At 44.0% G+C, this 70,428-nt stretch overlaps 5 protein-coding genes and 1 long non-coding RNA gene across 11 annotated transcripts in view; 2 read left to right on the top strand and 4 right to left on the bottom strand.

The window, feature by feature from the left end:
• The window catches only part of slc2a11a (solute carrier family 2 member 11a), a 7,777-nt gene extending 100 nt beyond the window's left edge, over window positions 1-7,677 (bottom strand). Inside the window, exons 1-11 of the mRNA XM_056274079.1 lie at window positions 7,551-7,677; window positions 7,011-7,171; window positions 5,547-5,671; window positions 5,322-5,451; window positions 5,043-5,191; window positions 4,730-4,917; window positions 3,929-4,039; window positions 3,562-3,663; window positions 2,105-2,180; window positions 1,106-1,233; window positions 1-258 (exon numbers count right to left, since the gene is read on the bottom strand). The exon at window positions 1-258 is cut by the window's left edge and continues 100 nt beyond it. Coding sequence (XP_056130054.1) covers window positions 40-258; window positions 1,106-1,233; window positions 2,105-2,180; window positions 3,562-3,663; window positions 3,929-4,039; window positions 4,730-4,917; window positions 5,043-5,191; window positions 5,322-5,451; window positions 5,547-5,671; window positions 7,011-7,171; window positions 7,551-7,625 — 1,464 coding nt within the window. The 5' untranslated portion in view covers window positions 7,626-7,677 and the 3' untranslated portion in view covers window positions 1-39. The remainder of the gene's footprint in view (window positions 259-1,105; window positions 1,234-2,104; window positions 2,181-3,561; window positions 3,664-3,928; window positions 4,040-4,729; window positions 4,918-5,042; window positions 5,192-5,321; window positions 5,452-5,546; window positions 5,672-7,010; window positions 7,172-7,550) is intronic.
• Window positions 7,678-13,032: 5,355 nt separating this feature from the next.
• Window positions 13,033-13,735, bottom strand: LOC130106577 (uncharacterized). The gene is made up of 3 exons (XR_008809740.1): window positions 13,712-13,735; window positions 13,385-13,555; window positions 13,033-13,222 (listed from the first exon to the last, which is right to left on the bottom strand). It is a non-coding gene; the product is annotated as an uncharacterized LOC130106577 (long non-coding RNA).
• Window positions 13,736-25,950: 12,215 nt separating this feature from the next.
• tgfa (transforming growth factor, alpha) lies at window positions 25,951-35,733 on the top strand. Its single transcript, XM_056274699.1, has 6 exons — window positions 25,951-26,271; window positions 27,342-27,515; window positions 28,889-29,003; window positions 31,574-31,723; window positions 32,005-32,114; window positions 33,543-35,733. The coding sequence occupies exons 1-6, from the start codon at window positions 26,232-26,234 to the stop codon at window positions 33,548-33,550; spliced, it is 597 nt and encodes a 198-aa protein (XP_056130674.1). The 5' UTR covers window positions 25,951-26,231; the 3' UTR covers window positions 33,551-35,733.
• Window positions 35,734-37,949: 2,216 nt separating this feature from the next.
• On the bottom strand, window positions 37,950-42,607 carry hdhd3 (haloacid dehalogenase-like hydrolase domain containing 3). 3 transcript variants are annotated; one of them, XM_056273775.1, is made up of 3 exons: window positions 42,478-42,607; window positions 39,649-39,983; window positions 37,950-39,219 (listed from the first exon to the last, which is right to left on the bottom strand). In XM_056273775.1, exons 2-3 carry the CDS (start codon window positions 39,976-39,978, stop codon window positions 38,824-38,826), a joined length of 726 nt encoding a protein of 241 aa, XP_056129750.1. In that variant the 5' UTR covers window positions 39,979-39,983; window positions 42,478-42,607; the 3' UTR covers window positions 37,950-38,823. The 3 variants fall into 3 exon arrangements, with proteins under 3 accessions (XP_056129750.1, XP_056129749.1, XP_056129751.1); XM_056273774.1 differs by lacking the exon at window positions 42,478-42,607 and adding an exon at window positions 41,711-41,936; XM_056273776.1 differs by lacking the exon at window positions 42,478-42,607 and adding an exon at window positions 40,162-40,176.
• trub2 (TruB pseudouridine (psi) synthase family member 2) lies at window positions 41,188-47,786 on the top strand. 4 transcript variants are annotated; one of them, XM_056273773.1, is made up of 8 exons: window positions 41,188-41,271; window positions 42,481-42,615; window positions 43,712-43,766; window positions 43,867-43,928; window positions 44,060-44,141; window positions 46,490-46,562; window positions 46,734-46,870; window positions 47,052-47,786. In XM_056273773.1, the coding sequence occupies exons 2-8, from the start codon at window positions 42,550-42,552 to the stop codon at window positions 47,408-47,410; spliced, it is 834 nt and encodes a 277-aa protein (XP_056129748.1). In that variant the 5' UTR covers window positions 41,188-41,271; window positions 42,481-42,549; the 3' UTR covers window positions 47,411-47,786. The 4 variants fall into 4 exon arrangements, with proteins under 4 accessions (XP_056129748.1, XP_056129745.1, XP_056129746.1 ...); XM_056273770.1 differs by lacking the exon at window positions 41,188-41,271 and adding an exon at window positions 41,950-42,265 and having other exon boundaries at window positions 43,692-43,766; window positions 47,052-47,758; XM_056273772.1 differs by lacking the exon at window positions 41,188-41,271 and adding an exon at window positions 42,127-42,265 and having other exon boundaries at window positions 47,052-47,784.
• A 16,058-nt stretch (window positions 47,787-63,844) lies between these two features.
• srsf3a (serine and arginine rich splicing factor 3a) overlaps window positions 63,845-70,428 on the bottom strand; it is an 11,083-nt gene continuing 4,499 nt past the window's right edge. The window contains exons 5-7 of the mRNA XM_056272972.1: window positions 65,355-65,393; window positions 64,682-64,768; window positions 63,845-64,594 (exon numbers count right to left, since the gene is read on the bottom strand). Of these exons, the coding sequence (XP_056128947.1) occupies window positions 64,567-64,594; window positions 64,682-64,768; window positions 65,355-65,393 (154 nt within the window). The 3' untranslated portion in view covers window positions 63,845-64,566. The remainder of the gene's footprint in view (window positions 64,595-64,681; window positions 64,769-65,354; window positions 65,394-70,428) is intronic.

Raw genomic sequence — 70,428 nt, 5'->3', positions numbered from 1 at the left:
TGCATATGACCGTAGTCCGAGAGACGAGTGAGAAGGTGTCTACAGGGCCGTGGAAAGGCACACTTCACCCAGCTGGTACTGAGCCTGAATGGCTGAGGTTCCCTGCTTCTCTTGGCCTTTGAAGTTGAGCTTGTGGAACTCGCTGGTGATGACTGACAGAGTCTTTCCCTTGGTCTCCGGCAGGACCAGGCCGACGTAGAGAGCCGCTGACAGGCAGACTGCACCGAAAGGCACAAAGCAGAACTGACCCAGCTTGCGCTGCAATGAAACACAAACGTTCTCAGACTGAGAAATCACAGAAGGAAATGCCCGTCATTCTTCATTATAGACTCTGCATGTGTGCAGAACTGCCTGTGCCTGTTTTTTTTCTTCCTTCGATGACCCCCCCCCCCCACCCTTTTCTCCCCAGTTGTATCCGGCCAATTACCCCACTCTTCCGAGTCTTCCCGGTCGCTGCTCCACCCCCTCTGCTGATCCGGGGAGGGCTGCAGACTACTACATGCCTCCTCCGATACATGGAGAGTCGCCAGCCGCTTCTTTTCACCTGACAGTGAGGAGTTTCACCAGCGTGTGGGAGGATCACGCCACCCCCCCCCCCAGTTCCCCCTCCCCCCTGATCAGGCGCCCTGACTGACCAGAGGAGGCGCTAGTGCAGCGAGCACGACACATACCAACATCCGGCTTCCCACCCGCAGACACGGCCAATTGTGTCTGTAGGGACGCCCGACCGAGCTGGAGGTAACACGGGGATTCGAGCTGGGATCCCCGTGTTGGTAGGCAATGGAATAGACCACTACGCCACCCGGACGCCCCCATGTGCCTATTTTGAGCTCACTTCCAAGATATAGAGCATCCAATTCAGGAAGAAAAAAAATCATTACATGTACCTAACCCTTCCACTCTGGTTAGCTATAGAAGATCCAGCCCAGTCCTATATTTCTTTTTAACCCTTTAAAAACAAATAAGCCCAAACACTTGTTTTAATTATGGGTGATTCTTATAAGAATATGGTGTAATCCTGGCATGAATCACTCCCTTTATAGGTATCTAGATTTGTACACGTGTTTTTAGGTTAGTGTATCGATGGAGGGGCCGACAGACTGACCACCAGGAACGGAAACATCATTCCAACGATAAAGAGGTTGATCCACATCATGGAGCCGGCGATCATGTAAGCAGCTGGTCGGGCGGTCTGGTTGAAGAGCTCGGTGGGCAGGACTCCCGTGACTCCAGCTGAGGGGAGCAACCAATACTTTGTGACTGATCCACATCAGACCCATATTTGTGACTGATCCCCATCAGACCCATATCCCTATCCTGGGCCACATGTTGGTTGTTAGCAGACACCCACTGTCGCATGGGTTTTCAAGTGGAAAACAGCTTGACTTGATTTTCAAGTCACACCTTGTTTGACAAAATAGATTTTATAGCACTTGTTGTACCACTCCTTTCCTCGTAAAGTTTTAAACTGCTCGTGTTTCCTCCATATTGCATGTGGATGATAAATGGCCTCAACATCTGTTTCTCTGAAGATGCATTAGGAATTCACATCTGTGTAGCATGAGCCCAGAAGATTTGAGAGGCTAGCTATTGCTAAGATACAACAGCAATAGGCATTGTTCAAGGGTTTGCTAACTTTTTTTGGAGCCAAGACCTCATTAAAACATCAACAGGCATCATTTATAACTACACAAACAAAAACTTCACCATTGTTTCAGTTAAAAAAAAACAATTTGTTGAATCTTCTCGTCCCGTTATCTTCTGCAATGGGGCAGTAATTTAAGCCTATGAAAACCACGATATATCTCCTTTTTGCATGCGGGACGCTCACATTATACTCACACACATATTCCAGTGAAAGAATAGCCACGGACCATGTTTTCTATCAAGTTAAAATGACTTAATTATGCACTTACCCAAATACCAAATATCACATCCCTTGAGATGTAAACCAGAGAATGAATATTCAAGTGCATTGTTTTCATTTACAAGTTGCTTTGGTGTATAGAAACTTAGAGAAAACTTGTATATAATGACATTATATAAATGTGACATAGTAATGGTGTATGTTTTAATCCATGAATGCATCAAAGTCCCAACTGACCTGGTCCCATGCCGAAGCTGAGAATGTAGGTAAAGATGCACGCCATGCTCAGGTAGGGCATCCATGATATTTTGTGCTGCTCAGAATATGTAGGAGAAAGTGTCAACAGTTAGCGCCGCCTTGCAGCCAGTCAGAGACAAAATATAACACGCTGCACTTTGATATGTCCGATAGAGGGCATGTTTTTAAAGAAGAGAGATATCCGTCCATTATCTGAACCGCTTATCCTGCTCTCAGGGTCGCGGGGATGCTGGAGCCTATCCCAGCAGTCATTGGGCGGCAGGCGGGGAGACATCCTGAACGGGCCGCCAGGCCATCACAGAGGCCCCCCCCCCCCCCACACACACACACACCCCTACCTAGGGACAATTTAGTACGGCCAATTCACCTGACCTACATGTCTTTGGACTGTGGGAGGAAACCGGAGCCCCAGGAGGAAACCCACGCAGACACGGAGAGAACATGCAAACTCCACACAGAGGACGACCCGGGACGACCCCCCCCCCCCAAAGGTTGGACTACCCCGGGGGAAGAGAGACAATTAATAAAAAAAAAACTTTTCAATGAAAATATGAAATTAGTAGAGACAGGTTAATGATAAATTTCACTTCCACCTTGTCTGTGAATGTTCTCATTCATCCAGGTCATGGTTATCCAAAGGAGTTGAATCAAGTGCAACTGGACTTGGTATATATCCGGATATATACCAAGTCCAGTTGGCCTTGATTCAACTCCTTTGGAGAACACTTTCACCCTGTTCTCACACTGATGAGACTATTGTGGCCTACAAGGCATTACGGTGAAATTATGCCCCCTAATGGATTGACTGACACGCCCAAACACTTTGAATGACGGAATATTACATTGAAAGTCACCATCCTTAAGGGGGGGGCAAAAAAAATGTTCCACTCCATGATGTGATGCAGATAGAAAGCTCTTACGGAAAGTAAAGTGCTGCGTGAATGATTCACCACGGTAGGACTGAGCAGTGCACGAGGACCGATGAGGAAACATTCAACGAATCCTCAGTTTAACATTGATGTATGAAAGCTTTTGGTTTAGACTGAATTTTGTTAAATATTGTGAAATAGTTAAATATTGTTCAATAAAAACAGTCCAGCCATTCACAAAGTGACTCCTCCGAGCCCACAGAAGTTTACGACGGGCTCGTCTGTGTGGTGGAGTTGTAGTGCTGTCGGCTAAACGAGTCTGCTATGATTACCATCGACAAGTCACTACATTATAAACAAGCTCAGATGACCCTTTTGAAAATGCATAATTCAAATTGTAATGTAGCTTAAAAACACTTTAAATCAAGACATACTCATGAACCCCCAAACAAATTCATACAGCACATTTTGCACGATTCGGTTTTTACAGTCAAGGGTTTTACATCAATACAAACACGATGCATTTTGCCTTCTTACCCAAGTGTACTATTGACAGAAGACAAATACCTCAAACGAAAGCGCTACTGTGAAGACTACCGCCCACCCGGTCATGAAGATGTACCCTCCCATCAACATTAACCTCCGGCCTTTCCGCTCTATCAGCAGGTTCTGAAAATACAGAGATCACGACATGGTTAACAACCTGGTATGTCATGAAAACGGGGGTTTAACTTCCCCCTCCATATGATCTGAAATGCAACTTTTGTGGCAGTGGGACTGTGAGACACTGAGCATGCAAATGCACGTTTTCTTCTTGTTCCTGCAGCCTGGATTAGGGATTAAACGAGGCTGCTATGAACAGCCTCTCTCTGCCCCTCCCCGAGAGGCACTGCAGCCTAGCAAATCAGGCGCTCCACTGCTGAGGAGTACTTACGCATATGATACAGGCCGTGAATTCACACGTGCCAGTGCCAATGGTGACATACTGGAGCTTCTCGTCAGATATACCAGCCTCTTGAAACACATAGGACGCGTAGAAGTAAATCTGTAAGGAGGAGAACACACAGTGTGAGAGGGCCGCATCCTTAACAGTTACTTCAGTGTTAAGTAAAAAAAAGAAAAAGAAAATGATAAGCTGATTTAGCCGAGCATTTTCTGCATAACTGCCATAATACCCGGTTTCTTTTCTGGCACTACCAGCACTGTGGTTCAAATCCTACTGTGGGAATGCCTCTCACCGCACCTTTGGAAACGGGCCTTGGTTATCACTGCTTTGTTTATTAACACCCGTCTTTAGAGAGCGGGGGAGGGCGAGGAAGCTTCAATGGCTAATGTCAATAAAATGATACGAGCAGTTCGCAGCGTCCAGTGAACCCTGGGACATGGAATCCTGCTCACATGTCGTTCGCCCGGCGTGACGCCGGGCATTCATTTTTAATGAGGCCCGCTGAAATGTGCAACACCTGGACACAGCATGAACTATGGATGGAGCCGCTCGAATTTCTAATCAAGCTTCCCTGAGAACTGGCGGGAGAAAAGGCGGCCAGAAGTTCATCTGATCCGGTAACCAATACGTCGAGCGCAGTGGCGTCTCTCGCCGGCTATTGGTCAACGCTGATCTTTACGGCGTATGTGGGTGACACGTGAAACTGCGTATGTGACTGCATGCAACGTCTGAAAGAGCATGCCCCCCGTTTTCTCAGGAAGTGTGCAAGGCCGTTGGCCCCTTTCTCACCGAGTCGTTACCGCAGAGCTGCATGGCGCTGCTGATGACCATGACAGAGAGGAGCTGCCAGCGGACGTTGCGATCTGTAAAAAGTTCCCATGGTCGGCTGGGCCTCACGCCCTTGGTTTCCGCTTGCTCCTGCAGGATCTCATCCAGCTCGCTGCTCTGGACCTCACATCCGCGCAGCCTTCTCAGAGCTGACGGCAAAGGAAAACACCGCGGATTAAGACCCAGTTTCTGGCCCTCCCCTCCTGGTCCCACCCGTTTATTGATTGCAATGTTAAGTTCCACCAAGGGTATACTGTCCCATTAAAACACTTGCCGTTCATACAGGCTTCCTTGTCACCCCGGTCGATGAGCAGGTATCTGGGGCTCTCCGGGAACCACGGCAGTGTAAGGAGTTGAATGAGGCCAGGGATGGCGTTACTTGCAAGAAGGTACTGCCAACAAGATTCGCAGCCCAAAATCTCCCTGCGAATAAATTGAGAGCAGCGTCTACTGCAGAATTTCACATTCCCCACGCCACACAGAGACCGAGATATTAGATGGCTCTGACACAAACACCTTCCGGCTTCTATGGGATGTGTTTTTCTGCTCGTACCTGAGACCGACCACTTGCCCCAGCACCACCCCGAACGCCGTGAACACGGCCGAGGACAAAGACACGGCCCCTCGCAAGTGCTTCGGCGCGCTCTCTCCGAAATACATAGGTTGCACGTTCATGCTGACACCTGAGAAAGGAACGGGAGAGGTTTTCTGTCGAGCCGTTTTGGGCTTCTGTCAAACTGCTGCAGATTTACAGTGGCCACGCATTGACGGGACGTACCGGCGTTTATTCCGACCAGGATGCGTGAGATGATGATCATCTCAAAAGACTGGGCGGCCCGACTCGTCAGGGCAAGCAGGGCTCCGGCCATGAGGAAAACGTTGTTCAGCAGCAGGCAGTTCTTCCTAGGGAGGGGAATAGAGGACAACAGTGTTTGTTGACAAATTTAAGGGACTTTTAGGACTCCTGAAAAAAGGAAATATTGGCTCACGCCATTATTTGGTTGTTGTGATGGGAAGCCCTGATATGTACAGCTTTGCCAAATGGGTAAAATCACAGCTCTGATATAATACCAGTGACTCTATATTTACCAATTTTTCATTGCTATTTAAAATCTAAATCACTTCTAGTAATCAGTCATCACAGAGTCATGCATACATTATATTTTCATGTTTTATTTGACGTCCTTACACACCTATCATGTCAACGTAGTTGTCAACAATTTTTAGTTCCTTGCTTATTCTTGCCTTTTCACTTAACTTCTTTGACCATAGTGTGTGTGTGTGTGTGTGTGTGTGTGTGTGTGTGTGTGTGTGTGTGTATGTGTATGTGTGTGTGTATGTGTATCCATTCCATCCATTATCCGAACTGCTTATCCTGCTCTCAGGGTCACAGGGATGCTGGAGCCTATCCCAGCAGTCATTGGGCGGCAGGCGGGGAGACACCCTGGACAGGCCGCCAGCCCATCACAGGGCCCACATACACACACACACACACACACACACACACACACACACACACACACACACACACACACGCCTAGGGACAATTTAATATGGCCGATTCCCCTGACCTACATGTCTTTGGACTGTGGGAGGAAACCGGAGCCCGCGGAGGAAACCCACACAGATACGGGGAGAATATGCAAACTCCACACAGAGGATGACCCGGGATGAGCCCCAAAGGTTGGACTACCCCGGGGCTCGAACCCAGGACCTTCTTGCTGTGAGGCGACCACGCTAACCACTGTGCCACTGTGCCACCCGTGTGTTTATATGTGTGTGTGTGTGTGTGTGTGTGTGTGTGTGTGTGTGTGTGTGTGTGTGTGTGTGTATATATGTATAAAACACATATATATGTATGTATAAAACACATATATATGTATGTATGTATGTATAAAATATATATATATATGTGTGTGTATGTATGTATGTATGTATAAAACACATATATATGTATGTATGTATAAAACATATATATATATATATATATGTATGTATGTATGTATGTATGTATGTATGTATGTATGTATGTATGTATGTATGTATGTATGTATAAAACACATATATATGTATGTATAAAACCATCTGAGTGTCTACATTCAGTCTGTTCATTTAATGCATGGGTTGTGTGGCTACAAATATCTTGCAACATCACACATATCGGCCACAAGTCACACTCTTTTGCATGTATTTACAGGTGTAGTTCTACAATTAAATCACTTTAGGCAGCACCACAGATCACCTCCCAAAGCGTATTGTCATGGGTCCGGCAACGAGAGCCCCTGCAAAGCCTCCTAATGAGAAGATGGAGACAATAATTGTCCAGATCAGCGTCACCTGGTAGTCCTGCAACTGAATGTCCCAACGCTCTCGAAACGTCTCATTGACAAAGTTTTGAATGAACTGCAAGTAGACAGAACAGCACGGTGAACCACTCATAAACAAAGGATGCATCCGCACACAGTGGCATGCACGTTACACACGTCTGTACACATTTTATAACCTTTTTCTTCGCTTGCATTTTTCCATAACCTAGCCAAGTGCACTCCTGCAGACACTTATCAGTGCAAATACTGTGCACATGTTAATGCAGAAACACAGAAAAAGGGTGAAAGAACAATGAGGTGTGATGCAATGAGGTTTTGCATCCTGATACTACTGCACTAATTTTCGTACATGCCCAAAAAAAACAACCCCCCCCCCACTGTAATCCACATGCAGGAGTACACGCCTCTCCCGCTCACCCAGCTCACACATGCATGCTCACAGTAACAGAACTTACAGTTGTAGGGGCGTTCATAATGGCAAGGTTGTAGCCGTACTGGAGGGTGCCTCCAATGGCAGCCGACGTGACCATGAGTGCCAGTGTCCTGGCACTGCTCTGTCAATGCAAACAGACAAGAGACTGCTGTGAGTCACCACCGCCACTGCAGGAAACATGGTAGCACAGTTGGGATAGACCACCGTCAGTCTTCTGGTTTTAGCACAAACAGCAAAAAAATAGGAAGAGAGCCACTGCACACTTGCATGTCTGGCGCCACAGAAAGACTGAGAAGCAATGTTTTAACAGCGCTGTCTTCATCGGCGATGACCAATAAGAGGGTCTATGTAGTCTATTTGCTAAGTGTGCCCACTTCATCAGTTTACCATGCATGGGTCTGTGCAGTATGGAAAACAATAGCATGGTATGAAGATGGCTGATATACAAGAGCCATCCATTTGAGCAGGAGGGGCAGCCTTAAAATAAACCATATTCATTAAATAGCCCCACCTGTACTGTTAAGAGCTGTATAGGAAAGGACAGAGCCCCACCTGTGTTGTTAAGGAAAGGAGAGGGGGGGGTCACTTCATAACCCAAAGTGAAGTAACCCCCCCCCCCGCGAGGAGCCATGGAACAAACATGAATATTAATACTGAAACAAAGCAACAATGTAGATAATACCACACAAGCAGTGATGACACTTTACCAGCTCCACATGAACCAACACCACTGAGGCGGTCTGCAGGCGGTCTGCAGGTGGTCTGCAGGTGGTCTGCAGGTGGTCTGCATGACTGCTGGACTGCTGTCATTCACCGTGAGCATAAAGGAGGGGACAGTTTGGTTTCCCCACAACTTTTTGGGGGGGAAACAATGGGGCAAATGGAGAACACCGAGCTGGAACAGGCCTACCGGTAGAAACACCCCCTCAGAAAGACTGGAGGCTCCCCGTTAGAGTGTCAGCAGACGTGTTGGAAACCCACTTAAAGGTTCCTGGATCAGGTTCTGCGAGACTTGATCGGCGTAACAGCCTAATAACGCGTTTCATTGACCTAATTAATGGTGGTCTGTTACTCTCAGTGAACGTTACCTGGTCTGTCTGTTGCCCTGCTCAGTACAACTAGTGTTCACCAGACGAGTGCACTTCGTTGGTGAAAGAAAGAAAAAAAAGAAAAGCAGGATTTAGAGCAGAGCTCTGGAGCCGGTCATACGTTCCCATCACAGCTCGCCTGGGTCCTCCTACACACGCCGGCCCCATGGCGACCCGGGCAAAGCCACTAATGCGCCCGGACGCGAGAGGGACCGGAGAGCGCAGGCTTCAGACCGGCCGCGAGGAAACGAGACGGCCTACAGGAATGCGGGACGGAGAGCGGAGAAGCCTTTTACCTTTGCTGCGCCGGCCTCGGACATAACGCGTGTAAGTCACGCGTCGCCAGACAAGATGACGGGTGTCACTTCCAAGAGTTTAACTCGGGTCGGAAGCACAAGAACAAAAAGAAAAACACAAAAAAGAAAGAAAAAGAAAGAAAGAATCCACAATTAAAATCCAACACGGGTCAGACAAAACCGCCGCGACGCACCAGTCCACCCAGCTTCACCCTCCGCTCCGCGAGACCACGCACACGGGCGTGTTTTGTGCGATAGCGCGCGCGCGCACACGCGCACGCGCGTGTTTCTATCCTAACGGGGACCAAATTTTTTTCCCATCGGAATACAAAAACCTCAAACCACCTACCTTGTGGGGACATTTTATGGTTTCCCCACGAGGAAAGGGGTGTATTTTCGGGTTAGGATTTGGGTTTAGGGTTAAGGTTAGAATTAGGATTAGGTTAAGGTTAGGGTTAGGGTTAAGGGTTAAAGGTAGGCATGTAGTTATGATAGTTAAGGTTAGGGTGACGGGCTAGGGGATGAACGCAGTCAATGAAGGGGTCCCCACAAGTATAGTGTGACACGATATTTATATGTGTGTGTGTGTGTGTGTGTGTGTGTGTGTGTGTGTGTGTGTGTTTGTATGGATGGGGGTGGGGGGGTTATGAACCTGCATGTGGGAAACGTGAAACTTGTGTGTGTGTGTGGGGGGGGTTACAAAAAGTGAGTGTCTTGCTCATAATAAGTAAGAAGTGAGGCGCCGGGTGTGATGGGGAAACGTGTAATGTTACACCAGTGAGAAAACAAGCGGATCGTTCATCATTACACCGACGCTCACTCGCCGTAGGATTTCCTGGAAGCGCTCACGTGTCGCTGAATAAAAGAAGGGATGGAAGATTAACAAAACAGAGGAAAAGGAGAGAGAGAGCGCGCGCACGTCCGTGGAAAACCCCGCAGGCTTGTCCATCCACCAGCAGATGGCGCTGCCTCGGATTGTTGGCAGGTGCCTTGCCTGTCCCCCGGTGTGCCGCTACAGCGCAGAAAGTACATTCAGAAAGTATGGCAGTACGTCAGGGCACACGTGGGTATCTGTCATCTCGTGTGATTAGACTGACAAGCGATTGTGGCAAGTAGCACATGGCCATATAACCAGGACATAACGTTAGTAGACGATAAACTTGTTTATGCCCAAAAGTATGATAAGTGACATTACATCGTGTAAGTGTCAGCACTATTATGCAGAAAACAGTAGCAGCATATCAAGACAACCAGTAGACTGTAAGAGGGGGATGAATGAAGGCATCCTAACGTCATCCTTGCATCGATAGAGAGGCTCCTGCTCCATCAACATCCTGATCAACATGGTCCCTGATTAACAGCAGGCCATTGACTGACGCAAGTAGATGGTTCACTAGATTTGTAAATGGTATAAAGACAGGGAGGCTTTTGTCTGATTTCCAGTCACTCCGCAGACCTGACTCAGACTTTGTTGATACGTCAATAAAAGTCTTATTTTGAAGGATCCTCGTCTCGTTGACTTTTTTTTTTTGCAATTTCTCTGTATCACTGGCCACCACAGAGGAAAATTTGGCGTCACGAACAGGATTGGATAAAGCAAGGGTGGGCCCCGGTTCTGGACTCCTCACAGAAAAGTGGCCACTAAGAGGTAAGCAATATGTTTGCTTTATTATAAATATTCCTGTGAGCAGATTGGTGCTGAGATGCCCATTATCTGCGCCGGTAAGAGCTGCTTCTAAAAAGCTTACCAAATATAACGAACAAATTAAAGAGACAAGGGTCCTTCTGCGTGGGGGGTTAACACTAACACGGGTAGAGAGTGAAATGTCAATCTTAGAAGAGATAGGGATGAGGCATGGTACAGTATTGCAGCAAATTCTGGGGGGGGGGGCAGTCCGGAGCACCGCCACAGCCGGGACACGAACCCATGTCTCCCACACCGCAAGCGACAACGTTAACCAGTTGACTAAAGGGTCCGACCCGTTAGTCAAGGGCTACCGAGCCTATTCACCCGTGATCGTTACATTGCCCCCTTCTTCCGGGATTCGCCACAGCCAGGAGGCGAACCTGAAGCTCCCGCACCGCGAGCGACTACGTTAACCACTCGACTAAAGTGTCCGTCCGACCCGTTAGCCAAGGGCTAACGTGTCTACTTATTCGTGCACGTTACACTAATAGTACATAGTACAACCAGGCCCAGATAAAAGCCTGGGCCTGGTTGAGCCCTAAACCGGTCCGCAGTCTTGTAAAACCAACGGAAGGGCCGAGCCACACTCCAGGTTGACTCTCACTGAGGGACGTGTGACCCACGACACCCAATAGGGGACAGCGCCTGTGGACGTCCCTTCTGAAGGCTGGGGAGAAACGGAGGAAAGGCGACAAGGTCATCCGAGCCAGCCTGATAGACCTGTGTGACCCACAGAAACTCCGGGACGGAGCCGGTGCCTGACCTCTGAAAAAAAAAATCTCTCCACGAGACTGTAGGACCTCAGGCCCCTTATAACACACTACTATAAAGGATAACACACGAGTGTAAATGATAACACACTGGTATACATGATAACACACTAATATACATGATAACAGGAGAGGAGGAAATAAAGATAAACGAACAGACAAGATTAGGAGGAGAAACTCTCTGGAGTCTGTGATTTTGTTGTGTGTCATAATATGGAGATGAGTGCAAGTTACGCTGGAGGAGTAAACCAGGCAAAAGGCCATACAGGAGAATAGATAGCTGAGGGATTAATTGAAGGAAATAATAAAAAAAATGATAAAAAAAACAAAAGGATTTAGAGACCATTCCTGGAAAGAGCAGTTTTATTCCGACGTGGGTGATGAAAATAAGAGATCACTGTTAAGGAATCTTACTACACTAAGAGGGATAGCTCAATTTGAACATGAGTGGCCAAAATTCCTGTGGAGTGCATTATTAAACTATTTGCGGAAGCCCCATAAGGACAGCAGGACCTGTATTAGAGAAAATAACAACAACAGGGTTTGGATCGTTGACGGGAGATACAACTGGAGGAGTATTTTCCTTCCTAAAACAACTGGGTGACTGGAGCATTATGGGTAAATCTAGTTGTGACAATTACAGTAGAGACACGAACAGTCAATTGACTAAGATCTGAAGGCAGAATTTGCATATTAAGAAAGAGTGCCTGCTGTAACAGTGAAACGAATAGCAGATTAATTCAAGATAGAAATCAGGGGAGACGATACAGTGAGATGCGGGGGCCCCAAACAAGGGACAACGGCAGCAACCCCTCGAACAGCAGAAAGCACACTGATGACACAACACCTCCTGTTGCGGGATGAGATTAAAGATGAAAACAAGAAGGGTCTGCGGTGGCGTAGCGGTCTAAGCACTGGCTTTGTGTCGATGCAGTTGCACACTGGGGACCGGGGTTCATGCCTCGGTCTCCTCAGATCCGACTATGGCCAGACTTGATGGTGAATCCCAATTCCTTTCTTAACCCTCAAGCTCAACCCTCAGTCTTACTAGCCCTCGAAACCAAGTGTTAAGGGTTATCTTGCGACTTAGAAATGGGACACCCCTTAAATGCAGTTATGTCATCAAAAGTCGTCCATTACCGTCGACATAAAATGACGCGGTGTTTTGGCAAAGCAACAGAACCAGCAACAATGCCGCTGCAGCTGAAGTGATTTCTTTTGCGTGGGCTTTAGGCATCTTTTTAAGATTGTCTGCAGCCAGACGGAGAGATGTACGGAGGAGAAGACTTTCTCGACGCATTGGAATACTGTTGGATCAGATTCAGGTGTGTAGAGTCGACTGCAAACACGTATTGTTGTAGGTTAGCTTGCCTAGCCGACCACATGCTAACTTGCTAACACTCTTCCAACACACCTGATTCAAATGATCATCATCAAGCTCTGCAGAAGCCTGATAACAACCCTATCATTTGAATTCGGTGTGTTGGAAGAGGGAAACATCTAAAACATGCAGGACAGCGAGTCCTCAGGACCAGGGGGAGAACCACTGTTCTAGAGGACCAATCGTGAAGTAAATGCAATCACATTTTCTCAGTCGTTTTTTCAAACAGGCTGAGGAAGCGCTCTATCTTGGCCTCACTCTCCTCATGGCGCTTCTGCTCCCTCTCACTCTCTGCCTTCAAAAAATCCAATATGGGGTTTCCTTTCCTCCTTTTTTTGGCAGGTGAAGGGGTTGTGGGGCTTGAGGGAGACTGAGCAGGGTCCATCGAAGAGGCAGTTGAGGAGGAGTCAGTGGACGAGGAGGAAGTGGAGGCAGTGGAGGAGGCAGATGTGGTGGGACCGTCAACAATTTCCTGGGGGAAAAATTAAAGAACGGGTTGACATCGCCATTATATTCTTCAATTTATGAAATAACTGCCAAAAATACTGAACTGTTTCACAATATTCTAATTGATTGAGATACACCTGTATATGATACAAAAAAAAATTAAATGTTCCTAGTCTTTCAAACGTACCATTAGAAGTCTGGTAGGGTCCCCAGGTGGTGTGAGGGATGCCACCAGCAGAGGAGGGTCAATTGATGGTCGACCACCCAGAACATCGTGCATGTCCTGGTAGTACTGCCAGGTAGCTGCTGTCTCCTCCCCACAGTCGGTGCCTGACCCAGTTTTGGGATTTTTTCAGTTCTTGCAACACACACAAACACAAAGAAGAGAGGATGAATGTATGGCAGGGAGAGAGAGAGAGGAGAAGAGAGGGAGAGGAGAGAAGAGAAGAGAGAAAACAATAGAAGAGAGGAAACGAAAAAACGGGGAGGACGGAATAAGGGATTTTCACATTACCTTGTACCTTGTTTTAAGGTTTTCCCACTTATTGCCAGCCTGTTGGGGTTCCGCTTTCCCCACCAAGCCAGCCTCTGTGATAAATTGCCTGTGTAATAACAAGAAATAAGTGTAAGGTTATGACAGAATGGTGAAAAATATGTATGAGGTCATGCATTCATATGTAGTTGACCTCTGCATGAAATAATGATCATAATCAAAACAGAATGCTTTGTCACAAGGGCAGCAGCATCCTCTGATTATGAACAGTTCACAAGCCACAAATTACTCACTCCCATAGTTTCTTTGGAGCTTGCTTGCTCCGTAGAAACTTCTCCTCGTTGGAGGCCCTGAAATGAAGCAGGGCCCGCGTTGCCTCTGTAGTCCCTGAAATGAAACAGGGATAACATTATAATGAGTTTCTTCAGGGTTTTTGCCATTGTAATCATAACCCACAAAAGCAGCCATCATCGATTCTACATTATTGATGCATGGGTTCAAAAGTTGATGAAATGGTTGTGGGCTACCTGAAATGTATTAGTTACATTATTAGTTTTTTTCTGTAGCTTATAAGTTCGTTGAGTTCGTCATGAGTTGATATTCAACCAAATAACCTGTATAAATACCACAATATTCAGCGGAAAGTCGCCGCATAACACGGCCTTTTGTTAACGTTAAAGCGAAACAACAGCTGTAACTATCGTTAGCTATCAATGTCTACGGCTACAGGAGACGCAATATATCGCGTGTCCGCACCCGGCACGGATATCGTAAAAATAAAAATACATTTTATGCTACACAGAGGTATATAATCCATAAAATGACATTAAACTAAGATAACACAGTGGTTTTCATAATTTTTAGATCTCTATTAACAAAGAAAATACTTACATTTATAGCTCGCCATCTTGCCGGTGTTCGCCGCCATCTTGCTTTGAATGTTGATACGCAAGGCATTGTGGGATAGCGCTTACTGCCGAGGGTGGTGCTGGAAAAATCTTAAAATTGAGGGCTATACAGCCCTCAATCTTGTCCCTCAGTTTAACGCTCTGAGAATTGGGACAGCACTGGCACTTCGCGGGGGCGCGCATTTTTGAGACTGAGGGTTAAAGGTTGAGGGTTAAGATAGGAATTGGGATTCACCCAAAGATGAAGCAGCGATAATTGGCAGCGCCGTCTTCGGGAGGGGGGCGGAGTCGGCTTGTGTTCGTCACATGAACGCGTCTCTGTGTGTGTGGGAAGATCATACCAGTTGCATGTGCCATGGATAAGATTAGCTATGTTAGCTACGATTAATGTTAGCACAACTCACCGTCCTGACCAAACGCCTTGTCTTTATGATAGAAAACGAATTTAGTCATAGTTCTTTCTTCGAATTCTTTTCTAAATCTATTTTAGATTTGAAACGTTGAATATCCTCCTGGTCTTGAATGCCGTCCACGGTGGCTAGCTAACGTTAAACAGATCACGCCAGTCGCATGTGCCATGGATCAACATCCGGCAGATCTCTGCGTCCCATCCGGCTTCAGACGTCCCCATATTAGACAAACTTGCAGTGGTTCGGCCTGGATTCGCCTTGTCACGGAAGTGGCGAGGTGTCTCCTTCGAGACTGCCGGTACGAGGGTGGGTGTTTGAACTAATATATGGATCGACTGGCCACTAAATTGGGAGAAAAAGGGAACAATCAGAAATACATTTAAGAAAGATGTAAACAAGAGACGGCATCGAAGAACAAGCGGCTCTGCCACTGAGTGGCCAGAGAAAGACACTTTTGAGCTAAGCATGTGAGGAGATGGAGATGCTGATAATAAAAAAAAACCATAAACCAAAAGAAAAATCTCGGATCAAAAATCTCAACCAGTAGAAATTAACCTGAAGCCAGGATGCAGACCACCTAGAATCAAACAGTATCCAATAAAACCTGAGGCTGATGAAGGTGTTTCCAAAACCATTGACGGACTCATACAGGTTGGAGTTTTAATAAAAACCAGCTCTCCAGCCAACACACCAGTCCACCCTGTCTTAAAAGCAGACAAATCTAAATATCGTTTAGTCCATGACTTACGATTAATCAGTGAAGTAGTGGAAGACTATGATGAAGTAGTTGAAGACTATGATGCGGAAGTTCCGAATCCTCACACTTTGCTGACAAACGTGCCGCCATCTTCACGGTATTACAAGGTGACCGACCTATGTTCAGCATTTTTTAGCACCCTTTGAGCATGAAATCTCAATATCTGTTTGCCTTTACTTACCGCGGGCAATGGTATGTACATATACATGGCTGCCACAGGGATTCAAACACTCCCCTCATGTCTTCAGTAAGGTGCTGAAGGAAGATTTGGACACATTAGCTGAAAAAGTAATGAGTACGGTCCTAGAGTACGTTGATGACTTCATCATCTGCTCAGACACCAGAAAGCATTGTCATAAAGACTCTGTGCTAGTCCTGCAGGAATCAGCTAAGAGAGGACACAAGGCATCCCAGAAAAAACTACAGTACTATCAACCAGAAGTAGAATACCTGACCAGAATACTGAGTACTGGACGGAAACAAATATCCCCTACTCAATTAGAAGGGATTGCTAAGGCACGCAGGCCTCAAACAGTCAGACAAATGATGATGTTTCTGGGCATGACAGGCGACAGCTCAGACTGGATAAATGATCATACTGCTATTACAGGCCCATTGCGCAGTATGATTAAGGCTGAAGGAATTGAAAAGTTACATGCTCCTCTAACATGGACGCCAGATGGGCAAACGGCGTTTGTAACTATAAAACAACTGCTACAGCAGGCACAGGCATTAGCGCTTCCTGATTATACAAAACCATTTCACCTGTATGTTTCCCACAGGCAAAATCACGCAACGGCTATTCTTATGCAGCACACAGGGGTGGGAAACAAAAAACAACCTGTAGCATATTACTCCACCGCATTACCACCAGTAGAGCAGGGACTGCCACCCTGTTATCAGGGTCTAGCTGCAACCTACCTGATGTATGAAAAAGCATCCACTATCACTATGGGTTATGAAGTGCAAATACATAGTCATCACAAATTGGGCAAATTTGATTGAGAAAGGCAAATTTGTACTTACTCCCCAAAGATTGAAGACCTATTACAACCTGCTTCAGTACCCAGATGTGAAAATTAAACATTGTCAGACAGTCAACCCGGCTGATTCAGTCCCGCTACCAGCAGACGGGATACCGCACGATTGTGACGCAGAAGTGAACACGCTTTCAAAGCCACGCGCAGATTTGCTAGCCGAGCCTATAGAGGATGCTGATTTGTGCTACTCTGTAGATGGCTCCTGTTATAGGGACAATGGTGGGTTAAAAGCAGGGTATGCGGTAATCCAGATGAATGAAACTGGGTGTCCAGTCACAGTCAAAGCAGAGCAACGCGTGCAACCTTGCTCTGCCCAACTGGTGGGGCTAATCGCCTTAACTGAAGCGTGTCTGTTGGCAGAAAATACGTCAGTTATGACTTATACAGACTTTGCTTATCATCTGTGTCATCTGTTCGGATCAATATGGAAATTAAGAGGGTTCAAGAAGACTGATGGCTCACCCATACAGCAGCATGAGCAAGTCATAGCACTGATAGAGGCGATGATGCTGTCAAAACAAATATAAATTATAAAATGCAAGGCGCACAAAAAAGACAAATCTAAAGAAACAGTTGGAAACAATGCTGCAGACGAGGCCGCCAAAAGGGCTGCAACCTCATCAGTCACATGCCCTCATCAGTGGCATTAAAAGCAGAAATTACAATAGAAAAAAAGATATTGCTGATATCCAAGCGGCGGCATCAGATGCGGAGCGGTTGCTATGGCAACAAGGGGGGGCTTCCCAAGACTCACAGGACATATGGAGAAATCATGAAGGTCTCCTGGTGGCAACAGTTGACCTACTCTCCCTAGTGATTTTGGGTGTGCATGGTATTGACCATTGCCCAAGGGGGGAGGTACTAAGGAAAATAGCACAAATGGGATTCTGGTCACCAAAATTACAAACACAGGTAGATGCAGTACTAGGACGATGCGAAATCTGCATAAAAAACAATGTCAGAAAAGGCATAACTACCCCGACTGGACACATCCCTGTTCCGGAGGGACCGTTCAAACACATCACCATGGATTTCGTAGACATGATAAAGCCGATTCAGGGATGCTGGTAGTGGAGGATCGATTCAGTAGATGGGTAGAAGCCACTCCAGCCGAACATCAGAGTGCTGACACGTTCATAAAATGTTTATGTAGAGAAGTAATCTCTAGATTTGGGATACCATCTTCGATAAGCTCAGGCAACGGCAAGGCCTTTGTAGAGAAAACTATTAAAGGAATGTATCAGAGATTAAGGATAAAGCAAAGGCTAGGATGTATTTACCTCCCTCGATCACAAGGGATGGTAGAAAGGGTGAATGGAACAATAAAAGCCAAGCTAAATAAGATATGTGCTGATACAAACCTGAACTGGGTAGCTGCATTACCGCTTGCTTTAATGGCATACAGGTCCCAGACTAACCGCAAAACGCAACTAACCCCGCATGAAATGCTAACGGGCCGGCCCATGCCTACACCGCTGTACAGATGCATGCAAAAGGGACCTAACTTGGGGGTATTGGAAAATGAAATAAAATTGTATGTGAAGCAACTGTCTAATATCCATCGAGTTATCTAGCAACAGGAAAAGAGTAAGGAGAAGGAGTGGTTTCCAGACCAGGTCCCAAACCAGATCCAGCCAGGTGACTACGTCTACGTGAGGGTCCTCAGGAGGACGTGGAACACCTCGAGACGAGAAGGGCGATATCGAGTGGACAACTGTACAATAGTACAACTGTAGAATAGGACTCAGCTCCTCAAAACACATGTCAGCGACAGGGTGAAAGACCCGGCTGACCAGCATTATGGAAAATATACCACTCAGCATTTGGATTGGACCTGTTAAATGGCAACTCTCACAAACTAGCTATTGTGAAGATGAAATGTTGCGGTATTGTGCAGACCTCTCCCCTGTGCCTTCTGATATCCACAAGCAGGTTAAAGCAGTCTTTCCCCAGCCAGCATCCAGACCACTACATGACTTGAGGCCAGGGGACTGGATAGTGGTGAAGGACCTAAAAAGGAAGGATTGGAAACAACGGAGGTGGACCGGGCCATTCCAGATCCTATCGGCAACAGAATCAGCAGAGATAGATGACAGCACAACAACGGCCGACACATGGGAAGGGAACTGATCTGTCCCCCGCTGTGTAACTGGTGCACAGGGAAGGGTGAGAAACTGCACCAGGTGCTCTTGTTTCCCTAAACTCAACAGAAATTAGGGTGACAGTGATGTTACTCTACTGTAGGTGAGAATGGCGCTTCCAGTAGACCGGATTCTGCCCTGTCATAACGAGGATGAGTGTTTATGAAAAATGAAATGAGAAAAAAAACTAGTTAGTGTACGATATACTGTATGAAAGAAAGATAATCATGGCTGATCGTAGGTAGAGATTCTAATAGTGCTTAAAGTGCTTTAAAAAAAAGGGAAAAAATAGTAAGGAATAATAAGAACAAAGGTGAGAGTGTTAAGAGTCAGTTTGGAAGAGAAGGAAAATGTAAGGACAAAGAGAGGTTTTAAAGCAAGGTTGAGGCCTTGTAGGCCTCAAAGGGGGGGGGGGGTTATATGGTATTACGTCAGGGCAAATGTGGGTATCTGTCATTTTATGTGATTAGAGTGACAAGCAATTGTGGCAAGTAGCACAAGGCCATATAACCAGGACAGAGCGTTAGTAGACGATAAACTTGTTTATGGCCAAAAGTAGGATAAGTGACATTCCATCATGTAAGTGTAACCACTATTATGCAGAAAACAGTAGCGGCAGTAGTAGCAGCATGTCAAGACAACCATTAGACTGTCAAAGGGGGATGCCTGAAGACATCCTAACGTCATCACTGCGTCGATAGAGAGGCACCAATATGTCCTGATCAACAAGGTCCCTGATTAAAAGCAGGATGTTGACTGACGCAAGTAGATTGTTCACTACATTTGTAAACAGTATAAATGTCAATAAAAGTCTTATTTTGAAGCATCCTCGTCTCATCGACTTTTTTTTGTTGTTTTTTTTTGTGCAATTTCTCTGTATCACTGGCCGCCACAAAAGCATTTCCAATATCTGTAACACAATTCTCTAATGGGTCCGGCTATGTAAATGTACTGCCACCTCAGGATAGGCTACAAAATAAAAGTTCCCAGTCCCATGAGACTCACATAGACCTCAATAGCAAAGCCATGGTAGGTGGGGCACTAACAATAACCCGGGATCCCCTCACCATGTCAACCTATTCTTCACACTGCTTGCATCTGGTCTCAGGTACAGGTCCCTCACCTGGAGACGGGGCGCTTTAGAAGGAGCTTTGTTCCTTCTGCTATCAAAGTTCTGAACCCACTGAACCTCTAAACTCTTGTGTATTGTTGCCTCCCTGTTCTCTATGTATGTCCTGTGGTATGTATAGTATGTGTACATGAATTGACTGTATGTGAGGCTCTGCACAAAAGGTGAAAACAAATATCCTCTTGTGAGAACAATAAAGTATCTATTTATGATGTGGATATTGTTGTGGGGCATAATAAAGATTGGTTAAAGCTACACGGCTACATGTTAGCTAGCATCTAAACTCAGAATGCATCTTAATGTATATATATCAACATGGATACAGGAAAAAAAGATTTTAATGCATAGCAGTACCGGCCTGTTTCATGCGTCTTGCACTCATCAGCTGCTAATGTATACACACACACACACACACACACACACACACACACACACACACACACACACACACACACACACACACACACACACACACACACATACATACACACACATACACACACAGTAATGAACAAAAACAAGTGTAATTCAACAAGTTTTACCAAGGTGAATGAAATCTTTGCATCTGATTAATGTCAAAAAAGTGTTTGATACTGGGGCAATACAGCAAACACATATGAACTTTTCACGAGAAAGAATCTCACAGTTGCGGAAAAGAAAGGAGGAGATGGGAGATGCCCTCATGACAAAATCTGGACATGTGAGGACAAACAGTATAGTTCTGAAGTCTTTTCAGGGGGACAGGGAGTATAAAGGAAATGCATATTTTAGGCGAACTGGGTCTTCACGTGAAATGTTGGTCGGTGCTAAACTCTTCACTGGTCGGTACCCATGAATAATGGGCATGGATATGTAATAGGCATGGATATGGAAATAGTAAAATCAGCAGATAAATTTAACTTTTTTTTCCTTACCTGAATGCTGAATGCAACAAAAGCGTGAACATGCACAAACGATGAAAGAGACATAAGTAATAATTATAAGTGATATTATTGAAAATCCTGTGATTACTAATGTACAAATAACACAGGGCAGTGTTGGTGGTCCCAGTATGTGAAAAGAATTAACTGGTAGAATATAATGGATGATGGCAGGAGTGGGGTTGGGTAAGGTCTATTTTCAACATTTGGGTGATTCTTCAATTAAGGGAGTTTTTTCTGTCTCCAGGGTAGAGTTAGGTTGTGTTAGCTATGAAAAAAAAGATTTGTGTCTCAATGATGACATTTTAATACTTTTTCATCCATCCATCCATCCATCCATTATCCAAACCGCTTATCCTGCTGTCAGACACCCTGGACGGGCCACCAGGCCACCACAGGGCGGAGTGACTAGTGTTGAAAATTCAAATGTGCCAGAATTTAACTGTTTTGGGCTTCACCCCAACCCAGACTTTTTAACTTCCCCTCTATAATAAAGTAATAAAAATGGTTAAATTCATTAAAGCTTTACTTTGCATTTTTCATAATAATTTAAAAAGACATATTTCAAATTCATATGGTCTATATATGTGCAATTTGCACATCTTTTATAGCTAAATGTGGCTGTCCCTCATACATCTGTCATCACCATCACGCCGAACATTTTAGAGAGCGATGACGTTTTTTCAAACGACAACAATGTGGTTGCCATGGAAACTATAAGTGCCAGAGGCGCATGAGCAGTCATGGCAGAAGCGTGACTTTTTCATGTCCACAAATGTAAGTGATTTGAAGATTTATATGTCCTGATCTGAGAGTATCTTTATTAGGCGTCATTACCAAAAAAGTTACTATTTTATTTCAGAAATAAGAAATTTTACTTTATTCACGTATGTTCATTGTACATTTTATGCTAGCTAACAATTTAGGTTAGCAAGTCTAATATTTAGCCAACCTTTTCACCAAAAAGTCAAAATTATCATTACCCATCACGTGTCATTACCATCACATTTCGCTGTAAAACATTGAAAACAGCATCATAATACCAGACTTATTTTGTAGGACGATCAAAGCTATGCTAAGATATTTGTTCCAGACCACTTAATGGAGCTTTTGAAAAAGAAAACAAGAAAAAAAAGATTTTAAAGAAATTTATTTTTTATTTTTTCAAAATTTCAAAAGCCAAAAATGCCCCAAATTGAAGAATCCCCCATTTACGTCTTCTCTGCTGCTTAAAGTAGCGCTTACGTTTGACCAGCAAAGCGCCTTCAGGTTTTCCTTTCATAACTTTATTCATCATGTCCAGTAGGTGGGAGTCTCGGACTTCCTTTTCCACAGAACAGCGTCTGTCTCTCTGTCGCCATCTGCTGGCTACAGCCTTACTGTGGTCTATGGTCCGTCACTGAGCCGTTTCTTTTTTTTCTCCTTTTCTTTTCACAACTTTTTTTTTATTGAAATTTTACAATCAAAATATTGTATATACATATATGAAGTCAATGTTTATATTTCCATAGGGAGAAAAAACCCCCAGAAAAAGCAGCAACCAAAATTCAACATAGAACAAAAAACAAAAACAAATAACCTGGCCGCCTAGCCAATTAGAAAAAAACACAACTCGTATACTCAAGACAAATAAACAATATTGTAAAATGAAATGATAGATTATGCAGAAAAAAATATAATGGTAAACAAAAAAAAAGTTAAGGGATACACCCACGGTGGCGCAGTGGTTAGTGTGGTCGCCTCACAGCAAGAAGGTCCTGGGTTCGATCCCCGGGGTAGTCCAACCTTGGGGGTTCGGCCCGGGTCATCCTCTGTGTGGAGTTTACATGTTCTGCGGGGGGCTCCGGTTTCCTCCCACAGTCCAAAGACATGTAGGTCAAACGAATTGACCATACTAAAGTGTGTGTGTGCGTGCGTGTGTGTGTGTGTGTGTGTGTGTGTGCGCGTGTGTGTGTGTGTGTGTGTGTGTGTGTGTGTGTGTGTGTGTGTGCGTGCGTGCGTGCGTGCGTGTGTGTGTGTGTGCGTGTGTGTGTGTGTGTGTGTGTGTGTGTGCGCGTGTGTTGACCTGACCTGAGGTGTCTCCCTGCCTGTCGCGTCTCCCTGCCTGTCGCCCAATGATCGCTGGGATGGGCTCCCGCGAGCAGAATAAGCAGTTTGGATAGTGGATGGATGGAGACACCCATATCACCACACATATAAATAGATTACCCCAACTTTATGGGGTGTCAAGTGAATGCAGTTCCTTAACCATTTTAAAATCTGAAATCTGGTTTGAAATCTGGTTGTTGAACCCTTTGTGACACGTCCTATTTTCTCCATCTTGATGAAGTACAAAATGTCCCTGGCCACATAGAGTGAGATGGAGGAGTGGGTGATTTCCACCATAATAAGATGAGGCACCTGGCCAGAAGAGTTGTGAAAGCTACCGGGTCTGCTTTATATGATGGTAATGGTAATAGCAGGAGGGACACCAAAACAAGCAGTTAAAGCTGTCGGCCTAATTGGGATCTCAACACTATTTGAAATTGTTTTAAACATTTCTGACCAAAAATTGAACAGGGAATGAACGGACTGATCCATTCATTAAGAAATGAACTTTTACTGTCTTTTATATGGACCCGATGGGTGTAACTTTTAAGTTTGTCAGCAAACAATGATAACATTTGTCATTTCATTTCATTTCACTAACAGTCAATTCAGGCCACTCGTTTATTTGGCTAGAGTTTACTTCCACCTTATTGTTTTATTGACGTTATGGGGAGCTCCGTCTGGCAGGAACACATGTCAAGGTGTAAGTACAGTACCGAGTGGTACCAGGGTTTTCATGCTCCATTGGAGGTGCCAGCGGAGATCTACCAAACTCAGGCCGGGGTACCGAGTTGGCTGGAGGAGCCTTCAGGTTGTCCAGTTGCTCCATTCCCTCTCAGGTTTAATTCATGATTTTAGATTCTGACTTGGGCACCAGATCCTTAATTTTTTCCCATTTATTGATATTTATTGATATCTACAAATCTGTTTGGATTTACTGGGTTTCTCACAGCAGTTAGTTGCTTGGACACGTGAATGGCTTCTTCTTTTTTTCATCTCCATCTTTCTGTTTTCTATTCCAAACAGCCCGCTGACCTGCTGGCTATCCACCGGACAGCTGGACAGCTGCCTCTGGAGTTTCCTGGCTCTTACGCAACCATTATCAAACCATTTGTCTTGAACAGTTCATTTATTATATTTTTTTCCCCACTCATCTGTTTTAAGTTTAAGGTCTTTTAGATCTTAAACCTCATTCAAGATCATGTTTTAGATCATTTGTTTCGAGGGCTGTAGACTCAACAGGGGACAATGTGATGTACATTAGCGTTACACGACCCTGTCTTTCTACAGAGAACCTGCCCAGCAACTGCCTCCCTGTCCAGTCATAGACCAGATACAAAGACACAACGATACAGAGACTTACAGAGACCAAGCCTTGTTTCCCAGAGTTCCAAGTATCTCCTTCCACAATCATATACGGACAGCCAAGTAAAGACTGTTGGAGAGGTGTTCATTATGTTATGAAGTGATGTCTGGTCAAGTAGATTCTTGTTTTCCTCTGCTTCATCAGGTTTTTCCCCCTAACAAGCACATGAGATAAAGGCTGAAAGTGTAATTTTTTCCTCTGGTGACCCATAAAACCCACTTTCCATATGGTAGAGAGAAAGAGGCCATTTTCGTGATCCATGACCCTCGTAATTTACATTTCCCTTTGACGGGAGTGACGTCACTTCTGAAGTCGCCGGGTGAAGTCACCAGCTTTTGATATTGGGCCACAATATCAACACCAATGTAACCGGTTATTATCTTGCCCGGTGCGGGATTCGATACGAGATGTACTGCACCACAAGGCGACATCACTAACCGCTCGGCTAAAGGGTCAGATCCGTTAACTAGGGACTAACGTGTCTTATTAGTAGTTTACAGTTTAGTAGTTTACACCAATATCAATATCAATATCCTCAATGCTCCGAAAAACGTCGTGAGGTCGTCCTTTTCATGGTGACGTCTGAAGCCAAACAGGCCACGGATGATCCATCTGCCATGTTTTATAAAGCACGTTTTAGCTCGCCAGAGCTGCTATGACACGCGCAGTCTGACGTAATCCGAAATACTGCCGGACCGTGGCTGTCATTTGTTTGTCACACACACACACACACACACACACACACACACACACACACACACGCGCGCGCGCACACACAGTCCTTTCACTAGCCTTATGTGGACCCCTCATTGACTACATTCATTTCCTAGCCCTTAACCCTAACCTTAACCACGCAAATTACATGCCTTACCCTAACCCTTACCTAACCCTAATTCTAACCTTAACCCTAAAACCAAGTCCCGACCCTAAAATAGACCCTTTTACTTGTGAGGACCTCTAAAATGGCCACACACGGTAGGTGGTTTCTGGTTTTTCTATCCTAATGAGGACATTTTGGTCCCCACTAGGATAGCTAAACACGTACACGTACACACACACACACACACGTTTTGATCTCTGTCTCTCTCTCTCTCTCTCGCTACCTCTCCCCCCCTCTCCCTCTCCCCCCCCCCCCTCTCTCTCTCTCTCTCTCTCTCTCCGTCTCTCTCTCTCTCTCTCTCTCTCTCTCTCTCTCTCTCTCTCTCTCTCTCTCTCTCTCTCTCTCTCTCTCTCTCTCTCTCTCTTGCTACCTCTCCCCCCCCTCTCCCTCTCTCTCTCTCTCTCTCTCTCTCTCTCTCTCTCTCTCTCTCTCTCTCTCTCTCCGTCTCTCTCTCTCTCTCCCCCTCTCTCCCTCTCTCTCCCTCTCTCTCTCCCTCTCTCTCCCTCTCCCCCCCTCTCTCCCTCTCTCTCTCTCTCTCTCTCTCTCTCTCTCTCTCCCTCTCCCTCTCTCTCTCTCTCATTAGTCGGCTCCGGAGCTGCGCGGAGACAGCATGACGCGCGTGTCGCTCCTGGCGTAAGAGTGAAGGGGAAGCAACCTGAGCAGACACCGGACTGTCTGCGGAGGGAAGCCAGCGCACTATCCAGTCACTTCTTCTTCTTCTTCTTTCTTTACTTTTCTTTTTGGTTGAAGTGGGAAACCAGTGGGACATGTCGGCCGTTCACATGTCTATCATGGACCTCGGCTGACGGGTTAAAGGCGCCCTGTGACCGCGGCAGTAGGCCCCACACGGCGAGCCTGCCGATGACCGCCCCGCAAGTTCGCTTAACCTCCACCTCGTTAGGATGAATCGGATCATCTGGCAGGCGATTTTCCTCATAGCTGGTGAGTTTGGGACCGCATTGCTCACCGAACGACACGAATTTAATCCGACTGGAAATTAGTTTTTCTTTAAGAAAGTGCAAGAAATCGATCCAAATTCACCTGACGTGCTAAATTGATTTCCTTGGCGTTTCCTCCTCTGCTCGCCCTGGGATGCCAAGCCAAGTCAGTTTTATTTGTATGGCCCAATTACTGAATCATGTATCAATCCTGATTAGAAATTGTATTTGTATGGCCCTGTCACTTAATCATTTATCAATCCTGATTAGAAATTGTATTTGTATGGCCCAATTACTGAATCATGTATCATCCTGATTAGAAATTGTATTTGTATGGCCCTGTCACTTAATCATTTATCAATCCTGATTAGAAATTGTATTTGTATGGCCCTGTCACTTAATCATTTATCAATCCTGATTAGAAATTGTATTTGTATGGCCCAATTACTGAATCATGTATCAAACCTGATTAGAAATTGTATTTGTATGGCCCTGTCACTTAATCATTTATCAACCCGATTAGAAATTGTATTTGTATAGCCCAATTACTTAATCATTTATCAATCCTGATTAGAAATTGTATTTGTATGGCCCTGTCGCTTAATCATTTATCAATCCTGATTAGAAATTGTATTTGTATGGCCCAATTACTTAATCATTTATCAATCCTGATTAGAAATTTGTAGTGTTCCTTCAGCTGGTTGACAGTTTTATGTGTGTATGTGTGTGTGTGTGTGTGTCTGCATTTTAAAGTGTCCCATCTTAACTCTGTGTTTTTGTGTGGATCTGCACATCCCTTTCATGGCGCTTTGGTCTCTTGCTCGAAGTGGATACTTGACCTCCTTACTTGTTGTTTGTAAGTGCTAGGAATCTTTCGGATGCTCTCCAAGATCATCCTTATTTCTCCCCACCACAGGCTGCTGGTGCTTGACTAACCAGCAGAGTAACCTTCTGCTAAAGAGCACATCAGCGATGCGGTCCCCCTCATAACTCATCATCCAGCTGCCATGCCAGGGACCACGGCACTTGATTTGTATTTGCCGTTCATCTTAAACAATCTTGTTCTCTTGACAGGTTCCCTCTTCACATTCGGAGCCGGGCAGGGAAACGTTATAATTGATAACAGCTCCTTCGTCCATGCCAACTCCACCAGTGCACCAGACAACTCCACCACCGGCTCCACCACCATCTCCACAACCGGCACCAGCACAACCGGTGCCAGCAGTGCCAGCATCCCTCTGGTTAAAAGTAAGTCTCAGTGCCGCCATGCTGTGTAAATGCAGAAACTGCCAGGGGGGTTAAGCCCACTACTATAAATACTCATTGTGGTCTTTGATCCACTCTCACTTGCAACTTTGCTGCCACGGTAAAGAATCAAACACTTCTCCTCTCCTGTGACTTCTCCTCTGAGCCGCTCCCCGAACACATGTCGACAGTAGCCTTGCATGTGGCACACTGATAGTGGATCCTCTCAGCGTGCTGAGCGACCACAATGGCAGTAAAGGAAACTAAATATATCAGGCATTGCATTCAGCAAATCACAAGCCGCAGCTTCAATATGCAGTCATTTATCTGAATGCCACCATACATGCCCTAATGGCTGATTTCCTTCTGAATGTCATCCTCCACCGCCTGCCAGACTCACATGGAAGGAGAAAAGCGGTTGGTAGGCAGATGCCTCAGGGACAACAGAGGGCTTTTACAGAGTCTGGAAGAAGGAGACAATACATGTAGGCTGGAATCCAAGAGCCTGTTTACCGTTGGAATGGACTGTGTGACGGTGGCTGTAATGCAGCTATCTGTCTGGCCGCCTGTCCTCCCTGCTTCTCTGAATGCTGCACTGTGACATCTGTTTTGGTTGTCTGGGTACACAAACTTCCACTGCTGTTTGGCTCAGTAGGAATTTTTCTGACTGTATAACTTAGGTGTTAGAAAATGTCTGTCTCTGGCTCTTTTTTTTTTTTGGCCATGCAATTGTTTGACAGAGTGAGAAAGGAGATGGTGCTAGTTTGAAAAAAAAAGAAGGGTTGTCAGGAAGGGCTTAATCTTTGCCAAAGTGCCATGATTCCTGCAGGGATGGTGTCTTTTCCCCGGCTCTAATGGGGTTGATGGACAGACTTTATTGTCTGCTTGGCCCGTTTTTTGAGACTCCTTTGACTCGACTCCTTAAATTCCACAGTTTCTAGCGCATATATCTGTTGCTCCCAGTGACAGGAGTGTACACAGCCTCCGTAATCCACACTTAGGAGTGCGGATTTGTGAATCCGCTAAGTGGTTACAGAAGTCTTTGGTCGTGCCCTGTTGGTGGCGTGGGTGTCAACTTTAGGATTTAGACCATGTTATTTTCAGGTGTCCCTGGATTTAGACTATTTTTAGTTTTGTGATGTGTATATTTACTGATTGGACAACTGTTGGAGTTGACATTTGGAATTACGATGCCAGTTTCCCCCATACCCGATAGTAAAATAGGTATTTCAGGTTAGATAATTAAATTTGTTTTGGTTATGAGTGGCGAGGTTCCATGGACCAAAGCATAAGCAAAAAGAGAGGGCGCTGCTCAGAACCTGGACTGTTGAAAATCTGTTGTTCGTATCTAAATGATCTGTCCCATCACCTCGCAGAGTTTGTTGCAGCAGCTGTCCGGTCTCATTTCGATGACTGTCCAGACTCCCACAGCCATTTCTGCTTCCATGGCACCTGTCGCTTCTTCATCTTAGAGGAGTTGCCGGCGTGTGTGTAAGTATATATTGTCCCGAATATGAAATGCAAAACGCATGATCCCTTTTCCTGTGTGTCAGTCATTCACTCACTCTCTAAGAAACTGGGAGAGGTGGGGACTCGAGTCCCATGACTTGGACTTGCGTCACACTTGCGTCACAAATTTGATGACTTTAGACTTGACAAAACTGAGAAAGACTTGCGACACTCGACTTCAACTTTAACACCACTGACACCAGCCTTCACTCGGACTTGACGTAAAAGACTTGATACCTTCCCCAAGCCCAAAGATAAGGTGCTTTTAAAAGCGTTTGGCCAATTTACCCCTCATTTCCATAATAACAGATCCGCTTGAACTTAAACCATCCTTGGTGCAAATTTTAAAAAGCATTCATGATTTACGTTAATGTGGTATATTAACTATTCCTCTGTTAAAATATTGATACGGCACTGAATTTGATGAGGAGCACAAAACGACTTGTTTGGGACTTGAGTACCAAGACCTGAGACTTACTTGTGACTTGGAAAACAATGACTTGGTCCCAGTTTTTGAAACTGGGCCGGTGGAAGTTGGATTTGTTCGAAGCCGTATTCAAAATCCATGCTTGCCATCATATCTCATACTGAATATTGTCCGCTGCAGAGCCACGGTAATGCTTTTTGAGCCGACTTAATATTTGCATAATTTTTAAAAAATTTCACGATAAACATTTTTTTTCCTTTTAATTCATGTTGAGACATTCAGTTTTATTGCTAAAACTATTTGGTGTATCAAAAGTGTATGTATCATTATATCAAGTCACATAAAGCTTTGTACAGATGATGAGAAAATATTAGGACAGGGAAGCCAACATGCTCCTTCTCAATGAAAAAATTCTGCTTACATGTTGGAAATTAGACTGAAGTATAGGTACAAAATGGCTTTTCTCCGTGTAATATAGAAAAACAATTTTGAACAGATGGACATTTTGACACTCGTTGTTGGGCTATAGTATAAGACTGGTGATCTGAAATTGGGATAACTCCACAAATCACCCTCCGGCCTTTTCAGTCTCCCCCACCAGTCCTCTTGTCCCACGTTTGCGGAAAAGGAGACTGAAAAAGACTTTTTACTGCTGCAAGGACCCCTAATAAATTGAGACGTGCTGGAAAAACAAAGTACGGACACTGAGTCGCAAAGTTTGGCTTGTTTTCTTATTGTATTCTGCAGGAGAAAAGTTGTCAAAGAGAAAAAGTAATTCATGTGAGTTGCTATGCGCTGTGGCAACGGCATAATCATTTAAAATCTTGTTTGATAATTCAGTCCTGTAATTACATATTCTCATTAGTCTGACAAGTCGCTGCGTTCAGCCCGAGAGTCATTCAGAGCCAAGTCGAGCCTCGGCTGTGTCTGGTGATGTTAATAAGTTTCAGACATCTGGAAGTCTCTGGGGGCGGGGGGGACAGCTTTCACTAATATAATCTTGAATCCGTCGTCTCCGACATGTGTGACCATGGCTGGAAAAAAAGTCATCAGTTGATGCTGTCACTCACGTGAGCTGGAAACGCTGTCAGTACCCCAGTCAACAGCTGGATCTCATCATAACTGCCTCCCCAGACAGTAGAAATGTTAAAATGAGCCCCGTCTCTCTATACGGGGGTCATATTTTAGGGCAATCCTCCAATATGAAACTTAGGAGTGTAAATATTATGGCAGTTAAAAAAAATCTTTTTGATTCATTTGTAGATTTATCTGATTCATACAGCGAAGTGTCCTCTACACACTTTAGCCCTGAACCGCTAAGTGTTCTTCTAGCCTGCATATTTTCTGTACCTCAAAAGTGTAAAAACCTACAAAAGTAAAAAAAAAAAAAGAGTTATCTGAGTTTAGTTATTAGTTTGATGGACGATATCGATGGCTGGATTCATCAGATTATACATAACTTTGAGCTTTGAAAACAAAGTTTGTTTAGTTTTAAGACTGAATATGTCCGGTGGTTTACTGATGGGGAGACCAAACAATGCACCGGTCCCTTTGTGTACCTGTGTAAGACATGAAGACAGTCACAAAAGATCTACAGGTTCATATACAGTTTTTATATTTTCCCCCCCATCATATTACAGCGTGCTTATGGATTGCTGAATCATGAAAGTCCATTTAACTGCAAAGTATTCTGTTACCGCGGTACTCTGACCCTTAGGAGGGTGGTGCCACCTGGCTGAAAGCCATCTTATTTCATCATTGTACAGTTACGATGAATGTGTTCTCTGCATGTAACCCATCCTATTGTATAGGAGCAGCGGGCAGCTGCGGCGCCCGGGGACCAACTCCAGTTCTTCTTTCCATTGCCTTGCTCAGAGGCACAGGCAGGAATATTAACCCTAACATGCATGTCTTTGTGATGGTGGGAGGAAACCGGAGCACTCGGAGGAAACCCACGCAGACACGGGGAGAACATGCAAACTCCACACAGAAAGGACCTGGGACGGCCTGGGATTCGAACCCAGGACCTTCTCGCTGTGAGGCAACGGTGCTGACCACTGGGCCACCGTGCCGCCCAACATCTCTCGTAATTGTTTGTTTATCTTCTCTTCTCCATACGTCGCAGGTGTCATCCAGGCTTTGTCGGGATGAGGTGCGAGCACGCAGATCTACTCGCCGTTGTAGCAACCAACCACAGACCGCATACAGCGGCCACAGCGCTGGTGCTGTGTGTGATCAGCTGTGTATTGATCATGCTGTTCTGCACACTGTTACAGTAAGTGACACATACGCTCCGTTTCTTAGTCAAACGCCACAGATCCATTCATCGGTCACAACTTTCTCATTTTCTATACGTTATATCCGGAAGCAGCCTCCAGGGCTGTCCCATGAACCAGCCCCCTTATAAGCTCTGGTTAACTATTTACTGTCTGAGAGCGCCAACGCGTAGCCTCATGAAACATGTGCCCTGTTCTAAAATGAGATTAGCCTCAAAGTGAAGTGGTCAACTTCCGAGAAACTTGAACTCATCTCGTGAACGTGTCTTTCATCGCTCAGCTGCTGGTGGCGGCGGGACCGCCGGAGACGGAGCCACGCTCTTCACTACATCCCGGAGAAATCTGGCGCCGTGCTAAAGGGGGGAGGGTCCTGCTGCCATTCTGAAAGTGGTATTTGTCTTTCCTTCTGTATATATCTGTGTTTTAAGAGGCCTAGTTCTGTGGTCATGTTTTGTATAATATCGCAGGCTGTGTGTGTGTGTGTGGGGGGGGGGTGTAGTCATGCCTGTCAAAGGGACTACATTGAAATGATGACAGCCCAAAGGCCATTTACATCAGCCCACTGTGTACGTCCCCCTCCACATATAGACACACAACCGCCAGTCCTTATGGTCACATACTGAGTTTGTTATTATTGTGTATTGTTTTTAGTGTGCAGAGCCGTGAGTCTTTACTCACAACTTTGGTCGAATCGCTACTCGATGTAAAACGCAATAATTTTAAAAACAACTAAATCCGATTAGCCAATTTCTGCTGCCAACCTTGTTTAAAATGTGTGAATTATTGGGATTTAAATAAGAAAGAAGTCGGATTAGAAAAACACAGTCGATATAATTGCCCCTCTTATTCAGTTGGGACATACAGACGGGTGTGTCAGTGGTTAAACAAAATGCAAACGTTGCCAAATACGTTACTGCGAGAGGGGAACGATCTAGCATATGTGTCGTACAGTAAGTTATTTTTTGGTAAATGTCAGGGTCCTTGTGATGGTTTATACCCTTTTTCTTCGTATCCTTCAGAGGCTGCTGGGTTATGTAGCTGTGTTGTATACCCCGCTAACTACCTTGTTTGGCATTTGATTTATATTTTCTTCCCAAAACAAACCATCACCCACTTTTTTCAAGTATCAAAATAATGTGGAAATTCGGGGGGCGTCCAGGTAGTGTAGAGGTCTATTCCATTGCCTACCAGCACAGGGATCGATGGTTCGAATCCTCGTGTTACCTCCGGCTTGGTCGGGTGTCCCTACAGACACGATTGGCTGTGGCTGCGGGTGGGAAGCCGGATGTGGGTATGTGTCCTGGTCGCTGCACTGGTGCCTCCCCCCCCCCGTGCCTGTTCGGGGGGGGGGGGAATAGTGGGATCCTCCAGCGCGCTACTTCCCCCTGGTGAAATTTCTCACTGTCAGGTGAAAAGAAGCGGCTATCGCAGGAGACATGGTAGCCTGCAGCCTTCCTCGGATCGGCAGAGGGGGTGGAGCAGCGACCGGGACGGCTGGGAAGAGCGGGGTAACTGGCCAGATACAATTGGGAAGAAAAAAGTTGTGTGTGTGGGGGGGGATAAATAATGTGGAAATTCAAATGAATGTAGGATCATGGGTCGTATCCTTAAGAAAGTGTTTTAAGACTTAAATTAGCAGATTAAGTTCAGGCAGTATAAATGTGCACATGTAGGCCAACATAAGTCAGCAGCGGCTGGATGAAGAATACACACACTTCCACATGAGGACTTTAATGCTTATTGAGTCATTCTGATTGCGAAGCTGATGGTCCTAGATGGCGCTGTTAAGTATTTTTATCTCTTCAAATTTCCTTTCAGTGGTTTGAGGAGCCATTCGCTCACCGTACGGGCCGCCATGTTTGCATCTCGTGGGCTGCCATCTTGCCTCATCTGCCCACTGCTCCCCCACCCCTCCATGGTGTGGTAAGAGCTGGATGATGCAGCACTGGCCAGATGTCCTCTCCATGGCCAAGGTAGGCCCGTCTGACTGGGGAAATGAAGTGACTCATGACGTTTATTTTTCGCTGACCGGGGACGTTTCAACCACAGGAAACTCAGAACCCCTCCCCGGCACTATTTCATTTTTTGTGGAAATGGGAACTGCAAGCATGAATGCGAGCTCCGAGGAAAACCGTGCGCTGCTGCCAGATCCTGTATAAGGAGGGCCAGGTGCGTAATGACTATTTATGGCCGCCCCACACGACAAGAGACATGAAGATCTACACCGACGGCTAAGCACCCTGAGCGGATGTTTAAAAGTAAAGACGCCGTAACACGTCTTCTTTACTCTGCTGCGGGACAACTACGTGTGAAATTCACTCGAGCCGGAGGACGGCGATCCCCATTTTTTTTGTTGTCTTTTTTAATGTCTCGCACACTTGCGTCCGAACGGCACAAGCACTGAATTTTTTTATCAAGAAGTAGCGGTGTGGGGAGTTGATGGAGTTAAACGAGTTTTAGTGTTGACTTTCTCTTTTAAAGCGAGGGGATCTGGGCCGACTTCACCCGACAGTATGGGGAATTGTTATCCGGACTGACATCTCACGATGCAAACCGGGTTAAGAGGCGCCAACGGCGCTTCAGCATCCCCAAGTGATAAACGCACATGAGAAGCGGCAAACGAAGTTAGGGAGGCAGCTGCGGCCGGGCACACAAAAACCTCCCCAGGAATGTAACGGTTATTACCGAGGGTGTGATACTTCAGATGACTTTTGTGACGGTATCATTTGAAGCTATTCTTTACAAAGGGTGCAAAAAACAAAAAAAACAAAACAAAAAAAAAGTTTTTTTCCCCCCATTGCTGATCTGTATTTGAACACGGTAACGTGTCAGAGGCTAATCCGCGAGTTGTCCGGCCTGTGTCCCCGTGCCACGTCCGTACGGAGTGGCGGCAGAAGTCAAATCTAACCCCCCCCGGTGAACACACACCGTATGTACGGCACTCCTATAACGTCACACTTTACTGCAAAGCTTGCTCACCCTATCACATAAACTGCACGTCCTCTACCCGAGTAGTCACATGTGGCGGCCTACTCCCGGAGTGGCCACGTAGGAGGGATGCCAAACGACGCCGAATTCTTCAGATGCCTGAAGGAGCGCTGCAGGGAAAAGAAGACACGTGCTGTATTTATCACATCTGCACACACACACACACACACGTCCGCACATCTGCCCGTGGGGAGTGTGCTCTCAACTCACCTCTGATGTATTTTTAAAGTGACACGCACAATTTGAAGTGAGTCAGTGCACCATTTGGCACAAAAAAAATTGTAAAAAAACAAAAACGTAGCGCGCCATTGGCTGTTCGTTAGCATCGCCTCTACTTCCTTTATCCACAACCTTCTTTTTCTTTTCTTTTTTTTAATGGTAGGGAGACAAGCCCGCTGAGGCCAATTAACACAAGCTATTAACAAACTGACCCGGATGCCAGTAAATGTGTGTGGGGTGTGGGGGGGCATAAAATGACGTGAATTATGACTTGATAACAAAAAGTGTGTGTTGTATGGAAGACGTGTGAGACCGAAGTCACGGAAAACTTGTTTGTGATGTGAGGACTTCCCACTATGCGATGAATGTGCTGTTAACTACCTGCCAAAAGAGAGAGAGAGAGAGTGTGTGTGTTTGTGTGTGTGGAGGGGCTGTTACACTTAGCAGGCGATTTTTTCTTTTCTTTTGTGTACTGCATTTGTTCATGATGTCGGCGTTGCAGATTATAGTGTAATGTTTGTGTGCATACAGCATCATTGTGTAAACATAAAAAAAAAACAAAACCACAGGGATACTCGGTATGTACCGTGTAATCTGGAAAATGATGTCCGTGTAAGAGTTGTATAGCAGTGTGTTTGTGTGTGTGTGTGCGTGTGTGTGTGTGTGTGTGTGTGTCTGCTCTATCTCACTGTCGTTTCTCTTGCAGACTAACCTTTTTTTGTTTTGCCACATTCGTGTCGGTTTTTTGCCCACGTTGAGGGGCCTGTAACTGCTGCATTACTTTTTTTCAATGAAGATTTCAATATGCAAATTCTGGTCTTCTTCTTTTTCCCCCCCTCTTTTTGGCTCATATACTCTACTTGTGTGTATTTTCTTTTACTCCGCTGATGTAACTTTTATCCCTCGCTTGGTTTCGCCGCCTCCCGTACGGATGCCCGAGTCGCCCCCGATCCGTTGCGTGAGCTTCCTTTCAGCGCCCAGGCTCCTTCTCTTGTGCGTCTTCAGATACCCTGACTCTCAAACGCCCTCCCCTACGTCTATTTTTCTATTCCACGATGCAGAAATGCGGACACAAAAAAACCCCTGAAACCCCGGGCGCAGTCGCACAAAGGAGCCTACCTCTTGAGTGCTTTTATCGCTGAAGTTTTCAGGCCCCGCGTGGCCGATTACTTATTTAGTTATTTATTTGTTCGCCGGTCCCTCTTCTGAGTCCTTTATGTCGGCAGTTTATCTGTGACCGCGGCTCACAGAGGCCGTACCTGTTCATGTGAATACATGCTCACCCAGCGTGCCGGATTGACCCACAGTCCGTCTTTGTTCCGTCGCTCGTCACCGAGTTGACATCCCCTCTTTACATACTCTGCCGCTCCCGCTGTTTTCTCTCTCTCCGTGAGGAGCTTTGTTTTGTTTCGCAATCCCATTATGTTTGCGATTGGATTTCTGCGGAGCGCTTTAGAGCCGTCTGGCTGAGCCACTAAAGCCAGCTTTGAATTAAGCAGCTCTTCTGCATGCTTTTCTAAAGATACACAATAGGCTTTATTGTGCGAAAAAGAGCAAGGGGAAACAAAATATGATGAACGGGGAAACAAGGTAAAGGAGAGGGGGGAAACTGACACTTGACCAGAAACGGGGTATAGTTCACCTTTTATGGGAATAAACGGCATATTGTTTTCGCCGCCTGGGGAGATCCTCCCTCCTCTTTACATCTGCTTTGGACTAGTGTCAATCCCTACTCCCCATAAGAGGCTCGAGGCCTGCTTTGAATTGCAATCATCTGTCCCGCTCCCAGCCTTTCTGATCCCGGCCCAGCGCTCCCAGTATCTGTGCGCGACCAGATGGTTTGAAATAAGAGTATTTGGGTATTAGGGTTGAACGGTCTTGCCCATTCCCACCTCTGTGGTCGTCTTACCTGCTGTCATTGAAAAGAATCAGTAGAAACGGGAGCGCCCCGGGGAGAGGAACCCTCTGCCAAGGCCGAACCGCCCCCCCCCCCCCAATAGCATCCGAGACCCATCATACTATCTAGTTATTACCTCCTTGGCACAGAAGTACACTACTTGGGGGAAACCGTGTAGGGTAACTGGAAGTGTTGGCAAGTTCGCCGTAGTGGTTTTAAACCGGTGTTATGAACTGAATTGTATCATCATCGGCCCGCTCCACTCCAGGGGGTCCCAGACATCCTGGCAATCATTTCTATAGTGAAAGTTTTTTTTTTTTTTGCAGAAAAACAAATCTCAAAAATACAGAATTTCATCAACCGAAGCCGAATCGTTTGTTCCTCTGCCCAAGGCCCACATGCTCACAAAGTTCTGTACGATTATCCATCTGCTTTTGAGATATCCTGTTGACAAAGGGCCAAAATATAAAAACCATAACCCCCCTGGCGGTTCAGTGTCTGCTGTTTACTCGATGGGGAAATTTTTCCCCTTTCGAAAGAGCAAGCGGGCATAAACTTTCACAACGCGCCATCTCTGGGAAGACGTTTCACCATCCCGGTCCAGATCCAACAGCCTTTAACGCTGGCCTGTTAAAGGAAGCTGGGAGCGGTTTCATGATATTCCTTGTTGTTCTCACCAAGCAAGATGCTTTCAAAGCGGCCTTCTGCGGAGCCGTCAACCTTTCCCACAAGCCCACCGCTTTATTTCACATCATGGAGTATTACCCCATTGTCCCCTCTTGTCAGGTTTGCTTTATGCCAAACACAGAATTGGTGCAAATCGAAAAGCAGAGCACCATGCGAGAGTTTTCATGGTGACACTTTGTCCTATATATGAACTCTGTGGCCCCCAAAATGAGCCTAATTTATAGAGGAAATTGCTCAGAGAAAATACACCTCGGTGAATGGATAGACCAGCCATCCGTGGAAACAAACATGAGTTACTGCCATTTGGATTCCACATGCCTCAGTCTGGTAAAGTGCAGCACTTTTTTCAAAAAATTTTACATTTTTTTAATGTTTTTGTGAAGGCCTCCCAGTACAGTCGTCTGTTTCCTAAAAACAAAAAGCACCTGAAAAAAAAGAAAAAGAAAAGCCATGCACAGATGATAAACTTATTTAAAGGATAATTCCGCTATTTCACAACCTAGGGCTCTACCGTCCAGCAGACCAGTGTGACTGTGGAGATCTTGGACGTAGGCCCACCGCTAGAAAACCGCTTTACTATGATGACTTACGGGGGCCGTGGATCACGACTGTCGGACGCGTTTAAACAAGTTCAGTTGAACCCAGTTATCTAAACTATGTATTGGGATGTGTAAACAAAAATGAAACTTAAAAGTTCTAACGTGAAATGTACGATATTGTCAGCAATGGTCAGTTGCGTTGCCGAGCTACTTCCTGTATCCACTTGCAGGAATGATCATCTTATTTACCGTCGACTGTCGTACGACCCGGTCAGTGCAACCGAGGAGTCCTAACTAATGGGAAATCATGTAAACAGTCTGAGGCACTCTTTTTTCTTTAAAGGGCAGGTTTAAAGATTGTATTTCAGGGCCCTTAAGACGCCATTGTAAGGCCGAATCCAGCCCTGGTCCCGTGCCCAAAGATCTTCCACAAGGAAGCCAGTGAGTAAAAGGATATAACTGATTCGACGGTGGCAAAAACCATAAGAATAAGATCTGGGTTGTATAAAAACAACAACAATAACAAGAAAAAAAACTGAAATTGTCCTTTAATGAAGTGATTGGATCTTCTTCAATATTGCACTAAATTCTAAAAAGAACATTTAAACTAATTTGAGCAATTAAGGGAGTTTCAGGTGAGATGATGAACATAAAAACAAAACCAATCTGTACTATCAACTCTACAGTCGGCGTAAGGGTTCCACTCAGGTGAGCGTATGGTACATCCAGAACATAACACTTGGACCGTGAGCATTTTGAAGCCACGATATCAGTTCATGTGTTGCTGGAGACGGGAAGGTAGCTCATGCAAGGAGGTAAGTCGGTGCTCTGGGGGGATGTCGGCGTAGCAGTGCTTGTTGTGTCTATCCAAAAGGTATCCGTGGATGCCGAGAGAACGGGAGGCGACATAATCATAGACGTAGTGGTCCCCGATATGAGCCACGCTGGCTGCCGGTACGCCACATTTGTGGAGGGCCTGCTGAAAGATGGCCGGGTCGGGTTTAGCCACACCGGCTTGTTCTGATGTCACCACGAAGCTGAAGTGATGCAACAGGCCACACAAACGCAGAATGCCTTCTAGGCGGCTGTCGAAGTTGGAGACCACACCCATCTTCAGTCCCAGAGAGGAGCAACTTTCCAGGGCTGCCTTGGAGTCTGGAAATACCTAAAGAAAAGAAAATTGCACAATTTAAATACGCAAAAATGTCAATCCTTTGTTTGTTCCAAAAACTGTAGCTGCAGACTGCATACAATCTTTTCTTTTTAAAAAAGGACCGTGTCACAGATGTAAATAAGATCACTTTTTGTTAAAATATGAAGTTTGTGTGTGGTGTTCTCAATGTGAAATAAAAAAAACAAAACCACAAGGAGTTTTGCTGTGATCCATATAAATATTATGCTACACTTCATAAAAACATTTACCATTAACTATTGATCATTTTTCTAAGGATTCTTAAATCTCAAACTATTTTTAAACCTGTAACAACTTGGCTCGTTAAATAAAGAGGCAGAGCTAAAACCACACTCTGGATCCTGTCAGATGACGAGCTCCACGAGGTGTTGCTCATATCAGATGTTCCACACACGCATTTACCTCCCAGTTCTCTGAGCTGCAGAAGTCCTGGTAAAGGTTTTGAGCCATTGTGTTTAGCAGGCCTGGATCTTGCACCCCACACTTGGAGAAAGTGTCCTTCACTACCTTTGTCCACCAGATCTGTCCATCCAGGCCCTGAGTGACGCCATAGTTTGGGTAATGGCTGAAATAGTGTCGATAGGCCTGGTGGAAGGCAGCTTCAACCTCCGCTGTGTTGAGGCTCAGACCCCTCCTCTCAGCCTCCTTGCAGTATTGCTTTCCCACTGAGCTGCGTACTTTCAGTAAGGTGTCTTTCACATCCCACAGCACCCATCGCAGAGGACCCTGCATGGCACCTGCACGAGGAAATGAACCACAGACGATCTGAGAACAAAGTACAATCATCACTGTGCTATGTTTCTCAAAACAGAGTTTGTGGGAGGGGGGGCGGGGGGAGTAGCCTTCCATTCATTTATTACAAACCACATCCCTCAAAATGTTAAACCTCTCCTGTATGGGAATTTCAAAAATTACATAGGCCTAACTGGATTCCATCCTTCCATCCATCCATCCATTACCCAAACCGCTTATCCTGCTGTCAGGGTCGTGGGGATGCTGCAGCCTATCCCGGCAGTCATTGGGCGGCAGGCGGGGAGACACCCTGGACAGGCCGTCAGGCCATCACAGGGCACGCACACACACACACACACACACACACACACACACACACACAAGAAGAAACTGCAGACTTAAGAAATAAATCTGTAATCCATATGCATATAGGTTTATCACTTCCTCTGCACATTACGCTGCCATAAGCCACCGGTGAAGTGTGTTGGATTCAGCTGTTCTGTTTCTTTACACATGCATGACGCCAAGCTAGCATTTATTTAAAGTTAATTGGGCAGATCATTTGAAAACAAAATGAGCACATGCATTACAAAACCGTATCCCTTGAGACACGTTACTAGAAAACCATATGTAACGAGACCCATTTGAAAGTTGGCCTCTGGACAACGTAGAAGTAACTTAAAAAAATGTGTAAAACAAATGTGATATTTTAACTATTAGAATAAGATGAACAAGGACCGGTTGGCAACAGACTGTCGAGAAATGCTCATTTTAATACTGGCGTGACGTGACCACCGTGCTATAGTGTCTCCAGGTAAGACCTTACAGTAGACCTTTTAAACATTAGCTTAGCGGTAAATGATCAATTAAAATATATTCAAAATAATGTAAAGAATAATAGCAACGTCCAAGCACTTCCACAGAGATGCAAGGTAACTCGATCAGCCACTACCGGCGCTGTGCAGAATGACTTGGACTCATTTACCCCAGTCATTTTCTTTATTATTATGATCAATTATTAATATTATTATTCATATCACTGCGTATAATCATGCACTGATCAGTGGTATCCCCCCTCCCCCTTAGTTTGTGTAGGAACCTTTGTATTGATGAGTGTGTGAGGGCATCATGTAACGTATGGCCTTGGGCTGGCTGCATCCTCACGCTCGTGAGCAGCGTCACACGCCAGTCGGCACCAGTTAGCTGTGATGCTAGGGGCGCAACAAGTCGGGTTCACGTGAGGCACTTATCGGTCTGGCTGACAAAGACAGCAGTGTTGCTATACCGGTTGATGTAGGTACTAACGATTACTAAATTTAAATGTGTGTGGCAATATTCTCGTTCTTTGTAATAAAGCAAGTTTAGCCCATTAGACTTCCGGTCATTCTGCTCCCTGACGCCTAGCGTGTAGGTGACGCACGTCTGTCAGTCTTGGAGGAGAGAGGTGCTCTCCTCGAGGTTTCCTCCTGTTGTTGTCCTCCCTGTTGAAGGTTATTTTAGGGAGTTGTTCCTTATCCAATACGGGGGTCTAAGGACAGGATGTTGTACTGCTGTAAAGCCCACTGAGGCGAGTTTGTAAGTTATGGCAACGGGCTATACAAAGTAAATGGACGTGACTAGCGGCAGTGGCGTAGTATTACACGCCCAATGTAAACCTATGGGAGATGACTGCCTTTTCTATCGCGGGATTCGCATTTCACTACGATACTCGTTGGATCGTGTTGTCCGTTACCTGGTCGCTTGCTTGTGTCTTGGGGTCAAAGTGAACCTTGTCAAGGTGAACACAGGTACGGCTCGAATTGGGGCGCTCAACTTCCACGGATCTATCAAAGATATGCACTATTAGCCTATTATATGGCAAAACGATCCATCATACAGTGGCTCTGGCTCCTCCGCAGACTCTCACGATAGCGTTGCTAAATCGCGCCTCCGATCCAGTAGAGGGCGGTGTTCAAAGCAGGCGGCGTAAATACTGTCGCATGAATACGCATGCGCGTAATTATTACACACGCACAAACCGGCGTAACAATTTACAAACGTTTATATGGTCTGTTTGTTGAGCTGTTTCTAACGTCGGGCTAACATGTCTTGAGCTATGTAATCCAATATCTGTTGCCCAGGATCGTTTACTCGGTCGTGTTGGCTTCTCCAAACACACACAAAAACAAGATGGCCGCTCAATGGATCCGTATGTTCCGTGGGTTAGAGGGGTTGTTTTGTGTCTACAAACCACCCGGGGTGCCCTGGAAACACGTACGAAACAGCGTCGAGACAAATCTCCTCAAAGGTAAGGCAACCGAGGGGAGCAGGGGGCGACGGACATTTCACCGTAAACGTTTCTCGCAGTCATGAGAAACGAGGCAGTGACGTTGGTGTAAGGTCGGGCTACCTCGCAGCGGCTGCCGGTCGGCGGACAAGACGGTTTCAGAAATGTAGTTTTGCCGGCGCACGATTTAACGTCAGCTCTAAACACGTTAACTCGTTACATGTTTGCCTCACCAGGTATAAACGACCTCCCTGCGCAACCGGCCCCTCAAGCCGTCAGGTTCTTGCCGGGCACCGTTGAGGGCAATGGAGGACCCACTGGGCTCACCCTGTCGGCCGCTTCTGTACCTGTGTTGGCGAGCCATCCTCTCGGTATGTAGAGCTCTGGATTCAGGTCCGATTAAACTCACGCTTCTCAGAACGTGTTGACGCATCTCATTTACTGTGTTTAAGAAAGTTTTGGTAGTTTTTGTAAGAGGTGCGACAGCACAATGTATCCCCATATAAGCTGAGTTGAAAGATGCGCACTTCGCTTAGTGCTGGGCAGTAAGCAGCATAATCGATATCGTTTTGCTATCTGTTATCTATTTGCTATCCATTGCTATTGCTCTCTATTATCTATCATAATGGATATCGAGACAATGTTGATAGCTATTATGCTGTCTGCTTACACATGAAAAAATACAGGTTTTTAGAATGCAACCGAGGTTCATTACTTTATTGAACTGTTTGGTAATGCAAACCGAAACTAGTTTTCAGGTAATGCTCCCTCAGATATTCCAGATCGTATTTTGCAAGATTTTTTTTGTTGTTAAATATTATCCTTATCCTAAATTTAGACAACGGGATTTTGTATCAAAATACAATATCCAGACTTCATACTGATACAATATTGTTGAAAGGCTATAAGCAATAGTGAATTGTTGACCAGCCCTAACTGTGGTATTAGTTGAGAAAATAAACAAGGAGGCTACCGTCTGTATGCAACCATGTACTTGTCTGAGTGAGTATAACTGAGTAGGGTTGTGCATTGGCACGCATTCTCTGATACAAGTGTTATGATTCAGTATATTGTATTCAATACTTACAGTAATGATACTACAAACACTGTGATGCATAGCAATATTTTGTCAAAATTGGAGAAAGGGAAAATATCAAAGAAACTTCAATATGCGTCCATCCATTCAGAGTAAGCAGTCATAGTGTGGCACTGACAACGCCTGCTGTTGTAGTTCTGTGCAGCCCTGCTACAGTACTTTACCTGCCACCTAGTGGCTGGAGACGTACACAGCACAATGAAGTAGTTCCACTGCCATGACTGTGTGTATTCTTAAAAATACATGCAATTTCTTAAAAAACTATTGCAATATTTTGAAAGAGCATTGCAATACTCAAGTGTGTTAATATTTTCTTACACTTAAAATTTGACTATGTGTGTTCTCCTGTAGTAACTGGACCCACGTTACAGCACATTAAAGTTGCCGTGGGACATTGTCTGGATACGTTTTCTTCCGGAGTTCTTGGTGAGGGTGTGCAGTGAAACACAATCAAATAAACATCCTATGCACTGTTGTTATTTTTTCTTATGAATTGTCTGTTTGCTTGTATTTGCATTACCCTTAGTTCTTGGAGTTGGGAGTGGAAATAAGGAAGTGGATCATCTCCACAAAACAGCCGTCTCTAGGGTGAGCATTATTTCAACTTTTGTCACATCAGCTGTGAAATGATGCTGTTAGATTTGATATACAATGCACATGGGTTTGATGATGAAAACTTGCAGTAACAAATTTTGATTGTTTGATTTTATTTTATTCAGGATTACACACTGGAGGGAGAATTTGGGTTTGCCACTGATGATTTCTCCCACATAGGCCGGGTCATTGAAAGAACCACATATGGTACGATACTTTTAATTCCCTCTGCAGCTTATGATGAGCATTTAATTGAATTCTGGTATAGATAGATAGGACAGTGGAATTTGTTTTCGGTATAATATGTACAAACTCTGGAACACAACATACATGTACAACAGCAGACACCACATATAATCATGAAACAATACAGTAATACAGAACATATTACACACAACCACATACAGTAGGTGAATGGTACATATGCATATGCTACGTATGCAGTCAGTGTGTGAGGGGACTAGAGGGAGGAATTCAGAGTCCTGATAGCTAGGAGAAAAAAGCTGTTTGTGTAGCGTTTAGTCTTAGTGGACAGTGACCTGTAATAGCTCCCTGAGGGAAGGAGCTGGAAGAGGTGATGAGCAGGGTGTGAGGGGTCGGAGATGGTCTTCTTTGCTCGCTTTACAGTTCAGCGAGTATGTAGAGAGTCAACCGAGGGGAGTGAGTTGCCTATGATTTTGGATACCTTGTTGACAGTCCGCTGTAGTTTTTCCCGTGTTTGACTGTCCGTGCTGCTGTACCATCCTGTAATAGAAGATGTGATGATGGACTCGATGATGGCATTTTGATGGTATTTTTTAAACTGCCTAAAGAAGTAAAGTCGTTGTTGAACTTTTGCAGTGATGTGTTCAGTGTTGGTTTTCCACGTCAGTTTATGAATGTATGTTCCGAGGAATTTAAGAGTCAATGGTGGTGACGGGGTCTCTGTCTATTTGTATGAGTATTTTGGGATTTAGCATGCATCAGAAGTTAGTAATGAGTTTCTGGGTTTTGGCTGTTTTAAGCTGGAGGTCATTGTTTGCGTACCAAGTGACAGCTTGGTCCACTTCAGTGTGGTACTGGGTTTCGTCATTGTTAGGGATGAGGCCTACAATGGTTGCGTCGTCTGCATATTTTATTTTTTTCACAGAACTGTCCATGGATGTTAAGTGGGTGGTGAGAACACCACTCTGAGGAGCTCCTGTACTGAGGGTAAGAGGGTGTGAGGTTAGGTTATTAACCTTCACCCCCTGTGGTCTTTTCCACAGGAAGCTCTGAATCCAGTGGGATATGGCTGGGTCAATGTTCATGTCTAAGTGTATGGTAAAGAGTTTGAATGGGTTGATGGAATTAAAGGTGGAACTAAAGCTTATAAACAGGATGTAGGTGTTTGGTGATTCCAGGTGTTGCAGGGCAGGGTGGAGTGCTATGCTGACTGCATCCTCAATAAACCGGTTGGCTTGATAGGCAAATTAATATGGGTCCATCATTAGGGAGGTGCAGGATTTCCAAGTCTGACAGAATGATGCACTCAAATGCTTTCATGGCTGACATGTTAGGGCAACTGGTCTGAAGTCATTGAGGCAGGTGATCTTTGAGGACTTTGGCACAGGAATGATACGAGAGAGTTTGAAACACTGTGGGACAGTACATTGGGTTAGAGAAGCATTCAATATGGTGGTAAACACTGGGGCCAATTGAGCTGCACAGTGGCTCAGCAAAGCAGGACTGATCCCATCTGGCCCGGCTACTTTCCTAATGTTTAGCTTCTTGAATGTAGCTCTCACCTCATCCTCCTGGATGCAGAAGGGTGGCATTGAAATGGGAGTAGGGGGGGGTGGCTGGTGGAATAATTTTTTTCCAACCTTGCATAAAACTCGTTTAATTTATCTGGGAGGTTACGGTCATTATCTGGAGGGAAGCAGGGGCGTATTTATTTATCACTAAAGCAGTTTTTTGTGCTTGGTGTAATACTGCTCAAATTATGAATAGGTTTTCATTATTGAGTCAAGTTATTCCTGCAAACCTTTAGCACCCAACATTATTACTTGCCTTTTTCAGTCTCTTGAGCTCATATATATGTGAGGTACCTATCATTGTACTTGTACTGCCTCATTTCTCAACTTCCCTTGTCTTGTTCCAGATTTTATGGTGTAACAACCTGAAATCAAAATGGATTAAGTTGAGCTTTTCTTTCCTAATTTCAGAAAATACCATGCAATTAAAAGCTATGGGGTTTAAAGTGCTACACTAAATATTGTCCCCCTGATCTGCTTGCAAACCTTTTAGTTCTGTTAAGTATTGTTTGGTTTCTCGGTTATCTCCCTGACCGAGATCCTTCTTGTCTTGTTAAGTTGTTTGGTCAGATTGCAGGCTCTAGGAACAGTCCAGGGTGATCCGTATTTTTTTGATGATGGAGTCTATTTTTATTTTCAAATGTCAAATTACATGAATTGGCTACAGCTCTACTTAAATCACATTGTTGAGACAAATCAAGGACATGAAAAAAAACAGGATGCAAATATAAATATAGTTGATTCTGTCTTACTTTGCATTATTTTTATTTGTCTCAACAGAGCACATCACACAGGACAAGCTGGAGAGAGTCTTGGCGATGTTGCAGGGCGTCAATCAAAAGACCTTGCTAAAGTAAGCCCACTAAAGGTTTCAGCTTGAATTACATTTTCAGGATAAAATGAATATTTGTTTTCATATTGAACTCGTGTTTCAGATTATTCGTGTTAAAACAAAACGTATGGAGACATGGCACACGTGCTTCTTAAATAGATAAACAATGTCTTCACAACAATTTCCTTGCAGGTATTCCAACGTAGACATGCGCTCACAGGAGGCCTATGAGATGGCTGTGAGTGGTTCCCTGGGTCCAGATGGGAAATCTGCACCTATTCTGACTGGCTTACGTTGCATACGCTTTCGACCACCTCACTTCACACTGGGTAAATTTCTTCGGTAGCTGATTTATTTTGAATGAGAGAAAAGAGGAAATGTTTGCCGTACATAATTTCAAGTTGGACTTTGCAGTATACAGCTTAATGTAATTGCTTCATCCAAAAATGCAGTATTCAAGATTTTAAGACCGTTTCTATTCTCTGATCTGTTGACTTCCTATCCTTCCAGAGGTGCAGTGTATAAATGAAACGCAGAGATATTTACGCAGAGTGGTACACGAGATAGGATTAGAGCTGCGCAGCACGGCAGTGTGTAAAGGCGTACGACGCACCCGAGATGGCGTCTTCAGCCTGCAGGACGCCCTGACTCGCCACCGTTGGACTGCTGCTGATATTACGCGTGCTGTTCGACGATACCAAGACTCGAAGAAACATGGCCAAGTCTCCCACACGCAGATCCAGGGCTCTACTGTTGAACCAACGATGGAGAACACAAACTCATCTAATCAACAAAATGAAATCAGTGAAGGAACAGCAGTCAGTGACAATGTTGCCATTCCCATCTATAGTGAGAATTTCTCATCTTAATGGACTCAAGTTTTTTTTTTTCTAAATATTTTTAAACTTGCTGTCACTCTTTAAATAATTCATATATTTCCCATCTTTCTGGATGTGGTTTTGCTCTTGAATTTAAAGCACCGGAGGATAATGACATCGCATGGATTAATTTGCGTTCATCCGCAATGTTGTGCTCACAAAATCCTTCTGTAGGCTGTGACGTACAAGTGTAATAAAAGTTGCTTCACCTTTTCCACCCAACTATGAGGTAAGTTTTGTTGATGAGAACGAAGTGATAATATTTGTCCTCTATATTTGTAATAAAAATGGGGGGGGATCTGTTTCCCAACCAAAGGTTCTTTTGATTATGTCTGGTTATTGTTAAATCCCACGTGGCATCACTGTGTTCTTCAGTACCGCCACAGGACTGTCCATCAACGTTATTTCCCACCCGCATTCCAGGAAGACCCGCCCCTACCCTGCCTCTGATTAGCTAAGCCTATCCCTAACCCCAACCTTAAACAACCTAACCAGCGGAGGCAACGAGTACTAGCAAATCAGTGCAGACTTCCCGGAGTGCAGGTGGGGAAAAAAGGCTGCACGTCTTTTTATCAAACACGCCCCATATTAGATTAATGGTTGGGTAACACTTTATTTTAGGGGGTTGGAAATTACCTAGTAATTTCCCAGTAAAAAGGTGGCAATTATCACGTAATTTCTTAGAATTAAGTGGAAATTACCTAGTAATTTCCCAGTAAAAAAGTGGCAATTATCACATAATTTCTTAGAATTAAATTGAAATTACCTAGTAATTTCAAGATGTTTACTTGCACATAGTCATGGTGAATCTCCTTGATGCTGTCAGTGTTCCTGTCAAAAGGAACCCTGTACACCTGCTTCATCCTCATGGAATTGCGTTGGAGAACACGGTCCAGTGTGGATAAACTCACTGTTGCTATATTTTGGAATAGGTGTTGGTCTGCAATGATTGCATCTTGGATTTGTCGGAGAGTTATGACATTGTTCGCCAGCACCATGTTGACTACTGCAGTCTCCTGCTCATCTGTGAGGAGTCTTCCTCTTCCACCTCGTTGTGGTAATCTTACAGTTCTGCAAAAGATACAAATAGATACAAATACAGCAAGGTCCTTGCAACACTCATTGAATACTGTATTGATATGCAGTACTACAGTAAGGCGAGTAGGTTTCTTACCTATGCCCATTTCTGAAAGTCCGAATTATTGAGGCAACAGAGAAGTGACTGGTTGGGTTGGACCCTCTGGCCAGCCTCCCTCATGGCCAAACCATGGCTGACCACATGATCAATGACAGTGGCCCTAATCTCATCAGAGATTATGGTTCTTCTCCTTCCTCCTCCTTGTCCTTCCTCCTCTTACTCTCACTCCTCTGCCTTGCTGCTCACCCCTCTCTTCAATGTTGCCACCATCCATTGTTCTCCAAACAAACCAGGAGCTCATCTGTGACCCTTCTATGGCAAATTGCTGATTGCAAATTGCACAACAGCCTTTGCAGTTTAGAAATGTGATTGGCAGTGTGTTCTGTGTGAACGCCAAGAGAGGGAATTCAGAAAGAGTGTGCAAGATATAGAGAATTGTGTGTAGTGTTGTGAAAAATGTGTGGTTTGGAATGGGAATCTGAGTCTAAAGCAGAAAATGTGCTTAGAGTTCAGAAGAATTGGTTTAGGCAGTTGGTACACGAGTTTCAGGTTGTGCACATTGTGTCGGATGTTCCAATTAATGTGTTTAAACAATTGTGAAAAACTGTATTACTACCCACCCTACTCTGCCTCTGACTGGCTAGTACTCGTTGCCTTCGTTGGTTGGGTTGGTTAGGTTTAGGCAAGAGGAGTTAGATTGATTAGGGTAGAGTAGGGTGGGTCACGACTTTGCCATCCCAGGAAAAAAATATCGCTTGCACGGTTCATTATCACACATGGTATTGCAGGTTTAATTCATCAATGCAGATCGGTTCCCAAATGACCCTGATGCTCTCAGTGCAACCAGACAGGACTTTCACACATTAACAAGACTGTGCCTGTGTCATTTACCCTGCCTGTTTTTAGTAGATATCCTGATAAACCGACCACCCCACTGGCGATGATTGTCGATAAATGTCTCCTCTCTGGGCCACGGACTCCAGCATATTCCACGATGGTCACGTAAAGAGAGTTCTCCAAATCAACTGTGTAACTCAAATTACACAGATTATTGGTACACTGTTTGTCCCAACTGATAGTAACATTTTTACAACAGAATTAATTGTTGAGAGTATGTGGATAATAAGGTGAGCCTGAATATATAAGATATAGAAGATAATAAGGTGAGCATGAAGGTGGGCCAGGTTGACTGCCAATCAACAAATTTGCATTTTGTTACATGTAAATAATATATATCTATAGTGTATATATAGTATATATATATAGCTGAAACATTTAGAAACATAAAGCAAATTTTTTTGCAAAGGTGATGACTGTCATTTCAAATTGACTTTGAATTCACTGGTTTAATGTGGATTATATTTAAACAATAATAAAATATATCATTGCACAATAATCAAGGATACTGCTCCAGTTGTTTCAAGGCCAGCGTGCGTCACAGTGCAAGTCAGTATTTAGACTAAAGTCATGTTAAGATGATAAACTAACAGATAAAAGCGTTTTGCAATGATGTGGAACTGTCTCATCATATATATCTACCAATGTGATCAACGCTTTACAGGAATGAAACACAAACTTCCTCAGAGCGAGCGCTGTAAGCTGTGTTGTGCTGTTTCGATAGATAGATGATGCTAATAGATTAACTTTTGGCTATTTGTTACAGGTGAAGTTACTGCTGAAGTTAAATCGGTGTGATATAAGCATTTCTTCACAAAGGAGGAGTATTTATTGCAATTGCAGGAGTACTTGTGCTCTAAATCCCACTGTTGCTTAGCACCTGTTGGTCTGGACTAGAAGGAGAGGCACAGAAACACTGTGGGCTGTTCAGTTCAGGGAGATCATGTCCATGAATATTGTGTTTTTTAGCCTAAACATAAGTTGGTGAGGGTGGCATGGTGGCGCAGTGGGTAGCGCGGTCGCCTCACAGCAAGAAGGTTCTGGGTTTGAGCCTCGGGGTAGTCCAACCTTGGGGGGGGGGGGTCGTCCTCTGTGTGGAGTTTGCGTGTTGTCCGCGTGGGTTTCTTCTGGGTGCTCCGGTTTCCTCCCACAGTCCAAAGACATGTAGGTCAGGTGAATCGGACGTACTAAATTGTCCCTAGGTATGAATGTGTGTGTGTGTGTGTGGGCCCTGTGTATATAGGGGACAATATATAGGGGCATATACGATATATAGGCATAGACAATATATAGGGGCAATATACAGTATATAGGGCCTGTGTCTCCCTTCCTGCCGCCCAATGACTGCTGGGATAGGCTCCAGCATCCCCCTGACCCTGAGAGCAGGATGAGCAGCTTGGATAATGGATGGACGGATGAATGTATATAATTATATATTCACGGACTATGAATATGGATTGTGGATGACTGTACTTTTGCCGCCCCTGTGATTGCTTTTAACTTGCTCTGTGTATTGATTATTGTTGATGTATTTTATCCATTGTTTTATAGCACTTTGATGTTTCTCTGAAATGTAAAGTGCATTTACAAATAAAATGTATTATTATTATTATTACTGTAAGTGTATGTTGTTTATTTTTCTGTATCTTTATCTTGTGTGGCACTTTGTAAATTTGTTTTACAAGATGCTATATAAATAAAATCTTAATTTTTCACTCAACATGAGTGGAATGAAAGCCAAAGCTTGTGAATTGTTGTGTTATTGAGCCAAATAAAACTCAACAAACCCCTCTCTCTGTGTTCTCCATCACCAGATATGCCTGTTTATTAGAAACTAGCTCAGCACACAAGCTGTTCAGATGTTAAGTAATAGTATTTCATTCTGTTTGATATAATATGATGTAGCGCAATAAAAGCACAGACCGGCTGTTATTCATAAACATAATATGGAAGTATTCAATATATAGTTGAATATACACAGAAGGAGTATACATAGCCAACAAATGAGCTATAGCATCTTAAGGACTGGCACTATGAAAGCAAACCTCTTTGTAAATTTACTATACTGTGATGAATAAGCCTTCACCCACTGTGTCCTGTTTACTTGACTTCATGTACAAATTCAATGGTAATTTCGTTCCATGAACCTGTTAAAAACTTGTTCCTAAAAATCCCCACCCCCTCACTTCTGAAACGATGGCTACGCCCCTGCAAAGGGCCATTTATACTGTGAACAACAGGAGAGACATTACTCACAACGTTGTGTTGGATTACATTCTGCCAAACAAAGGCAGATTTACACACACACATGCACACACATGCACAGCTGGGAACACGTGCAGCCACAGAACACTGCTGGATAAGGCAGGGGTGTATTATGGGAGTAAGTGGATAATAGTGTATACAGTGTAGGAGTTTCTGTAAAACCCAAATATTCCCCTGATCAAATTATTTTTACTACTGGCCTTAGTTTCACCTTTTCTATGACACTGGATTTATTTATAATGAGCGGCGGCCAAACTTGCCAGAGCTACTACGCCCGACACAGTGGGAACACCAGTCCCTGTGTTCTGGTGCTTGGATCATAAATGCGTGGCTCCTGATGGAGGGTGCCATTCATTTACCCCGTTCTGTTTTCACAAAGATATGCTGAGCATTTCCATCCCTTCCGTGCAAGGAACACTGCCATTACATTTCTGGGAGTATTTCAAAACTTTCCACCTCTAGAGGTGGTACAGGGGTCACAGTTGCTTTAAAGCTTCATGAAAGTTCAAGCTGTCATCATAATAAGGTAAATACGTACAAATGAACTAATCTTAATATCTCCAAACTTTGTGAATATTATTTTTCTTTATAACAAATTTATAAATTAAAAAATATTTACAGTATCCAGGTAGCGTAGCTGTCTATTCCGTTGCCTACCAACACGGGGCTCGCCGGTTCGAATCCCTGTGTTACCTCCGGCTTGGTCGGGCGTCCCTACTGACACAATTGGCCCTGTTTGTGGTGGGAAGTCGGATGTGGGTATGTGTCCTGGTCGCTGCACTAGCGCCTCCTCTGGTCGGTCAGGGCACCTGTTTTGGGGGGGGGGACTGGGGGGGGGGGATAGCGTGATCCTCCCACGCACTACATCCCCCCTGGCAAAACTCCTCACTTTCAGGTGAAAAGAAGCAGCTGGCGACCCCACATGTGCCGGAGGAGGCATGTGGTAGTCTGCAGCCCTCCCCGGATCGGCAGAGGGGGTGGAGCAGCGACCGGGATGGCTCAGAAGACTGGGGTGTATATATATATATATGTGTGTGTGTGTGTGTGTGTGTGTGTATATATATATACACTACCGTTCAAAAGTTTGGGATCACCCAAACAATTTTGTGTTTTCCATGAAAAGTCACACTTATTCACCACCATATGTTGTGAAATGAATAGAAAATAGAGTCAAGACATTGACAAGGTTAGAAATAATGATTTGTATTTGAAATAAGATTTTTTTTACATCAAACTTTGCTTTCGTCAAAGAATCCTCCATTTGCAGCAATTACAGCATTGCAGACCTTTGGCATTCTAGCTGTTAATTTGTTGAGGTAATCTGGAGAAATTGCACCCCACGCTTCCAGAAGCAGCTCCCACAAGTTGGATTGGTTGGATGGGCACTTCTTTGAGCAGATTGAGTTTCTGGAGCATCACATTTGTGGGGTCAATTAAACGCTCAAAATGGGCAGAAAAAGAGAACTTTCATCTGAAACTCGACAGTCTATTCTTGTTCTTAGAAATGAAGGCTATTCCATGCGAGAAATTGCTAAGAAATTGAAGATTTCCTACACCGGTGTGTACTACTCCCTTCAGAGGACAGCACAAACAGGCTCTAACCAGAGTAGAAAAAGAAGTGGGAGGCCACGTTGCACAACTGAGCAAGAAGATAAGTACATTAGAGTCTCTAGTTTGAGAAACAGATGCCTCACAGGCCCCCAACTGGCATCTTCATTAAATAGTACCTGTTAGAGCCTGTTTGTGCTGTCCTCTGAAGGGAGTAGTACACACCGGTGTAGGAAATCTTCAATTTCTTAGCAATTTCTCGCATGGAATAGCCTTCATTTCTAAGAACAAGAATAGACTGTCGAGTTTCAGATGAAAGTTCTCTTTTTCTGGCCATTTTGAGCGTTTAATTGACCCCACAAATGTGATGCTCCAGAAACTCAATCTGCTCAAAGAAGTGCCCATCCAACCAATCCAACTTGTGGGAGCTGCTTCTGGAAGCGTGGGGTGCAATTTCGCCAGATTACCTCAACAAATTAACAGCTAGAATGCCAAAGGTCTGCAATGCTGTAATTGCTGCAAATGGAGGATTCTTTGACGAAAGCAAAGTTTGATGTAAAAAAAATCTTATTTCAAACACAAATCATTATTTCTAACCTTGTCAATGTCTTGACTCTATTTTCTATTCATTTCACAACATATGGTGGTGAATAAGTGTGACTTTTCATGGAAAACACGAAATTGTTTGGGTGATCCCAAACTTTTGAACGGTAGTGTATATATATGTATGTATGTATGTATGTATGTATGTATGTATGTATGTATGTATGTATGTATGTATGTATGTATGTATGTATGTATGTATGTATGTATTTATAGTTACAAACTTTTTTCAAACGCAAGCTCCAACCAAGACATCTACAGGTTTGTCTGAGGAACTTGATGATGTCACTTCCTTTTCAGGCCAACACTTCTCTCATCAGCAGCAGCCAAATGATTTTCTCTTTGGAGGATCTTTGTGTAGCGCCATGCCTTCCTCTTGTATGTCTGAGTTTTGACTCAACACCCTGTCAACATCGTAACAGCACAAAATCAGACAAGAAATCGCTAGTAATACACAAGACAGGATACCGGACATTTTGAGACATGTTAGAAGAATTCAGGCAGTATCTTGTTTCTGACAGCCATGAGATGGGGAAACCATAAGGGCTAATGGATTGAAATTTGTTACCTTGCCACAGTTTCCACGGAGTGAATCACATTTTCACCTGTTGCGGCACTGCATTCCATGAAGTCAATGTTGTACTCCTGAGAAACGAGTCGTACCCGCGGCATTAAGGTGAGTTTTATTTGTGTGTGTGGGTGAAAATTCCAATAACTTTCATTCTTTTCTGAGGGCCTTTGTCTTAGGAGTTGACCAGATTTATACGGCATTAGATATTCAACACTGACATACTGTACCTGTGCGAGCACCTCTCCTTCATGAGAATGGACCTGTCGTGGTGCACCATCGCTCTTGTTCCCCAGAAGTAAAATGTAGACACTTTCTGCAGCGCCTTGCTACGAAATAATGATTATTCACACCTCAGTTTGGATTTACTTGCATAAAAAAAACATCTGCCTGCAGAATAATGTGGCTTACACAAAAATACAAGATAATTTTTGGTCCTATGTAAGTCTGATAACATCCATTGTCTTCACCTGTTTAATCCAATTCAGGATTGCAGGGGTCTAAAACTCTTGTTCAAAATATACATTTTAGAATGTAAAACGGTATTTGTCCAATAATTTCAAGCTAAATTAAGGCAGTTGCTGGGTGACTAAACGTCAGTAGTGGGTCTTTATCACTACAGTTATGTATTCGGCCTTGAAATGAACCACACCTGAATGCTGCTGATCCAGTAGTCGACCTCAGAGAAGCTCTGGAAAGACGTGATGTCGTACATCAACAGGAACGCCTGCGCTTTGTTTAACAGCTGTCTCGTAAGGCTGTGAAACCTTTAGAGGATAATAAACAATAATGGTCATCCATCCTCTTTGTTTTAGGCCCACGATCCTTACACCAACAGCCCCATTGTAAATCAGCTTCATTAAACTTACTTCAAAAGTGTGCATTAAACATAAGAGAGAGACTTTATACACATAGTGAGGGCAGCCAGGATGATTACGTGGCATATTTCTAGTTTACAACTGTTATAACCCGGCTCATTCCAATGATGAAAGGTAAAACAAACCCATATGGAGGTTAGAATTTATGTTTAATAATAATAATCCATCCATTATCCAAACCACTTATCCTACACAGGGTAGCGGGGATGCTGGAGCCTATCCCAGCAGTCATATGCAGACACGGGGAGAACATGCAAACTCCACACAGAGGACGACCCGGGAAGACCCCCGAGGTTGGACTACCCCAGGGCTCAAACCCAGGACCTTCCTGCTGTGAGGTGACCGTACTAACCACTGCACCACCATGCCGCCCAATAATAATAATAATATTAATAATAAACTGAGTTTGTATAGTGCATCTCATCTGCACAGACGAAGCACTTCACAGATAAAAGATGATAGTAAAAGGAAAAAAAAAGATAATAAAGGGGGAATAAAACCAGGGTAGACTGCTGTGAAAAAACATAAAGTAAGAGTAGAATAAAATGAAGTAAAAAGAGAATTAAAACAAGAGCGAGCCACTACAAAAGGTTTAAAAGAAGGCCTGCTGATAAAGAAATGTTTTACGGTCCGTTTTAAAAGACCTTGAAGGAAGGGGCAGTTCTGAAATAGCCCAGGACGGAGTTCCAGAGGTGTAAGGAAAAAAGAGCAAAGGGCTCAGTCTCCCATCGTCTGTAGGCATGTGGGGGGATGTGGAGCAGTAGGGAATGGCTGAGTGGAGGATTTGTGGGTGGTGGTGAGGTCACTGAGATAACTGGGGCTTTGGCCATTTAAGGCTTTTTAGGACGTTAGCATTCCAATCAGAGGGCATTAACATTCTGATTAGAGGGCGTTAGCATTCCGATCATAGGGCGTTAACATTCTGATCAGGGGGCGATTAGAGGATGTTCATGATGCTGTCCACCACAGCTAACGACACAAGAGGGCAAAGTATTCCATCTCATTATCCTTATTTTTATCTTTTTGGGAGAGAGCTGCTCACACTCACACTTTGCGTTTAACTAGAAACGTACCTTTCCTGACCAGCAGTATCCCATATCTTCAGCATCACTGTTTTCCCATCTACTGCCACTGATTGCATGCACGTATCAATACCTACGAAATACACAAAATAAATATGTTCTTACTTGTTAACACAATATTTATGATTGCAGTCATCAGTCAGGGGATGTGAAACTTACCGACAGAGACGCCGAAGTCTGGACAAAATTGTCCACTTTGAATCCTTTTCATGAAGGACGTCTTGCCCACATTGCTGCTACCAACTATCACCACATTGTAGCAGCGTGACCCAAGTTCTCCTTCTTTTGGGCCACCTGAAGAAAGGGACACACAGAAACTGTTTAGTTACTACAGAAACTATGCATGTTAAAACCCAAAATGTACCCGCTAGCTATAGCTTATAGTCATCTCTGTGGAAAACCTAATTAATGCATATTCTAAACTGCAATTTATTTCACAATCTTAGTAAAAACTCGCCAGTCTCAGCATGTGTGTTCCACCATCTGTGGTCAACTTTCACATCAGAATCAGTTTTCAAATGCATGTTTACCCAAGGGACTTCTTTTGTCTCTCCCATGACCCAGCTGGTCCCCGAGCTGAACTGAAGTCCCCTCTTGAGACGTATCATCACTGCAGAAGAGACAAGACTGTCAGTCAACGAACCATCATGCAACGCTGTGACGGCTGGTGAGAACATCAGATTCTCTGTTAAGATTGTTTTTTGGCATTAGCGGCTTTATTTTAGTGTGTTTATTTTATTTTAAGAGTGGAGAGCAACAGGATAGAGGGACGAGAGCAGGGGATTAGACGCAACCCAGGTTTTAAGCCAGATGCTGGGAGGTTTTAAACCTTATGTCAGTTATCTCTAAGCCTGATTACTGACACCAAGTTTCTTCAAGCCACCACCGTCAGGTGTGTGCATGTGTGTGCGTGTGTGTTTTGGGTGGGGGTACATACGTAAATGAACTTACCTTAGAAAATCCTTTACAACGCTGCTGTTGTATGGAGGATTGTTGCCACGTGGATCATATGATGCAGCCTTTAAAGGCAAAATGATTTTCTTTAAAAAAAACAAGAATGAAATACTTTTGTCTATGGTTCAACACTGCATGATATGGCTGGTTGTTTGTTCCATGTATGTCACGGGATGGATTTCCCTTTTAACATGAGACTCTAAACTAGATGTTATGAAGACCTACTAAACCTTCCAAATGTAAGTTAGAAAGCCTTGAAGTAAAACCAAAGCAAAAAGTTGCCTGGGCCAAGTGGTCAGATTCATATTCAAGCTGTTTCATATTATGTGCAAAACAGACAGATGGGATTCCCCATTATTACAGAGCAAACATGTCAGGCTTTCTGGGAATTTTTTTTGTTTAATCCAATACACAGTTTTACGGGCAAATCAATAACTTCCAAAAACATTTTTTTCTGTTGTATTTTGTCATTGTATCCTGCCGCTGAAGATTTCCAAGTAAATTTTGCTTTTTTTTTTCTTTGTGAGATACTTCATTAATCCCCACGGGGAAATTCTTCCTCTGCATTTAACCCATCCTAGCTGTGTAGCTAGTAGCAGTGGGCAGCCACCGTGCAGCACCCAAGGGCCAACTCCAGTTCGTCTTGCCGTGCCTCGGTCAGGGGCACAGACAGGAGTATTAACCATAACATGCATGTCTTTTTGATGGTGGGAGGAAAACAGGAGCACCTGGAGAAATCCCACTGCAGATACAGGGAGAACATGCAAAATCCACACAGAGGACGACATGGGATGACCCCCAAGGTTCAACTACCTCGGGGTTCGAACCCAGGACCTTCTTGCTGTGTCGCGACAGTGCTAACCACTGTACCACCCAATGACCTAAATATGAAAAAAAACCTACTATTAAAAAAAGTAATCAAGGAAATGTAAGAGTATAAAGAATATGTCATCAAAGACAGTTAATGATAAATTTGTTGTTGCGTGAAGTGTCAGTCACTATGAAGATCTGAGCCACAACTACCAAGTTTATGGGCCATACTGCGAAGAACATGATGATATACACAACATCAGTCACATCAGGGTGAGGGAGCAAATCAACCCTTAGCTCTGTTAGATGGAGGTCACCTGTTACTGTAGCGGGGGGTGACACCTACTCATTTTCATACTTTTAACATAGAATCATAAATTATATCTTCAATTAAAACAAGAAAAACAATAACTTGCAACAAATTGGCATGCTTTTTCTTGCCAGTGAATTAAAAGCCCTTCTTTGTACCTTACCTCTGCGTGTTTGCCTGGATCTAAAGGTCCTCCTCTCTCCTTTTCCAAGGTCTGGATGATGTTTTCCTCCATGTTACTTTTACTTGAACGTTGAAAACTTGGGGTTAAGTGATGCTCTGTGTCTCTGCCTTTGCCGGTGGTAACAAGCTCTGCCTCCTGCTTCCCATGTAAGAGTTTCTCTTTGGGCCACCTGAGATTCACACGAGAGGAGCCAAACTTTCTTCTGTTTGCTTTGTTGGAGTCTTGACTTGTAATTGTGATTTCGATTTGTGTATCGTCAGCTTCTGAACTTGTTTTGTTTTGTTCTCCTGTATCAGCTTGTGCATCCTCATCTCCCTCCCCAGCTCCTCTGCTCTCATTTGACTTCAGCATTTCAAAAGTTACTTCAGTCACACCTGATGTCTCCTCGCTTTTCAAAAGCATAGCTTTGCTAATCCCTTGTTCCTGTTCGCCTTTACTTTCCTCTGACTGCTTTTCTCCTCCTTGTGGGCTTCTTCTAGTCTTGCGAGAAGACCCCATCTTCTTTCTCCTGCCAGGAGTACTGGGATCTATGCTTTTATAGTCTTCACTATCTGGAGGCCTTGGTGACAAGTGACTTTGCGGACTGCAGTCACTTTCAAATGCTGTAGATATGATAGGCATTTCAGTGCTCTCAACCTTATCTGAATGAGGTGGCTCAACAAAACCACCGACTTTATCCTCCACATTCCTATTCAGATGAGTTAGATTTTCTTGAACCAACAATGCAGATATACCAATATTCTCATTGTGGGAGGCAACTTCCTCAGGTAAGAGAGCCTCTGAAAGACTTATGCTGGATGTCCAACTGCTCTCTAAATCAACATCGTGCTGGTCAGTGGCAGCTATTAGAGAGTCTTGGTCATGGGGTTGACCTGTGATGTTTTCAGTGGTTTCCTGGTACACTCGCTCATTCTCTTTGAGCACATCATCGGATGTATAGAAGGTATTCAATGGGGTTTCCACTTTCTTTATTTGCAGTGGCTCTGCAGTTTCTATTACTTCTAACTTCCCCACCACTTCCATCCTCTGCTGCTCTTTCACTTCATCATCTTTTTGTCTAAGAGGGCCTCCAGAAGTTGAGTTGGTCATTTTCCCGGTAGGTTTGTGCCCATCATCAATTGTCACTTCATTATCTTTTAGTACTGAGAAACCACCATCAACCTCCTTAGACAAGTTGTAAAAATCCTCTGTCGTGACTTTGGCGTCCTTTTGAAGGTTGATACCATATGATTCACTGTCGCTTCCCATTTGAACAATATCCATATTTTTTTCTTGGTTAAATGAATTTGTCAAAAGATAAGATGCGGAAGTAATTTCTGCTAAACCTTGGTCAATTTCCCTCTCCTCTGACACCACGTGCAAGTTGCTGGTGTTACTTTTTGGCTCGACTGGCAATTTCAACTTAGCTTTCAAGGACTCCTCACTTCTCATGTCAACTTCTCTGCTGATCTCACCTTCCAATATTTCATCTTTGGGGTCCATTTCTCCCCTTTTCCCCCTACCATAGATACTTCTGCGGGTGGACCCCAATTTTCTCTTCTTCCATGAGGATTTTAAATTAGCACTGTCATCATAATCTTTGTTCTGATCATCTCTGTTCAGTATCCCTGGATGGCTCGTACGGTCATTGGTTGCATCTACACCAGAGATCCCACCTTGTTCAGGTACCTGCTCAACTGGGTCAGAGGTTTCTTTTTGGAGATCTTCCTCATTGGCAACATCAAATGCATCTGGTGTATTAGAAAGAACACTTGTGTTTAGTTCAGCAGGAAGCAACTCACTTTTTGTGACCATATGTAAGGTGTCCATTACTTGTGGGGTATTGTCCTCCTTTGCTGGATCCCCATATACTTTTCCAACTTCATCTCTTTTAGGAACAACTTCTTTACCCACTGAGACCTCTGCTTCTGTATCACATTTTACTCCAATATCTATGAAGTCTGTTGTTGTAAGAGTGTGTAGACTTCCTATTGGTTTAAGTGTCTGTTTGATGTCAATTTCCTCTTTCGTTGCTTGTATGTCACTAGACTGAGAGACTTCTTGTTTCAGTAAAGGGCTTTTCCTTGGGTTGGTGCTGTCTGTTTCATCAGGATGTGAGATGTCTTGCAATTCTGAAGTTGGGTTGTCATCTTGGTTGAATAACATGGCTTCAGATTCTTCATGTTTTGTAAAACTTTGTAAAATTCTATTCTCAAAGTCCTCTTTCAGATTCCTGTTCTCTATTTCTGGTTTCGAGCTTGTTTCTGTTCTAGTAGTTTCTCTGTTCTCTTGAACATACTTCAACATACTTGGTTCCTCCTGCACTGGTTTATCTTTGTGATCACTTGGATACCTGGGAGGTGTGCCCATATCTCTTAATTTCACTTTGTTTTTTTGATCCTCTTGACTCACAGAGTTGTCCTGTTGTGTGGACTGCAATGAGTCACTTCTCTCCACTGAGTAACTTTGGCTTTCCTCAGATGATGGACTGTGTTGCCATTCACTAGAACGTAAGAGTGCCATGTCGTCCGACAGGCAGGTTTCTACCAGCGAGGAATCGCTAGTATCGCCGCATAATATGGAATTATTTAATTCAGATGCGACTCCTTCAGACTTGAGACCTGTCATGTTAGCACAGACTGCTGTGTTTGACTGTTTGTTGCTCACCTTGATATAATCTGTTACATTCTCACGCTCATTTGACTTCCCTCCATTCGCTGCTTCATCATCTTCCATAACACCTTCATGGCTGCCAGTCTCTTTGTGTTCTTCTATCCCCTTATGTACTATTTCTTGTTTGGGTCTATCCTGGAGATAACTACAAGTTGATGCCATTTTCTCTGCCTTCTCCATTAGATTGAATGCATCAAAATGCTCATCGCCAGATACACGGCTATCTGATGGTAAAGTTTGTAGAGTGGATTCATCGTCTTCAACTGTCCGTGGGGGTTTTACTGCTTCCCGATGAACAACACTGTCAGTGATGATTTTCATATCAACCACTTGGCGTTCATCTCCATGTTGTTCTGGTGTGGAATCTATTCTCTCTGTTGAACTGCTCCTTGGTTCACTAGAATCAGACATATCATTTTCATTTCTCTCTTTTAAAACCTCTGAATAATCTTGTGTTACAGGATCCTCATCCCGTGTGTTCTCAGGGTTTGAAATGTTTTGCTTGTTTGTAGGTGGCTCAGTACCACTTGTTTCAACATCACCATCTTCTGTTTTTTCAAAAGTGTTAACATTTTCTGTGGTATCGTGTAACTCTTCTCCCATGTAACGAATTGGATTGACTTCTTTGGTGTTAATTTCTTCAAGTTCCTCTTGCACTTCATTATTTATTACATCCTCTGAATTGTGTGATATCAGATTGGCATCTTTGACCTGAGATGAACTGATATGCTCAATTTGTGTCCTGTCCGTAGATAGCCTCTCGGCAGATAATGTGATTGTAGTCTGCTCAACAATGACATTATCAGGTTCAACAGATATCATTGCTTTGACACAGTCTTTCTGTTCTGCCTCCACATCTGACTCACTCGCCAAATAGTTGGCTTGTAAATTTCTGCCTTGCAACAACAAATCCATTGCTTCTTTTCTTTCCTCATTTACATCTGCTACAGAAAGCTGACTTTGAATTGCTTCATCTGGTTGTAACATTACCTTTGGCTGTTGTTCTATTGAAAGATCTGATTCTAAAACAAAAGCTGACTCAGAGATGGCCCCGAGGTGTGTGTTGCTTGTGATTTGGTCACTGGTGTCATTTTGTGAAGTGTGATATTTCTCTTCAGTTATGCAAAACTTTGGCTCCTTCTGTTTAAGTTCACTGTCTTCTCCAGGATCATTTACAACTTCACTTTGGAAAATCAAACTTTCTCGGTAAACCCCAGGAATGTTAGCTGCAGCATGGTTGTCAAACTCAAAAAAATGATCAGCAACACTGGATGAAGATAAAGATTTCTCAAGTCTTGGAGACATGAGCAGGACAGGCTCACTTCCATGACCGAGTTCTCCCTGTTGGATTTCTTCTTGTGCCTGCGTTGATGATTTCTCAAGAATCATGTCCTTTTGTATCACAGTCCTATTCCCACCAAAGACACTACTTCCCTCTCTTGAACATCCTTTTTGCTCAGTCATTACCTCTGTATTTTCTGTACTCTGGTGTTCAAGAAACTTATCTTCAGGGTTTGTCCCCTCAGAATGGATGAGTTGTATGGTTGAGAGATCTGGTTTTACGTAGCCCTGTGGCTGCAGTGGGTTTGACGCCACTTCAACAGCACCAACAGCCTCACTACTTGCTATATTTTCAACAACTTCCTCTTTAGTCTCACGATGCGATTCTGCAATTGAGTCCTCAAAATTTCGCCCTGCTCTCATCTTACAGCTAGATCCAAGTTTTCTCCTGTTGCTTGCATCTTCTGACAAGGGTGGATATTGGCTTCCAGATGGAGAATGTTCAGTCAAGTCAGTTAATGATTCAATACTTTCTTCCACGCTGTGACTCTCAGCAACATGCACCCCATCACTGGCATCAGATTTTCCATTTTGGTTTGACACCCGTCTACGTGATGAACCGATTCTTTTCTTCAATCTCTGACCAGACATGACTCCTATTCTTCCCTCCTACAGCATGAAGTAGTGAACCGGGTATATTGAATTAGAAATACAAGGTGCATTTTAGGGTATATTGATCAATAACATTAATTGCATCCAGTGCAACTGAAAACAAGTCTTTTTACTCAGTCTATCTGGGTTGTTGCCATGATCCATCAATTCTTACTCTACTTCATACAGAAGGTGCAAATCAGATGTCTTCCGAGCATCCAAAATTAGACATTACCAAACTCAGTTATACGCAAGAGGTTACTGGTATTTGACATTTACCATTTACAAAAAGAGTAATCTCATGTACTTACCAAAAGCTCTTGTTCAAAAAGCCGACTTGTCACACTAAGCAGCCACTGGGTTGTGAAACAGCACCTCAGTGAAGTGTATGCACACGAGGAAGTGCAATGACAGCATGCACATGAGTGATGGCTTCCTGTGACTTCAACCATCGAGTAGCAAACAGCCAAGGTGTAACGAAATATCACTTCTCGTAATGAGCAAAGCCAAAATCACAACATCATTTTGATTACTTTTACCATTTACTTTTACACTATGTTTACTCTTATTTGAGAACAAATAAAAGTATGCAGGACACAGGATGAACATTGTCACCTTGAAAATTTATTGGACAAGCTTCGGCATAACTACTGCAACAAAATTTTAGTAAACCCAAACAATTACAATGAATGCTTTCTTACAGAAAAACAAAACAAAACAACACCAGTCAGCCAGAACAGATAATGGATTAATAAAGAGGTATATGAGGCCTACCTCAAAAGATAACCAATGTAATTATTCTGACACCACCTGAAGGAAACTGGACTAGCTAGGTCAGATGCTGTGCATTAATGTATCTTGCCCCAGTAACATAAAGGTATGCCTCTTCCTTTAGTATGCCAATGCATTTCATGCGGCAAACCAGAGCGCACAGACGCAACAGGAGGCTAAATGAACCACAAACCAATTAAAAACATATGAACTTTAATTCAATCAGTTTAACAAAAACAAATGGAAAGTCGAGTCACGATTCAATCTTTAAACATGCAAGGCAAGACAGCATTGTAATTCACAAATTCCAACTGTGAAGCCAAACGAAAAGGAAAAAATTTCAGAGCCAATCATTGTGCTGCTGACACGAATGGATACTCATACAGTAGTCCTTGATAAAACAACTTGCTATTAGATATCTTGTCCAAAGTTGACACCATAAGGATGCCTTAAGAGCTGAAAGAAAAAAAAAATCTAAAAAAGAAAAACAAGACTGTATAAAAATTGAGTTTTCATAACCCCTGGATTCTGCATCTGAGCAGTCCCTGGATGTCTTCACTTTCTGTCGTTTGACCGGGACCGGCTGTAAAATGAAAAGATTTTACATCAATGACAGCACAAAAGATTTGGTATTGAGGACAGTTTCTAAAAATTAATGCACAATACACACCTTCTTGACCTTGAGAAGGATCTTGACGGCTTATGGTTCCTTTCCCTGGAGAAAGACCTTTCTCTGCGCCTGTCTCTTGAAAGAGACCTGGAGAACCAAACAAGATTAAAAAAATAAAATAAAAAAATAACGATGTAAATTTTTGTCATTACAACGGTTTTTTTTTTAAGATTCCCCCTTTTCTCCCCAACTGTTTCCAGCCAAATACCTCACTTTTCCGAGCTGTCCCAGTCGCTGCTCCACCCCCTCTGCCGATCCGGGGAGGGCTGCACACTACCACGTCTCCTCCGATACACATGGAGTCACCAGCCGCTTCTTTTCACCTGACAGTGAGGAGTTTCACCAGGGGGACGTAGCGCATGGGAGGATCACGTTATTCCCCCCAGTTCCTCCTCCTCCCTGAACAGGTGCCCCGACCGACCAGAGGAGGTGCTAGTGCAGCGACCAGGACATACCCACATCCGGCTCCCCACCCGCAGACACAGCCAATTGTGTCTGTAGGGACACCCGACCAAGCCGGAGATAACATAGGGATTTGAAACGGCGACCCCTGTGTTGGTAGGCAACGGAATAGACCGCCACGCTAACTGGACGCCCTGCCATCTTTGCAACTTTTTGAAGGAGAATGACTTGATGTTACTGTTGGATTAACAGGTCCATGTAAAAGGCTTACCTGCTGCGACTACGGCTGAAGCTTCTCCTCCTTGGTGATCTAAGGCGTAGGTGGGGGTAAAAGAAAACCAATTAGGATATTGGGACTCAAACAATGTCCTTCTCCCATCATTTATGACACCTCTGGTATTCTTGATCCCTGAGGAAATGTGGTTATACACCAGCCCCGACTTTTTTCACCTGCACCCACTGAACTCAGACATGGCTGTAATGGCTACTTCTGAGGTTTTAAACTACGGTGTTCTGTGCTACTGCAAAGACTGGGCTTGTGTAGCGTTAAGAGCATTCATAACCTGCATGTTTAATTTGCTGAATATAAGGCATTGAGGGCATCTCAAAATTTTGTATTACATTTATTAAAACATTGAGTAGAAAGGCAACACGCACACCACTTGCTTTGTCTCTTTTGTGGTGCAGGAAATCAAATTCCCCCGAAGATCCAATTCCAAGGGAAAAAAAGTAAATTCCCAAACACATTTACCACCTCTGCAATAAGTTATTTAAAAAAGAGTCGACGTGTCGGCCACAAGGACCTTTCTCAAGACATGTTAAAGCTGTGTCCATGATCACATACAACAGCTTATTCATTTAATATTCCCTCAACCATCAAAACAAAAATTTATAGTAGTACACATTCAGTCATTTTGATATTACTAAAAAGCAAAACATTTTAGTGGCATATATATAAGACATAACCCAAGCCTACAGCATACAAATGCCCCATAAGGTCCCATAACTTTAGATTTATCAATTTACAAATATACAAGATATATATATATATATATATGAACAGTGATGTTAACAGGTTTTCAATGTAGTGAGTCCCCATGCCCCACAGGTGGTCATCTGATTGGGTCCCAGGGAAATTGAGTGGAGCCCCACTAACACTGAGATTATAGGGTGTCCGGGTAGCGCAGCGGTCTATTCCGTTGCCTACCAACACGGGGCTTGCTGGTTCGCACCCTCCACCCCCCCGTTACCTCCGGCTTGGTCGGGCGTCCCTACAGATACAATTGGCCATGTCTGTGGGTGGGAAGCCGAATGTGGGTATATGTCCTGGTCGCTGCACTAGTGCCTCCTCTGGTCGGTCGGGCCACCTGTTCGGTGGGGAGGGGGAACTGGGAGGGATAGCGTGATCCTTCCACGCGCTATGTCCCCCTGGCAAAGCGCCTCACTGTCAGATGTAAAGAAGTGGCTGGCGACTCCACATGTATCGGAGGAGATATGTGGTAGTCTGCAGCCCTCCCCCGGATCAGCAGAGGGGGTGGAGCAGCGATCGGGACGGCTCGACAGAGTGGGGTAATTGGCCGGATACAATTGGGGGGGGAAAAGAAGCAAAATAAATAAATAAATAAATAAAAATGTTGCTACAGACACCATTTTGTTTATTTGAATTTAGTAGTTTTGACATTGTTTTGTAAAGTTTTCAGATTTGGGATTATATTCGTTTAACTTTCAGATACAATTTCAACACATACATGAATATAACCATAGTTATAACTAACTATAACTCAGTTATTGACCCCCGCCTTTTGTTTTCTATATACATATTATTCAAAATCATGTGTTTTATCATTTCTATGCTGACGACACTCGGTTATACATGCCACTAAAACCCACAGATCCTAGCAGCCTAGCAAATCTCCCAGCAGCCTCTCTGATATTAAATCCTGGATGCCCCAACATTCTTAAATTTAATGATGATAAGACTGAGGTCATTCTGTTTGGTCCCCAAAATTCCATCAGCCCTTTTGGTACTAATTTTGGTAGCCTGTCAAATAGTCTTAAGCAGGCTGCTAGGAATCTAGGGGTAATATTCAATGCTGACCTCTGTTTTGATAATCAAGTCAAAAATGGTGCCCAGTCACGCTTGCTCCAGCTAAAGATAAAATTTCTAAAATTAGATCATTTTTATCAATTGCTGATCTACAAAAAGTTGCACATGCTTTTATCTATTCTCAACTTGATTATTGCAACGCACTTTACTCGGGTATCAGCAAGGGCTCCCTCCACCATCTGTGGTTGGTAGTAAACGCTGCTGCTTGGCTCATTACCACGACAAAGAGGCATGGCCGTATTGCTCCCGTGCTTGGCTCCCTACACTGGTTCCCTGTTAGATTTAGAACTGATTTAAAATTTTTATTGTTCACTTTTAAGGCCTTAAACAGTTTTGCTTCTAAACAGATCTCCGATTTATTGACCTGGTATACACCTTCTCGACCATTAAGATGTGCAGATGGAGCCCTGCTGGTTTCCCCAGGTCACGTTTGTCACAAAAGGTGATCGGGCTTTTAAGAGAAAAAAGAAAAGAAAGCCGCTTTATTTCGTCATTGTACAAGTTACAATGAAATTTGTTCTCTGCATTTAACCCATCTTATTATAAAGGAGCAGTGGGCAGCTGCAGCGCCTGGGGACCAACTCCAGTTCTTTTCCTATTGCCTGGGACAGGGGCACAGACAAGGAGTATTAACCCTTAACACGCATGTCTTGTTGATGGTGTGAGGAAACCGGAGAACCCGGAGGAAACCCACGCATATGGGGAGAACATGCAAACTCCACATAGAGGACGACCCCCAACGTTGGACTACTCCGGGGCTCGAACCCAGGACCTTCTTACTAAGAGGCAACTGCGCTAACCACTGCGCCACCGTGCCGCCCCACTAAGTCTCTAGCTTCTTTTAAATCTAAAAACTTTTATTTTGGAAACATATCTATGCTGTTTATTTTTATTCCTACTTACTTGGGCTTGTTAACTTATTGTTGTTATCTCCTCTTTACTCATATCCTTTGGTCTTATTCTCATTTTTGCCTTGTCTGGTTTTATTTCTTTCGTAAAGCAATTTGTAACATTGTTAAGAAAAATGCTATATAAATTAAGTTATTATACAACATCAACCACAAGTTTAACACTACAATGGGACCCACTAAATGACCACCTGTGGGCCCCAGGGACTCACAACATTGAACATATTAACATCACTGTTTAGATTCTAAAGTTAAAGGAATCATAAAATGAACAAGGTGTTGTATGTGATCATGGACACACCCTCCAACACTGCTTCGGACCATCATGCAATTATGGGCTATATTTAAGCACTGTATCACTTCGCGATTGATGTGTCTTGAGAAAGGTCCTTGTGGCCAAAATGCCGTCTCTTTTTTCCTACTGTGCACACAGCTGCCGCCACGGGCTACGCGTGGCAAATTATGGTCACTCACTCACGGACGACCTGAGAGGGATGTCTGCTATTGCCCCCTTACTCACTGCACCCTGTCTTGCTACACCTACACGTGCAGTACAGGTGGGCCGTGGGTCTGGATGGTTTCGTGCTTGTTTATAAATCAATGCAGAGGTGATAATTGTGTGCGGAAATTTACTTTTTTCTTTGGGATTTAATAAAACCTTGAAATACTGAATTCATCAAGTGACAAACCTTTTTCACTGTGAAAAGGGACACCATTCAGAACACGCGATCACGATTTTGTCTTTAAGAGCAATTTTGCAACAGACTTTTCTAATTTTGAGCATAAAATGAAAATCCAATTTGTTCTGATGGACAAGGGCTCAAAACGGCTCCATTTGGAGCCATGATAATTTACTCATAACAACATATATAGTGCACAATTGATGCATTAATTTAGTCATTTGAATATTTCCATCTGTAGTCAAAAACGGATGGCAAACAGTTCTTTGACCACAGCTTCAGCTTTTAAGGATTTAAATGAGTCTCTGATTAATGGGAAGGACTTATAAAATGCATCTATTAGTGTAAATAACACCTGCTGAGGGAAAATGATCAAGCAGCTTTGAAAGCTAGAGTAAGAACAAAAACTACAAAGAGCAGGATAAAAGCAACTTACTATTTTAGGGGTTTGGGACAAGAAAGAAATGACGCAAGGAAGCCAGACTGATGGTGAGGGAGGTCGAATTGCAGAGAGGATTTGCCACATGAAGCAAATGTTGGCGATATGAAGTTGCTTGGTTGGCTGGTTGGAGGGGGCAGCTGTAGATTTTCCCTGCTTTTTTTAGGGGAGGGGAGGGTAAGCCAAGGGCTGTTCCCGTAGATAGATGTGTTCAGAATAAAAAAAAAGTAAAGACGGTGATTGGTCGATAATGTGAGGAGGGCCGCTGCCGATTGGGTTAAGGTTGGAGGAGGAAGGAGGAGGATGCTGGGAGCTGCATGCTCAGGAACCAAAAGGTTGGTGGAACCTGACGACTGGCGGTGCGCCTGGCTCATGTGACCACCAGCCAAGCTGATTGGGGCACGCTGGTCAGCAGTCACATGATGCTGAAAGAGGACTAGTTGACTGACTCAGAGGATGGTGAGAAGCGTGGTGGTGACTCTGAAACGGGGTTCAGGTTTATTAATATAGATGGCATCTGAGCTGAGAAATAAAACAAAATATACATCTGCTGGAAATAATCTTTAGGTAAAAAAAAAAATTACCTATTCAATTTTGATGGATAATAAACTGCTTACTTTGTGCCACTTGAGAGGTTTCCGTAAGCAAACTGACTTTCAAACAAAGCATTCCCATTTTTTTCCCAAACAATTCCTTAAGAGTTCATTAACAGTCAATCTTTAGGTTGTCCAGGGAATCTAATCACAGCAAGTATTTGAAACTACCAGCTAGACAAAAAATAACTGATAACAGAAAAAAAGTCAAGAAGGAAACACGCAAGCTCTCAAAAATATGTTTATGTATGGAAAGTTGATTATTAGAGAATTTAAAATGTCTAGGTTTTTCAAATTGAAAGCAAAGTGATCTCAATATAGGACAGTAGAGTTTGAAAGGTTGACTGCCAATGAACTCATAACTGAATATGCTAAAAAAAGAAAATGTTCCACTTAAGTGACCTAAACACCAATAGGCAAATATTTACATTACACCATTAACGATGATCTAAATCTTTTGAAGTCACTAACAGTTTCAAAAGTTGCCAAAAGTGAGAAAATGCCTGTTTCTATCACAAAAAGAAAAATTGCAGCCCAATATGAGACTGACAGATCTAACCAGCTCCAAACTAACAGAAGTCATGAAGGGGAAGTCAAAAAGCTAATGAATTTACTCTG

Source organism: Lampris incognitus, chromosome 2 (assembly GCF_029633865.1).
Source record: "Lampris incognitus isolate fLamInc1 chromosome 2, fLamInc1.hap2, whole genome shotgun sequence".
Lineage (NCBI taxonomy): Eukaryota > Metazoa > Chordata > Actinopteri > Lampriformes > Lampridae > Lampris > Lampris incognitus.
This window is presented reverse-complemented; position numbering and strand designations above follow the sequence as displayed.

Bases quoted from the DNA above. Each gene is read 5' to 3' on its own strand.
- trub2 (XM_056273770.1), top strand. From the start codon at position 42,148: ATGGCCGCTCAATGGATCCGTATGTTCCGTGGGTTAGAGGGGTTGTTT. The intron at 42,616-43,691 runs GTATGTAGAGCT...GTTCTCCTGTAG, and splicing joins GTTGGCGAGCCATCCTCTCG to TAACTGGACCCACGTTACAG. The intron at 43,929-44,059 runs GTGAGCATTATT...TATTTTATTCAG, and splicing joins ACAAAACAGCCGTCTCTAGG to GATTACACACTGGAGGGAGA.
- hdhd3 (XM_056273775.1), bottom strand. From the start codon at position 39,978: ATGCAGGGTCCTCTGCGATGGGTGCTGTGGGATGTGAAAGACACCTTA. The intron at 39,220-39,648 runs GTAAATGCGTGT...TCTTTTCTTTAG, and splicing joins GCAGCTCAGAGAACTGGGAG to GTATTTCCAGACTCCAAGGC.
- tgfa (XM_056274699.1), top strand. From the start codon at position 26,232: ATGAATCGGATCATCTGGCAGGCGATTTTCCTCATAGCTG. The intron at 26,272-27,341 runs GTGAGTTTGGGA...TTCTCTTGACAG, and splicing joins GGCGATTTTCCTCATAGCTG to GTTCCCTCTTCACATTCGGA. The intron at 29,004-31,573 runs GTAAGTATATAT...CATACGTCGCAG, and splicing joins GAGGAGTTGCCGGCGTGTGT to GTGTCATCCAGGCTTTGTCG.